Here is a 72,089-nt window from a genome sequence, read left to right on the forward strand (position 1 = left end):
GAAGATCCATAGGTATGCTTGTTTGTTTCTATAGTTGTAAAGAAAATGTTCATCAAAATTGTGTACGTTTTGAAAACCGAATGTATTGAAACCCTAGGAAAACCCGATGTTTTCCTAATTCTTTGAATTCCATGAAGTTAGAATGAAACCATTGCAACGCGTGAAGTTATCACTTCCAGGCGACGTCGGATTATTTTTGAGCATGATTAATTGCTATAAACACGCGTTACACAAACGACCAGTTTATAACTATACTAACGATCCCGTAGGCGTTGTCCGTACTAATCACGTTATCCAACCGCCCTGTCTTCCCCACATCCGAAGAGAAAGAGGACACGAAGACCCCGATGACTCCATTAACCGGTTGGGGATAAAAAAAAAAGGTACGAGGGGTCCCTGACCCGCCTCGCATGAAATACCGACTTTACTAGCAATACCAAAGGACCCTTGGGGACCGATAGTATACAAGCCATTGAAAGTCCTTTTACGCTGTGTTAGATCGTGTAAGACCCAACACCTCGTAAGATAGAAGTCTTCGGGCCTTAAGATCAGGTCATTGGGCTAGCTAGGCCCAACAAACAAGATTTTACACTTTTGGGGCCCAAAGATAGTGCGTAGACGTCTGTGCACTCTCGCGTGTATATTGAATTACCAAATGTTTTCGTGTATGAATCGAGTTATCGTCGTGTTAGTAGTTTCGGGTTTTTATTGGTTCGAGACCGAACCAATTCGTTTAACAACGACTTTTGGTATTGTTGTGTATTGTATTTCGTCGATAGTCGCGGTGCCATTATTTGATCAAATTGCGTGTATTGAATTAGCCTTGAAAGTTTTCTGTTTTCAGCCCCTCATTGTTTGTAAAATTTACTTTTTCAACCCTTTAATTAAATAACTTTCCGGTTTGGTCCTTAAATCATTTTTCTTGACATTTTAACACCAAAAATTATTGAAATTAATATTTTTCAGCATATTTTTCATTGAAAATAGTTTAAGTCCCTGAAAATGCAGTTTTCTCGGTTATAACCTCTCTTTTTCGCAGTTTTGACAATTTTGGCCCAAATTGTAAAATTTTTGCAACTTTGGTCCTTTTTAAATTTAAAAAGCATTTTAAACCTTTGGAAAGTACTTGGAACACTAGTAGTCCACTGTTTTACAGAAAAATACAGTTTTGGCCCTCCAAATCAGAAAATTTCGCATAATGGGCCTTATTGGGCCGAAAATGCCATTTTTAGCCCATTAAGCTTGAAATTTGTGTTTTTAGTCCTCCAACAAGTATATTTTCATAAATTACATTATGGAAACTGTTTTGACTCATCTCCCCCATCAGATTTCGAAATATTTCAATTTGGGCCCTTTAACTTTATATTTTTAGCATTTTATGTCCAAAAATTAAGTTTTTAGCCCAAAGAAAATGTTACTAAGCCATTTAGCTATTTTTCTTGGAACACTTTGTATGTAGAAATATACTTGATACTAGTATCATTTAACATGAAGTATATCTCGGTTTTTAGGGGTTTTATGGCTAGATCCAACATTATAACACACAAAAACACACTTATAAGCATAGAAATCATACAAGGCATACAAAACACATATAGATCTACACTTTCACTTGTATTCCCTCCCCCCCCCCCCCACAAAACTCATAAAAATAGAAAATAGGGGGTATGAAGCTCACCTTTGGATGTTGATTCGGTTTTCGAAGAAAGGATGGAAGAAAGCTTGGTGATTTTTGACCCTAGCACCCCTTGATGAAGATTTCGAGCTTATGGAGTTCTAAGACACAAGTTTATGATTTCATGAGAGTTAAGAAGAGATTTTTTGGAGATAAGAAGGAGTCCAAAGCATGGATCCAAGCATTAACTTACCTAGATAATGATTTTGGTGATGGATTCTCCTTGTGAAGCTTCTTGATGCACGGAATTTTTGAAGGAGGAGGGAGGATTGTTCTTCAAGACTTAGAGAGTTTGGAATAGATTTTTGTGATGTGTGTGTGGGTGTGTTTTGGCCGAGAGTGAGGGAGGAAAAAGGAGAAGTGATTTTTGAAGTGATATGTTCCTAGAAGTATGAGATGTGCATGGAAACATGTTGGGTATAAATGAGGTGGCAAGCAAATAGTCAACTCTTCACCATTTCCTCTTGGACTTGGGCCTTGGGCCGAGAACCTTGAAGGAAAAAGGAGAAATTTGGGCTTTTTGCCCCTAAGCCCAATATTAGAGTTTTTTTGGGTATGTTTTAAACCTAAAAGAACGTGGTAGGATTTTTATATTTTTATTGGACTAGTTTAGGTTATTCATGTATCACGGCTTTTAATTCATTTCATTCTAGGCCCAACATGGCCCAAAATGTTGAAATAAATTAATATGGTTCCAATTAGAGCCCATTTAAGGGTTCTAAGCCCATGATAGTCAAATTGAAAGCTTATTGGTCCATTGAGTCCAATAAGGAAGTCCTAGTCCAATGTGGACCTAAATAAGAACTTCTAGGGTTTCCAATTGCTTGATGACTATTTGTAGTGCTTGTATGATGCATTGGATTTAAGTTTTTGATGTCACAATAGTAGGTATCACACATGCTCTTAAGTTTTTGATTCACATTAACTTGAGTGTATAGATTACATGACACAAAATTTCCAGTTGTGACATTAACCGGCACACTAATGTGGACTAATGAAGGATGGCAATAGGTAGCTCGTAGTTTGTTGTAGATCAATGGAGCGTGTGTGGTTAACCGACACATTTATTAGGTGATAAATGATTTTGAGAGTACCAAGCTAATTTGCATGGTTATTCATACCTTGTTTGTGATCCTCGGTATCCCAGTCACAAACTTGAATGGCATAATCGAGATTAAACATGTCATTGAAAAGTTCAGTGAATCTCAAAAGAATCTAGGAATTTCAATTCATTTAAAACCTAATGTTCATTTTCATTTTTCATGGTGAAAATTGGTAAATCGTCATTTACCTACCTTCAAACATTTTACAATCGGATTATGGCATCCCTCTTCCGAATTGTAAAATATTGTCTTGTGTCCTAGCCTTAATATTTCATTTGGGTGCTATATTAAGGACTTAAATCAACTAAACTTGAATTTCTCCCTTGTAGATGTCTAGTTCTGACAACTATGGTCTTCCCAAATCTTTTAGAAAAAGCTTTCCTCATGAAGATGATGTTCCACAATTGGATCGTGGAAATGGAAATCATACTTCACTTCCTCCACCTCCTCAAATAGTTCTCTCTAACCCACATGTTCGTCGACTTGAAAAGTTCAAGGTCACTCAAACCTTATTGGCAAGCAAACCAATATGGAAGGTATGTGTGTGCACATGTCTTGGAGATGAAGTCACACATTGATAGGTTGGAATGTTGGGAGTCGATGTCTCAAGGAAGTTGGCAGTTGACTTGGTTCTTTAATCACTTCTTAAGTTATATAGTGAGTTCATTAAAGATTACTATATGAAAGACCACGATGTGACCCTTACCGATCTTACCTATTTGGTAATTGTTGCTGAATCAGAAATGATTTGGCGCACTGGTAATGCAAATTTGAATTGGAGATCTACTTCCCAAACTTCCACGGGCATTGACAATAGAAACATTGGAAGTCCAGAAAAGTATTCTCTTCCCATTGGAAAGGGATCGACCAAGGTCAAACCATTTGACCGAATTGTAAAGAGAAAGGCTAAGTCTGAGATTGTCCCATGTTCCATTCCGAAAGAATTTGTTTGCTTCTACTGCCAAGATAAGGGGCATTGGATGGGAAACTGTCGTATCTACCTAAAGGGCCACAAGGATGGTAAAGTCAAAATGTGCGACTCTGCTTCAGGTAAGTCCACTATATAACTCTATTAAGTTCCTATTTGTAGATTTTTAATACATGATGTGATAAGATTACATTTTGATGTTTTGTAGGATCGAAGGAAGCTTAAAGGAAGAGTGAGTTGAGTCTGATCACGAAGAAATGGATTCCGGCCGCATGGTTTGATGATCGGATTTTTTAAGCTGCTGCCCAAGAGTTATGATAGATTGCTTAGAAATATGTAATAACATAATTTTCATTTGTACTTGCATTGTAAGTAAAAAGTCTTTTCCACATTTTATTAATAAATGAAAATTTGATTTTATCTTATTTTATATTTCCTTGCAATGACATTTATGAAAATTAATGTTTCTATGTTTCTATGGGTAACAATATTGGAAAATGGATTTGATTCTTTCGTTTGTGGTGGTGTCTAAACTTACCAAATACGAAAAGATTTTCATCACCCAAGTATCAATTGGATAGAAACTTGGAATCACGCAACTTGTATTGTATGATGAATGAGAACTTTCATCTTTAGGAAATTAAGACTAATTCCTTGTTCACATGTATATATGAGTCAAGTGAAGGACTATGGGATCTAGTATACTTTGTTGTGCACTAGTATACTTTGTTGTGCACTAGTATACTTTGTTGTGCACTGGTCAGGTCCACTACAAAGAATGATAAGACTATTCGTCATGATTTACTAAGATTTTAGGGAATATGATTATACTTACAAGATTAAGTATACTTTTGAATCATTGAAAATTTTTCAATGTATAGTAGAACGAATAAGAATAATCAATCAGGCAGAAAGATAAAAGTTTCTCCAATCTAAAAGGAAATGAGAGTACTTGAGTATCGTGTTTTATGATCATCTTAGTGATTATGGAACCATATCACATCTGATCCTCTAAGTGCACTTGTATAGCTAAGAAGAGGAATCAGGAACTGTTGAAATGGTTAAATCAATTAAGATGAGTCATACTTCGTTCCAAAACAAGTCTTAGAGTCATACTCCAAGATTGTGACTTGAGTAACATATCGTAAGTAGGTTTATAACACATCATAAAAATGTGGAGTAGAAATGTTTCTTGCTCTTGCACATTTGTAATTGGTAGTTGTGATGTTTTGGATAAAACAAAGACCAACTAAGACCAATTGTATGAAGTGTTATTCTTGATAAGAACTCGTACCAACTCTTGAATATTTGTTTGTCAAGGAATGTTTCTTGACAAGATAATCTTATATGCCAAGAGATTAGTGTGAGTCTTAAAAGGTTTTGATAAGTTTCAAGAAATGATCAAGAATAAACCTATAGTTTATCACTAGCACACGACTTGAGGTTTGTAACCTACTGTGTTGACACAATTTTGTTTTCGTGCCCAATTCTAGTTAAAACTGACTATGCATGTGAGTTATATGAGTTCTCATTTGGTTGCATAAGGCAAAACACCCTGATCAGTGAAAGTTCATTGATCAGTATGAGTGAGCTGCTTAACAACTTGGAAGACATGGTAGGCCCTTGTGCTGTCAAGTGGCAAGAAATTAAGATTGAACAAATTCAGTCCATATGAGTTTGAATTTGTCAGAGACCTTATCCTATGATAATGGTTGGAAATAACAAATTCACATGGATAGAAACACATACACTAAAAAATCTAGGTGACATAAGGTTTCTCTCCAATTCATGAAAATGATTGTGGGGAAATATTTTCATAAAGTAAGGAGATAACAGTTTGTGTTGATTGCGTTCTCAAATTCGATTATAATTACGACATCCCTCTTCATAGTTCGAATTGTGAGAAATGGCAAATAGTTCGAACATTTGGAACTTATTGATGTAAGTTTTGAAAAAAGTTTAGACACACATATGAGCTTTATTATAAAAGGTGTATGAGCTTAGATAAAGGCTTATCAAAGCATTGCGTATCAGGAATTTGAACATTGGTAAGAAAGTCAATAAGTATTGATTTCTAGAGGTCCAGTTGATTTTTGGGTACATGTCAAAGTTAGTGGGAGCATAAGTGTTATGCTAGTAAGAATATAATTATCATGATCGTGGGAGCATGACTATTATGTGAAGTGTTGCAAGTTAGCAATACTAGTTATAGGAAACAAAGGTTAAGAATTTTGCAAAGTTGAAAATTTTGAGAAATTGTTTCGCTATAGTAAGGGAGAGGATACTTATACTTTATTTCAAATCTAAAAGCTTAGAGTAAAATATTAATTAGACTTAGTCGTGGACATATATGAATACCATGTTGAAGTATTTCAACATTGGAAATTCTATATGGAAATATTATAGCAAAATACTGATTAAGTATCATGTCTTTATGTAAGACATTATGAATCGTATCCTATATGCTTCGGGTATAGGATTGATTGCATATGCTGTAATATTCTCGTGTTCTGATTTTCCAAAATGCCTAGGGCATTAAGAGGGTATGACTAAATTAGTTAAACAACTATCAAGGACAATCTAAGGTTTGCTAAGGATTGGTTACTTAAGGACAGTTGGAAGTATTGTATTGGATGAACCATATTGACATTATTATGAATAGACATGATTCTATTAATAATGAGTCGTCATATGGATTATACGGAAATGTTTCCATAATGGGAGTTGGATATTAAGAATCTATGTGAAAGTTAGAAACTTTTATGCAAGAAAGATGTTCAAAGGAATGTAATTTGAATTTGAGACTTCATCTTCATGGAATTGTCTTGTAACAATCTCCAAAGGAATACTTTGTAATATCGTTGGCAAAGTCTCTGTGACTTTTGTACCTCGACATTACAAAAGGTACATTGCATGATAGTTTAGAATCTAACACATTCTAACAGTGGCAAGAATTAGGTATTCTTACACTTATGATAAGGATTTTGAATTGTGAAATGAGCTTCATTGGAAATGTATTCAATTGATCTATTTCACCAAGAAAGGACCATAGGCAAACATAGTGTGCATGCTTGGAGCATGGGATAACTATTGTTTTAATTCAAGTATTAAGCTGATTAATTGAAACATTATACCATGAATAATGTGTAATCAATATGGTGATTAAATAAAAGGTGTTTTATTTATATTCAAAAGTTTTGAGACCATATTGGATTCGATTATTCTTGTGTTTTACTTCGCATGTTTTGACTTCCCGAATAATAAGATTATTCAAACCATCCATAGTCGATCATACTCTGGAAGTAGGTTATGAAAGTAGACTGTCATGAATGGGTTTTGTAAGATTTTCTAAGGTGTTAGACATAGCAAAAGTTTGCTACAACATTCATGAGTGCTCTTGAAATAAGATTTGAGTATTGGATTAAACCCACGCTCATCTAATCACTTCATGGATTTTATCACGGGTGATTGTGAGATGATAATATCTTATATTCTTCAAACGGAGACATATAGTTATATTTTACAAGTCGGTTGCACATTGATGATGTGTAAGCGCACCAGTAACTTGGTGTTATAAAACATTTCATTGTTTGTGATTTGATGAGTGAATAGAGCAAGCATATGAGTCAAAGTTTATCCGTTCCTTTTACCCTAAGGGGATAAAAGCGATATCTATGGGCCCCTCGATGATTTAGTGATGACAACCCTAAGCGCTTGGCCAAGCCTGGACTGGTTCGATTTGTTCAATTGGTCAGTCGTCATAAATCAGAAATCGGGAAACAACACATGGATATAGAGAATGATTATAATCCATGTCTCATGTCCATACGATATCTAGAATGGAGGAATATATGATCCATTATCTAATGGACGCGTCAGAGTTCGACAATGGCTTTTGAGAGCTACAATTGCTAATTGGATTTTGGAGTCGTACTTGAAATAATAATTATTAGACTTATCCAAGTGGGAGACTATTGGATTAGGTGTCTAAGACCATAACTATAATTGCTATGTACTTGACCCGATAGTAGCATGGTCCATTTCGGGTTGCCTTCATCAGAACAATCTGCTAGGATAGATATTTGAGTAAGAGGTTATTTGTGTTTTATTACTATTATAAGTACAATATATTAATTGAGAAATCATATTATTTAATTGGTATTGATTAAGAATTAATTTGGAATTAATTTAGTGATCAAAAGAGACTAATTAAATTAACGGGGATTGATTAGGTAAATTTGTGATACATATGGTTTGGACTATTGATACATGATGGGCTAAATTTATGTGAGAGTCCATGAAGAGTTAGTCCATATGAGTTATAGATCATAAGCCTAAGTGTAAGAATTAGGGTTACATATAACTCTTGGAATTCTACACTATATATGTAACCCACTAAAGCCAAAAATCGGACCAAGGGTGTATTATTCTAAGAGGTTTGTGTGCTACTAAACCTCTCTCATTTGTCCTCCAATTGTTCATGGTGTTTGTGACTTTTTTGAGGCATCACACTTGGGGTGCTAAGCTCTTGAAAGGCCAAATCCTACAAGCTACAAAAAAGATGTAATTATCTAACTTGTTTTTATGATTCAAATATCAAGTTGTATGCTAGTTATAGGCTTCATGCTTTGAAATTTTTTTATTGCATGTATAACTAGAGAAAACTTAGATCCAAAACATTAGGGTTATATGTGCACCATAGGAGTGTTATATTACATAAAACCCAACAGGTTATACATTGACGGGAAATTAGATGGGTTCAGGTTTTGTTGGTATTCATGCACAATGAGCTTCTCTGGTGTTTACTCCATCGCCAAACTATTTTGCATGTTTTGATAAAGGTTTGATTTAGAAATCAAAATTGTGCTGCAATACTGAGAGAAAGAGGACAAAAGAGGCGTAGAGATATGGTTGGTTTTTGATTTTACCAGGGTTCTTTTCTAGAGTGATTTTGTGCAAAAGGTCTTCAAAAATATCCACCAACATGTTCGATTTTCTGGAACTATTTAGAACCGAAGGTGAAAAGTGAAAATTGGGGTGGTCAGATAAGATGACCGAAGTAGGATAAGAGGAAAGCGGAGAATAGTAGTTCGAGAGAGGAGGATAACGAATGGGTGTGGTGGGGTGAGGGATGGTGGGAGTGGACCCTATTTTCTTTTTAAATTATAAATAATAATAAATATTATTATATTAACTAAAAATAAATACAAAAGGACATTGTAGCCATTTCTGGAATGAACTAAACAACAAGGGAAAGAAAAAAATGAAAGGAAAAAGAGAAAAAATGTCATCACAACAAGTACTCACTCGTTGATTCACTGTCATATACACAACTCATGAAAAAACACAATTGCCTTGTTGATTGCATTTACATGTTATTACTGCGAAAAATGGTTGTTTCGTATAGTGTTTTACTTTAATTGTAGATTGCGAAGACTGTTAGGAAATTTAGGGTTTGTGGTGGAGATCTGGATACCAACTTGGATCGTGATATCACTTTCCGAACTGATATTTCTACCTTATGCCTGTGCTACAAGAAGTTCAGCCTAGGATGATCCTAGTGGACACTTACGATTCTAAGTACAGAAGTCGTAAGCCAATATGCTAGAGGATTATGTGAAAGTATGATGAAAACGAGAGCTTAAGATCGTAACCATCTTCTGAAGAAGAAGAATTATATTAAACGAGATTAGGGTTTCATTAGGGTTGGGTCGTCATTAGTTGTTTTGGAAAGAAGTCATGATAATCCGGATTTAATGAGGATTTAGGGTTACCAAAACTAACAGGTTTTGTTAGTTTTACCATAATCACCCTCAAGTCATTATTAGGGTTTTAGCGGGACCCCAGCCAGAGACTCTGCCCTTTGGACCCCGCTAGGGGTGCTGCCCCCGGACCCCCGATTAGTCGTCGAACCGGCTTCTAACTCGATCTTATACATGCGTGCACTCCGCACAACATATATTAGAGTACAAATTATGAAGCCCCTTAGCTCACATGTTAGTTCCAGTTACTTAAAATGACATGTTGACACTAAAATGACCAACAAAGATATTTATCGTTCACGTGTGCTTAACGAAACACCTAAACATATGAGCTATTGGAAATCGTCTTTTAAAATAAAGATTTCATATTATTTTGTAAAACAAGATGATTAAGATAAAGGTCCCAAACGGTCAATTATTTAACATTTAAAATGTTCAAAATGTCAAGACATGGAAGGCTATAACAATAATAATCAAGAAACATTAGTTTAAAGTAAAGAATATTTCATACATAAATGATTTGTCTTTTAAATGTTTTTAAGCTTCACAATCTTCAGTGTGTAGTAATGATTAATGTGAATTAAACATAATGGAGGAACACACAATGTAAATAAAACAGTTTAAGCTTAATTAGACTAGAAAGAGTTTTATAAAGTGGGTCTTGTAATGATTTCTCTCTCTAGACTAAATCTCACACATATGGGTTCTTACATAAAACGGGAGCCACTCACTTCCTATTGATTGGAAATGTTAAACTCATTACATGATCTAAGAGGGTAAGCCTACATCACATCCCAGGAGAACTTTGCACCCTAACATTCTCCCCCTCAAAGTTAGAATTGGATGTCCCAACTTTAATATTCAAACGAGCACCAAGCGATCAAGACCAATTCTCTCTCGAAGTAACACTGGTCTTCAAATTCGCTTTGAAAAAGAATATCCAAAAAGCTTCGAATACCCATTTCAACATTCTCCTCATTTTTATAATCAACAAATGATTATAAAACGCCAAAAGGGTATGAGAACGCCCAACGAATAAACCATACGAAACTCCCACTCGATGTGTGAAAAAAAATGAAAATCTTCAATCCGAGAAAATCCAAAAAAAATACGCCAATGTCTTCAAATCTTTGACTTCCCGAACTTGAAAATGAACACACATTGTTCATATACCACGAAAAATCTTGCACCAAAAACAATCATGAAAAGCCGAGAGAAAAATATTCAAATGTTGAGAAGATTTCGACTTATGGGCGAGAGTTGCAAGAAATTAAAAATTTGGGTACAAACAACCATTTTTGCAAGAACTTCAGGGACCAATTGCAAAAAGTCAATTTCAAACTCATTCTAGATGCGAAACTTTACCCCAAATGTGAAAGTGGGTATAAAGTGCATTTTCACATAAACTTCAGGGACTGAATCTGTAATATTGCCAATACATTCCACAGATTGTGAGTTTTTCAACTTATGGGTGTATATTGTCAAAATACTGAAACTATAGGGATCATAAGCAAAACTATCATGTGTTCTTCCCCAATTCGTTTTCAGATGCGAAACAACAACATCAGTCAAAAGTAGAACTTTCGACTCGAATTAACTTTCGATCCCTTATTCCAAGTGAAATCGAAAACCAAAGCTAACTCTCGACTCCAACTCCAAATAATCATTATCTTTCGAATCCAAGCTATGTTGCTTTCGACTAAAGACCTCAAATCACTTTCGATACCATAAATCCAAAACAGTTGAACTACCAATCTCTACAAAATCGAAACCTCTTGAATCTAAACTTCATCTATCGATTCCAATCCATTCACTTTCGACTCAATAAGCGAAATCAAAATCAAGAACACCTTCGACTATTAAACAATGTTGCTTTCGACTATGGACCTCATGACACCGTCGACTCAAGCAAATACCAATGGAAATCGAGACTGCAAACTCTTGCGTAACGTCTGATTCCTGGTACGCATTTAATTATCGAATTACTCATTATTGTAGAGCTACTCGACAAGTTGGAAGCCCCTAAATCGTCGAGTAGAAGCCAGAATGGACGTAGGGTTTAAGTGATCTACTTGACGAGTAGGGCTTCCGGGATGAAACCCTAATTTCGGGGTTTTGCATCCTATTTAAGCTCCTTAACCCCCACCCCTTGCCCTCATTTCTAGCCTCCAAGTCCCAAACCCTAGTGCACCATTTGAGCTTGTGAGTTGTTTTTGAGTGTTTATTATGTGTTTTGAAGCTTGTTGAAGAAGTAGGAGCATGAAGGTTCAGAAGGAAGCAAGTAGATCCAGAAACAACTTCTGTCACACCCCAAACCAGAACGACAGAAATGTTCGGGGGCGGATAACGTCATTGTACAATATTATAACAGTTAAATATAAATGAATCATAGCAACACAAACAAACATACATTGATATTACAATTATTACGTTGTTTACATAACTCTGTTGGTTCAAAAGTTGAATACAAATAACTAGAAAGTAGAAAACATGAAATGACGACGCTGGCCTCAAGAAGAGTTGAATACCTGTTACTGGCTCCCTGAGAATACAAGTCATTTTGAAAAGCGTTAACTATAGATTTGGTGAGTTCATAAGCATTTTTGTATGAAAACGATTTGAAAACTACTTTGTTTGAAAGGTTTTTTATCTTTCCAGAAAATCCGATATTTTCTATAAAAATGGTTGTATGTCTTGTACCAACATCATAAAAATGTATGTATGCATGTCCTTTGTATCTTGTAAAATGTATGTTCCCATAAAATCCAATATTTTCTGATGTATGAAAACTGTAGTCTTAAACTCTAAGACCAGAATAATATACTAAAAAGTAGTATGCAATTTTATATTTTTATAAAACTAGTGAAGTATTAGCTTCTCGTAAACCAAGATAGTATTGTTAATCCCTAGGTGAGTTATTATAACCATGATTGATACGACTAGTAACCTGTACGACGTTCTTCATGCGTCGGAATTGGTAGACATTTGTCACCCTAGACCTCCAGTCTAACTGTAGCGAACAACTTAGGTGCGGGGTTGCCAATCCCGTATAGATCTATACACAACGGTCTCGCACTCCCTCCAGGGGACTCTGGTTATAAATACAGGATTTAAAGTGTACGCTAGGTAGGTACGGTGAAGACTAAGTCTCACTAGAGCATTAACGGATTTACGTGAACTACGACTCCCTTTTTCTTGTATAATAGAGTTATTGCACTTTTTTGAAAACTTATGAAATGAGTTTTATGACACACAAAGTAAACTATCAATATTTTGCCTTGTATGTTTTTGTGTAAACTGTTTATATAAAATTTATATAAATATCTAGTTGAAATCTTGTCTAGTAGTAATATATGTTGTTAAAACATAATATTCTTGGGTTTTGACCCACCAAAATAGTGATGACTAAAAATATAACAACTTTTACTACAAAAACTATTCTTAGTAGAAAGAGTTACCAAAACTTGTAGTTTTACAAATCATATTTTCTTGTTGGTACTTGTATCCCATAGTGAGTATTATTTTTGTACATAAACTTATATACACGTTTTTTGTGTAGATAACATAGTGATAACCATATCTTATGCAAATATTATTTCATATTCAAATAATAAAGTTGAAACTAGTAAATATTTATAAGATAAACATATTTTGACTTGTAGTCCCCACTGTAACAACCCGAAGTTGTTCATCGCTGAAAACCCATTCTACCCGTATAACTCGTCGGAGATCGAAATGTCCCGATATCGTTTTTGGGTTTAGTTAACTAAAATAATATGTTTATTATCATTCAATGAGGGTCCAAATCATTTAGTAACTCATGAATTTAGCCCAAAACATTTATTTCATAAGTTTTAGAAATATCCTCGTCGGGTGACGGAAACTCAATCGGGTGCGACCTAAAGCTTCGTTTAAGGCCGGTATCGGGTAGAATTCCACCGTGTCCAAGTTTTAGGAACTATATAAACGTGTTTAACCTATCATTTGAAGCTTTTTCCTTCTCTCTCTACTCTCTCTCTAACCTCTCTCCTAAATCCAAAGATTAAGGGTCCAAAACTCAATTTTAAGGCCTCAAATCCTTAAGGTACCTTCCTAGCCTTAATCTATAGCATATTTGGCTTCCAAATTTGACATTTAATCATGAAATAGGACAACATATGTGAGTTTACGGCCCTAGAGGCTGCCTAGGCCGTAAACACCATTTTGAAGGGTTTTAAGCCCTTAAACTCCTTCCTAAACTCATTTGGACTTTAGATATGGCTAAGGGACTTCAAGATATGGACTTAGAACATTTAAAACTTTGATTTTGAGCCATTTGAAGGAGTTTACGGCCAAGGCATAAGCTTGGGCCGTAAACTCATGTAAATGGGGTTTTTCATCCCCTTAAACCCTTCCAAATCACTTCTATGGCTTAGATATGAATTATAGGACCTTGGTTTTAGCATTTGGACACTTGAAACATGATTTTTGGGGGGTTTAGGTGAGTTTACGGCCAAGGCATGTGCTTGGGCCGTAAACTCCTCAAAACTTGGCATAAATCCAATTATAAGGTGTTAGAAAGCCATCCAACACCACTAAAAGCCTTGGAATAAATCAAAGGACCAACCAAAAATAGTTTAAGGGCCTTAAACACATCATTTGTGGTATTTCTAAGAGTTTACGGCCAAGGCTTGTTCTTGGGCTGTAAACTCCATAATTTATGGTGTTAGAATGCTAACTAAACACCCCTAAAGCCTTTAGATGAATTTTAAAAGCCCTTCTATGCAAGTTTTAGACCTTGAAACACCTTGTAGCACCCTATAGAAGAGTTTACGGCCATGAGGGGGGTCTCATAGGCCGTAAACTCCATAACACCCCCTCAAATGTCCCATAAAACTCATTTCTAGGCTTGTGGGAATTTTTAGAATCACATGTGATTGATTTTAACACCTTAAAAACACTAAATCTTGGAGAATTGAGAGTTTACGGCCAAAGACCCCATGCCTAGGCCGTAAACTCCCTTATGTATTGTAAATGATGTTTTTAATTCAATCCAAGCCTTAAGAAAAATTAACCCAAGCATTTCCAAGTGTCCATATCCATTTATGACCCAAATTGCTCCATAAACCACCCTACCATGAGTTTACGGCCGTAAACTCATGGGGAATGGGTGTTTTTAGACCAAAACTCTTATATTAGTTTACTCATGGGGAGTAAACTCAAGTCCCAAGTCCCTAGTGTCATTTCACGTCTTTAAACGCCACCCGGGTCCCTCCAAACACTTGTATCGGAGTGTTTTCGCGACTTAAAGCAAGTGTCCCTATCATATGAATAAACTAAGTCCTAATTAGATACAAATGTGTATCTTTACATTATAATTAGGAACCTCGTGTATTTACAAGCCCCGGATCAACTCTTAGCATCCAAATCGTCACATTTCTCGTCCGGTGAGTTCATACCCCTATGCCTTTTCCGTGTTTTTCAATGTTTTCAGGGGGGGAATACAAGCAAAACTATAACTGTTTTCGAATTATAACATTGATGTATTTCAAATAACATCTGGCAAACTTATAAACTCTTTTACTCCTTATGTATTATGTTGAGCATAAGGAATGATTTATCGATTACAACTAAATGGATTTTAGTTAAGAAAATAATCAAACTAATCAAATTATTATGGGAATAATTTGGGGTTCTATATTTCTCTTTATATCATGTACTGATATCTGTATAAAGTTATTAGATAAACTATGTCTGGTTCAGTTTATCTCTATATCATTCGAATGTTTTGCCAGATAGTCTCATTGTATGTATCTATTTTTCAATGTATCATGTCTTGAAATCTTTGTATGTTTGGTATCGTATGAGAATCCTGTGAATAGTTTAATACTAGCTTGTGAGATAGTCACTACCCTTTATGGATGATCAAGTAAATCCTCTCCGGAAGTGTAACCAGAGTCTCCTGGAGGGAGAGCGAGGAATTTGTGAATAGATCTATTCGGGACTGACAATCCCACACCTTAACTGCTAGCTATAGTTAGGCGGGCACGCCTGGGGTGACAAATTCTGTATATCATTTGACGTCTGACTAACCTCAAGGAGGTCTTGTTGTCATATCAGTATGGTTACCCGACTCACAATACGTATTAATATAAACTTATTCACAGCTAGGATTTTGTTTAGAATCTATATCTTGTTCGGGATGATAATCCCATGGTCTTGTATCTATATCTCGTTCGGGATGGTAATCCCATGGTTTCATGTTTATATCTCATTCGGGATGATAATCCCATGATCTTGTGTTTATATCTCGTTCGGGATGGTAATCCCATGGTTTCGAAGCTAAATCTTATATGGGATGATAATCCCATGATTTTATCAATCTATCATATATCTAGTTTCGGGATAGTGATCCCATGGTTTATCAAGCTATCTTATATCTATTTTCGGGATAGTGATCCCATGGTCTTTATCGAATTATCTTATAACTGGTTCGGGATGTTAGTCCCAAGGTTTTCAAAATACTTACTATCTACAGTTCGTCTAAATTATAGTTTTGTATATTAAACTATACTATGTGTTATTCAATAAATCTTGCATTTAGGAAAATATGGGATTTTCCTGGGGTTAACTTATAACTTGTAACAGAACTGTAACGAAAGATAACTTAACTACTTTACATAAGAAAATATGGGACTTTCTTGGATATCAAACCTTTTCGGAAAACTAAAGGAAATCGATACATTTTCACAAAACAAAACCGCTTATGAACTCACCAGCTTTATGCTGATTTTCAAACTGCTTGTATTCTCAGGTCCAAGTTAGACAGGTACCCGGCGATATCTTTTGGTGAAGACGGAGTGCTCTGAAGACTCGTCTCTTTTGTTCATATGATATATGTATAACTTTTGTACAATTTACTTTTGAACCAAATGTAAACTTTCATATATATATATATATGTAATGTAATGGTTGTTTACTGTGATTACTATGTACATTGGATTTGATACTCAACGTGGAGTCAACCCCGGGAACGTTTCCGCCTTTGGTTTTCGGGGTGTGACACCCACCCCCCCTAAAATCATGAAAAAACTCGAGAAAAATGGGGGTATGAAGTTCACATTGTTTATTTCGTGTGTAGTAGGAAGGAAGAAGGAGTGGTTTTCGAGCCTAGCCTTGCACAAGCTTGAAGGATTCTCGAAAATGCTAGTGTTATAAGGATTTAGCACACGAAAATATGAGTATAAATATGATGATACAAGATAAAATGCTTACAAACATTAGAGTAGTTTGAAAACACTTACCAGGTTGCTAAGAATCACTTGATGGAGGGCCAATTATTGAAGATCCTAGACCGATATTTAGAGAGAGAGTATATGAGAGAAGAATGAGAGGGGAATTATGGTGTTTTATGAGTGTATTCGGCCGTAAGTTTTAAATAGAGAGGGAGAGTTAACTTTCTTGTTACTTGGTGGTCAATCTAGTGTATTGCATGGAGGCATGATGTATAAAAGCTTGCCATGCATTGTTGTTTAGTGGTCAAAATGAAGTAAAGGCATGAGGTGTCATCACTAGTCACTCTTGGGTTAGGCCTCCAAGGATCCGATTTTTGCTAGCTTGCGATGGGGTTTTTTCGGTTTTAGGGTGGCTGGAAACACCCTCCTCTTACACAAGGTTTGCGGTTTTTTTAGAGATTTGGGTTCTTGGGTTTGACATGGCCCACACAAAAGAGTTTTCGGCCTAGGGTTAATTGGGCCGAGAACCTCTAAGCAAGGACCAACAATTGATTTTTGGTTTAGCTATTGGATCAAACTTGGGCTTATAAAAGGTTATTAAAACTTGATTCTAAGTGTAAGACTATATGTACTCATATAATATTGTCGTTTTGACTTTCAGTAATTTAATGCAACAAGGTTACATAGAGGAATGTTTGTACATGAATCACAATTTCGACCCTAAATTTGCTAGTTGTGATAACTTCTCATTCTCTCCATTTTCTGGTAATCAAGTCTCTATCTTAGCCATTAGTTCATTAGATCTCTTTAGGTCCATTTTATGAGGGTTTTGGTGCAAGAACCTTGATCTTTGGGACATGGATGTCCCAAGTGGTTTACCTTTCAGATCTGGGATCTAGAAGGGGTTTCATGGCATAAAGGTGCAAACTTATGACCATGGAAGCCCCATGCAAGCTTATGGATGTTATTGTGGCCTTTTGAGCCCTAAAGGCCATGAATGGAAGCAAAGTCCGAGACTTTACATGTTCATTCAGTATTTAGGACATATAGCTCGATTTTCATCCTTTGGATTGGAGTGATAAGGATTTTGGACTAAGATCTATGTCCTAAAGAACTAGGGTTTGAGCTAAACCTATTAAGAAGGACTATAAACGGGTAAAGTTGGAAACTTTACCCTTAAGAAGGCTTTTCCAGTATGTAGAAGAGGGATGAAGCTTAGATCTAGGGTATAGGGGCTTAATCTATTAGAATGGACCAAACAGACAGGGTAACTCATCGAGTCCATGGATGAACTCGACGAGTTTAGACGATTTGTCCCGTTTCTGTTTATGGTGGAACTCGACGAGTCTGAGGATGACTCAACGAGTTAGTTCTCTTAATCGCGATGATGAGTAGCCAGGGAACTTGGCGAGTCAAAGGGTGACTCGGCGAGTTGAATACGATTTTAGGGTTTCTGAGTTATAGAACTCGATGAGTTGATATGCTGACTCGGCGAGTCGGGTTAACCCATAATGTTGACTTTGACCAGAGTGTTGCCTTTGACTAGGGGTAAAATGGTCATTTTACCCTAAGAAGGATTATCATGTTCTTGACTAGTATTTATTGTGATCATGATAGCCGAAGAGTCGTTGGAGCAGCCATCAGAGATTCCTCACGCGAGAGTTTAATAGCCAGCTTGAGAGGTGAGTTTCCTTCGGTAGGAACGGGTCTACGACACCAAGGCCGACCCGTATATGTGATTATGATAGCAGTTGAGTGTGGGCGGGGCCCGAATATCTTAGTAATCGAGTGTAGGTGGGGCCCGAATCTCGTAGTGTTATTTGAGTATGGTTATGTGCCTGCTTGATAGAGTTAGATATACTTGTTGTCTGTGTGATACTTGTATGCATGATAGTAGTTGAGTGTGGGCGGGGCCCGAATCTCAGAGTAGCCAAGTGTAGGAGGGGCCTGAATCTCGTAGACAGCAGAGTGTGGGCGGGGCCCGAATCTCGTAGACAACGGAGTGTGGGCGGGGCCCGAATCTCGTAGACAACGGAGTGTGGGCAGGGCCCGAATCTCCTAGACAGCGGAGTGTGGGCGGGGCTCGAATCTCCTAGTTGCATGTTATATGTGTATGGTATGTGGTAGTTTGGGGAGATTCACTAAGCTTCGTGCTTACAATTTTCAGTTTTGGTTTCAGGTACTTCCACTAGCAAGGGGAAGAGCTCGGGATGATTGCAGTGCACACACTATTTGTTCAGCATGGGATGTTTTTACTCTGGTATTTTTAGCATGAGATTTGATATAGTGTTTTGATGTGATGTTTTGAGACATATGACTTATAATTTTTATTATGAAGTTCGATGATTTATGGTTTTCTTAAATGATTTAAAAAAAAAATTTTGGACCGTATTTTGGGATGTTTCATCTTGGTTCTTTACCTTCGTTACAAATCCTTCACCAATTGAAATCAAATAGAAAATTAACGTTTGACTCGAAACTACTGATGACTTGTAAGCTAAATTGAAATCTCTTTCGATTGGTAAACTCAAATCGAAATATATAAACCAAAAACTTTCGATTCCAATGTCTTGGCTTAACACATGTCAAGCTAAAACCATAATACATGCGAGAAGCCCGGCATATAACTTTTCTCATTTTACCCTTTGGTTCCAACACACGAAACAAGGGCTTAGATCTCATAACAAATATTATCAACATTCAATAAGGTCTAAACTTTATTTCTTGAAGCCCGAAACCTTTAGGTCCACAATCCTGAATTAAGAAACATCCTGAAATTGGGCGTTACACATAGCTAACTCTTAATTTTTTTTCTTCGTTTGGCCCCATCTTAATACTAACTTCATAACTAGCCTCAAGCCTTCAAGAATATCCTTACACACTTCATTTCCATTATAGAGTTGTTGGAAGGCTTAATATTCACATATTTGATAACAAAATTGATTCAAAATACCTTATAAGAGTCAATTAAGTCCCTTATCTAGATCTCATTTCCAAATATGAAATTTTATTTATCCTTAGATTTTGAAAAGAACATAGGCAATAATTGAATTTGGTTTGAAGTCGGTATGCAAAAGTAATGACATTTTCAGTTTGGTATAGAAGAAACGCATAAACGATGATTTTTATTATAATCTTAATGTATTCTTTCTGTCTAGTTGATGATATTATCTACTGTAATCTTATTATATTATTTATATATGATTAAGGATGTTATTAAACTAATTTCAATATAAAGATTAAAGCTTCTACTCAAAAAGTATGAATGTTACACTTAAAATATAACTCCTGTGATGATTTTGAAAATTTGACATTTAGGTGTTATGATAATGTGACTTTTACAAGTCAACCATATATATTTAAAGGGTGTTTTGGTGGTTATTCTTGAATTGATTACGTGCTTATTACGATTTATTAAATCCTAAAGTTATGATAATTCATTTTTAATATTTGATAATAAATGAAATGCTTCTAAATGTCGTATTATTAACGAGTTACATAATCAATTTTACACACCTATTGCAATGGAACTAGTCATCAAAAATTAAATAAAATAATTTATTTATCCCGTTTTTGACCCAATTTGAGTCTTTCACTCTCATTTCACACAAAAGGCTCTTCACTTTTCTCTTTCTTCTCAAAATACATTTCATACATATTTATAAAGCTAACATTTTTTCTTGAATCTCATGCATTTGAAACCCCCATTCTTTTTTTCCTTTTCACCACATTCATTTGAAACTCCCATGACTTTTCAATTTCTTTATAATAATAATTATAATTTGGTAATTAGGTTAAATAAATATCTAATCTAAAGTGTATTCATATATAAACTAAATTTCAATATTAAAATAATATCTTTAATTCTACTTATAAAATTATGTTTTTTAACTTTTAACATATTATACTTAATTTATTAGTTTTAATATATTGTTGGATGTAAACCATTATCATTTTAAAGGTATAATTTTTGAATAATTTGTATAAAATACTTAAATTATTAATTAAAATATAACATTATAGGCTCAACTTAAATATAAATTTTATTTAAGTTCAACAACCCAATGATTATTTTATAAATAGTTAAAAGTGATAAATTGTAGTGTCTTTCTAATAATGATTGTAAGTTGGTTAATAAGGTAAAATAAATATCGAACCTAAAGTGTAATCATAAATAGACTAAATTTCAATTTTAAAATAATATATTTACTTCTATTTATAAAGTTATTTCTTAAAATTTTAACATATTATACTTAATTTATTAGATTTAAAATGTTGTTGCATGTAAACCATTATCAGTTTAAAGCTATAATTTTTGAACAGTTTGAACAAAATACTTAAATTGTTAACTTAAATATAACATTACAGTTTCAACTTAAATAGAAATTTCAGTTCCACTAAAAAAACCAAATAATATTTTGTAAATAGCTAAAAGTGATAAGTTATAGTGAGAAATGCAAAATCTAAATTGTAATATCAGTTTAACTAAAATATTTCCCAAATATATTTATATAACTGTTAAAAGTTTTCAAATAAGTAGCTTAAAATAACTTATAATAACAATAGTTAAAAATAACTCTATATAAATGATTATATTGTTACTTTTAAAATCAAAAAATAATGTTTGATGTTTTAAATAATTATAATGATAGAAATTAAGACATTAAACAAATAAATTTTAAAAAATTAGTTAAAAATAACAACTATAAATAATATTAAACCATATATAATACTTAATTTTATTGATGTGTAACTCGCGAGTAGAAGTCATTCAAACGATTGAGATTATGACGTTATAATAGATTTATATATTATCATATAATTCAAAATAATCAATATATTATATCAAATTAATATACAAATTATTATATTAAATTTAACAACAACGTTAGTGTTATATTTTAAAAAATATATATTTGTAAAAACTTCAACTATATAGATGTTTCTGCGCATTACAATGTCAACTCAAATATAAATTTCAGTTCCATTTAAAAAAAACTAAAGAATATTTTGTAAATAGTTAAACGGATAAATTGTAGTGATAGAAGCAAAAACTAAATTGTATCTCAATTTTACTAAAATATTTCTTAAATATATTTTTATAATCGTTAAAAGTTTTCAAATAAATAGCTTAAAATAAATTACAATAACAATAGTTAAAAACAACTCTATATAAATGATTATATTGTTAGCTTTAAAATAAAAAAAACAATGTTTGATATTTTAAATAATTATAATGATAGAAATTAAAACATTAAGCAAATAAATTTTAAAAAATTAATTAACAATAAAAACAACTATAAATAACATCAAATCATATATTATATTTAATTTTATTCATGTGTAACTCGCGGGTGAAAGTCATTCAAACGATTAAGATTATGAAGTTATAATAAATGTATATATTATCATATAATTCAAAATAAATAATATATTATATCAATTTAGTATATACAAACTATTATATCAAATTTAACAACAACGTTATTGTTGTATTTAAAAAAATCATATATTTGTAAAGACTTCAACTATATAGGTGTTTTTGCGCAACGTGCGGGCATTCGCCTAGTAGTTGTTATATTCTTACAAAAAAAAACTACTTAACCCTAATCGACGTTTATCTTACCATTTTACCAATACAAATCCAAACAATATAAATAGATCCACACATTATCATTGACAACTCATTTTATTAAAAAACGTTATTTAATATAAAACTTTATAAAAATGACTATTTTATAATTTTTAATGCCAAAAAATAACTAGAAAATAAGTTTTTTTTTTTTTTTTTTTTTTTTTTTTTTTTTTTTTTTTGCAAAGGGCCTTCTATGCATTAGGCATGTACTTGCCAACTCAACTTCGAATCAAATTTTAGTGGCATTTTGGTATATAACAAAAGATATTTTTTAAGCAGATTAAGCAACCTCTTTTCAAACATTTCAGAATTATACTTATTTTTTTTTTTAGATAACTAACTTTTAAGAATTTTAGTTTTTTAGAATTCTTTAGAAAGATAAAAGTTTTGGGCAAAAATAAATTGGGATAAAGAAAAATAATAAACCAATAGACCGATTATATGTGGCTTCATAGAAGACATTCCGAGTCCCCAGAAGATCGTCTAGAGACTGCATAGTCATTTTTTGAAGACATTTGTTTATTTTATTATTTTCACCAAAGGTTATAAAGTGACCATTTTTAAAATCTTCTCTATTTAATACTAGGTATGAGACCCGTATATTATACGAATTGATTTAAAAAAATATTAAATATTAAAATGTAAACAAAAAAAATATTTTTTAATGTACAATTTTAAAATAAGAAAGAAAAAAATATATTTATTGCAATTTAATATCATTATGATATTTAATATTTTACATATATAAGTATATGATTTTAATTTTAAAAATTGAAACAAATCAAAAATTAACAAGTGGATGATATTTATTTTAAAAATACCAAAAAATGACAAATATCAAAATTAATAAGAAATTAACATGTGACAAAAAAACCTTCATTTATTATTTAGAAGGATGATTAAATATTTTTTAATTAGCACAAAAAATACAAAGGACTAACGTGACATGTTATTAAACCACAGGGGCATTAATATAATATCTGTCAGCCACCATTTCTGGAAGAAGGGAATCGCGGTCGCCAGTGTCCGTATACTTTGAGTCGGTTCAAATGGAACCATCTTTTTTCAACGCAATGAAACAATCCATCGATCTCCATTTCTAGATTCAAGGAGAAAACATCGCCTCCTCGTCTTCCACAAAATTAGGGTTTGTTACTCTTTCATCCTTTCGATTCTAATTTATATTAATTTGTATTTATTATTTCCCGATTTCATCCTTTTTCCTTTACTGATTTCTATTGCGTGAATCTGAAGTCGAAAACAAGTTTGTAAGCTATAATTTTTGGTACTTGTAATGACTTCACTTATAGATCTAGTTCCTGATATGAGAAGTTAGCGTTCGTTTTGCTTGAATCCGTCTAGTGCTTCCGCGAAATTTATTCTGCTCAATAATATAGCGTGTACGGGTCTGTTGTTGTTGAAATCTTATGGGTGCTCTAACAAAGTAACATGCGCATCGTTGTTTGTTGTTAGTTCGTGGATTTAATTTAGGTTGGATTCTTTTAGCTATATTTTTCATAGTACATAGAAATGTAAAACGTTACATCGAGAACATGTATTTCTGTACCTAAAGTCATCATCATTGATCATGAAAAGGTTTTCTTGTCTCAAAGTAATTAACTGCATCTATATACCAAACACAAACAAAGAAGACATTTCTATTGAACACGGCTACTAATTAAGTTTTGCATCACTAAACCCTAATGTCATAATTCTAGGATAGAACTCATATGTTACGAAAGTACTCTGCAATCTTCTAATACAACAGTGATTCACTAGCATGTTCTTGAATCAGATAGTATTCAGTTCTCCAGTTGGACTCACATTGTATGCTTCATAATCTGATTTGTATAATTCCTATCACAAACGTTTTTTTGACAACTATGACAAAATCTTATGAGTTTGATAATTTTCATTTTGAAGTTTGAACTGTTTATTGGGTCATTGGGTGTTTGAGATTTTGTCATGGAAGATTAACTTTAAATTTTGTTATGCAGCATTTAAGATAAACCAAGAGATAGGCAAACTCAAAAGTTGAAAAAGATGACGTGGTTTAGGGCTGGATCTGGTGTAGCTAAGCTTGCAATCAAAAGAAGCTTATCACAAACTGGAACATATGCAGCAAGGAAGCATCTTCTTCCTTCACAAACTCGACATTTTCACACAACACTTTTCAAATCAAAAGCACAATCTGCACCTGTCCCAAGACCTGTCCCCCTTTCTCGCCTAACAGACAGTTTCTTAGATGGAACTAGCAGTGTCTACCTTGAAGAGCTTCAAAGAACTTGGGAAAACGACCCACAAAGTGTCGATGAATCATGGGACAATTTCTTCAGAAACTTTGTAGGCCAAGCTTCCACATCCCCTGGAATATCTGGCCAAACGATCCAAGAAAGCATGCGTTTGTTGCTTCTTGTTAGAGCTTACCAAGTATATGGCCACATGAAAGCCAAAATCGATCCATTGGGTCTTGAAAAACGTGAAATCCCAGACGATTTAGACCCTGCTTTCTATGGTTTCACTGAAGCCGATTTAGATCGTGAGTTTTTCCTCGGTGTATGGAGAATGTCTGGTTTCTTATCCGAAAATCGCCCTGTTCAAACCCTTAGATCAATCTTAACAAGACTCGAACAAGCTTATTCTGGAAGCATTGGTTATGAATACATGCATATTGCTGATCGTGAAAGATGCAACTGGTTAAGAGACAGAATTGAAACCCCAACTCCCACTCAATACAACAGTGAAAGACGTGAAGTCATTCTTGATAGACTCATTTGGAGCACACAATTCGAAAACTTCTTAGCCACAAAATGGACAGCTGCTAAAAGATTCGGTCTTGAAGGAGGTGAGACTTTAATCCCAGGCATGAAAGAAATGTTTGACAGGTCAGCAGATCTTGGTGTTGAAAGCATTGTAATCGGAATGTCCCACAGAGGAAGATTAAATGTGTTAGGAAACGTTGTGAGAAAGCCATTAAGACAAATCTTCAGTGAATTTAGTGGAGGAACAAAACCTGTTGATGAAGTTGGGCTCTACACTGGAACAGGTGATGTGAAATACCACTTGGGTACTTCATATGATCGCCCAACAAGAGGTGGAAAGAGGATACATTTGTCTTTAGTTGCAAACCCTAGTCATTTAGAAGCTGTTGACCCTGTTGTGGTTGGAAAAACAAGAGCAAAACAGTATTACTCAAATGATGCTGATAGAACAAAGAACATGGGAATCTTGATTCATGGAGATGGAAGTTTTGCAGGGCAAGGTGTGGTGTATGAGACTTTACATTTAAGTGGTCTTCCAAATTACACTACAGGTGGAACAATTCATATTGTAGTCAACAATCAGGTTGCTTTCACTACTGATCCACAAGCTGGAAGGTCATCACAGTATTGTACAGATGTTGCTAAAGCTTTGAATGCTCCTATTTTTCATGTCAATGGTGATGATGTGGAAGCGGTTGTTCATGCTTGTGAGCTTGCAGCGGAATGGCGTCAGACATTCCATTCCGATGTTGTTGTTGACATTGTTTGTTATCGGAGGTTTGGGCATAATGAGATTGATGAACCTTCTTTTACACAACCTAAGATGTATAAAATCATTAGGAATCATCCTTCTTCACTTGAAATTTATCAGAAGAAGCTTCTAGAAACTGGGCAAGCTACAAAAGAAGATATTGATAGAATTCAAAGCAAGGTTACCTCCATTCTTAATGAAGAGTTTCTTGCTAGTAAGGATTATGTCCCTCAAAGAAGAGATTGGCTTTCTGCTTATTGGCTTGGATTTAAATCCCCTGAACAACTTTCACGTATTCGTAACACTGGGTATGTATTATGTAAATCTTTTTCATTTTAAACATTGTTTTACACACATAGTTTTGGCTTTTGATTTGTAGGGTGAAACCTGAGATTTTGAAGAATGTTGGAAAGGCGATTACAACTCTTCCGGAAACTTTTAAGCCTCATAGAGCTGTTAAGAAGATATTTGCAGACCGATTTAAGATGATTGAAAGTGGAGAGGGTGTTGATTGGGCAGTTGCAGAAGCTCTTGCTTTTGCAACATTACTTGTGGAAGGAAATCATGTGAGATTGAGTGGACAAGATGTTGAAAGAGGAACTTTTAGTCACAGGCATTCTGTTATCCATGATCAGGAAACAGGGGACAGATACTGTCCGTTGGATCATGTAATGATGAATCAAAATGAGGAAATGTTTACTGTTAGCAACAGGTGATGATTTCCTACAATTTCTCAAAAGTTTTTTGAAATGATTTTAGTTTGTTAACCATTAATTACTTCTTGATACAGTTCTCTTTCGGAGTTTGCTGTTTTGGGATTTGAGTTGGGATATTCAATGGAAAACCCTAATTCGTTGGTGTTATGGGAAGCTCAATTTGGGGATTTTTCGAATGGAGCTCAGGTGATATTTGATCAGTTTTTGAGCAGTGGGGAGGCTAAGTGGCTGAGACAGACTGGCTTAGTCGTGTTGCTACCTCATGGTTATGATGGTCAAGGCCCTGAACACTCTAGTGCAAGACTTGAGCGCTTTCTTCAGGTATTACTCTTTCCACTTATATTATACGAAGGAATGGAATCGAATTCCAATTCCTTCAGATTCCTATATTCTCCCTTTATTAATTCAATCTCCTTTGTAAAAAATCTTATTACAGATGAGCGATGATAATCCTTTTGTTGTACCTGAAATGGAACCAACACTCCGCAATCAAATCCAAACATGCAACTGGCAAGTTGTCAACGTCACAACTCCCGCAAATTACTTCCATGTGTTACGTCGACAGGTGATGACAATTATACATTTCTAAATTTTATAATTCATATATATATATATATATATATATATATTTTTTAACATTTTGTTGTTACATTCCAGCTGCATAGGGAGTTCCGCAAGCCACTTATTGTAATGTCCCCGAAAAATCTACTTCGTCACAAAGAATGCAAATCAAATCTATCAGAGTTTGACGATGTCCAAGGTCACCCAGGTTTTGACAAACAAGGAACAAGATTCAAACGTCTGATAAAAGACCAAAATGACCACTCAGATCTTGAAGAGGGAATTAGACGTTTGGTTCTTTGCTCTGGAAAGGTTTATTATGAACTTGATGAAAAGAGGAAGTCAATTGATGGCAAAGACGTTGCAATTTGCAGAGTCGAACAGCTTTGCCCCTTCCCATATGACCTCATCCAGCGTGAACTCAAGCGATATCCAAGTAACTTCAAACCCTAATTGATATGAAATAAATGTCTTGATAAGAAAAACTGATGGAATAACTAAAACTTTGGTTGGATTTGATTGGATATTTCAGATGCAGAAATTGTGTGGTGCCAGGAGGAGCCAATGAACATGGGAGCCTACAGTTACATTGCCCCCCGCCTTGCTACCGCCATGAAAACACTCAACAGAGGCACCATTGACGATGTCAAATACGTCGGCCGTGCTCCCTCTGCCGCCACCGCCACCGGTTTCTACACCGTTCATGGAAGAGAACAGTCGGAACTTGTCCAAAATGCCCTCCAATCTGAACCCATCACCACCAACCCCACCCTATGCTAAAACCCTAATTCCCGGTATAATTCTCATTTCTCATACATAACAGAACAAAACAGGTTGTACTGTTGGCCATTGGGACCCAGACTAGTATAGTATTGTCCTGTTCAGTCTTGTCCTGATTACTATTTGAATTAACTTTAAGGAGTTGTTTCTTTTTTTGCAGGGTTTTTGTCTTTTTGTGGAGTGATGTGCGGGGATGTTTATTTTTGATTTTATTTGCTAATCGGGGAAAAATGTTATGTAATAATTACAACCAAGGTGAGATTTGTATACGTCTCCTGCCATGTGTTCATGGCGTAATCAGTTTTTTTTTATATGTGTTGGTGAATCTTGATGATGATATCTGAAAATGATTTATTTTTGAAAGTGTTATGGTTTTGGAAGTTGTTAAGTTTTAATTATATTATAGATCGAAAGGACACCAACCTTTGTGTTTCTCAAAAGTCATGTGTTCTAGAAGTCGTACCTGTCGTGTGACATACGTGATGACTAAGTAGTTCTCTCTTGCAAACCTACCTACTCAACCTCCATGTGCCAGAGTAATAGAATAATATGGTTTCTTTTAGGCAAGACAATTTTAAGAATGGTCCTATGGTTTCTTTTGGAACAAACCTATGCATAACATCGGTCTTTATGACGAACACCATTATTTTTCTGTTAAATATAAATGAAAAGACTATCATACCTTTTTAATTAGATTTTTATATTATTTTTATTATTTTATGTTTAAAAAAAATCAACCAGGGTTACCTCAGAGAGAGAGAGAGGTATGTATGTGTGTGTGTGTTCTCGATCTAGTTTATCGTGTGTGTAGTCAACTACATGGTTAGAATTCGTTCAATCGATTACTAACCCTTCCTTTTGATTAATGATCCTCATATGAAGTAAAAAAAAGATGAACACCACTATCTGATTTTAAACCCAAACTCATCTCTGGGCATATAACTAACAGTGAGACAAATTTAAACTTAAAATGACCACTGGTGTGCAAGATTTGTTTAAAAATTTTATTCAAGCCAAAAAACATTTTATAAGGATTATTTTAAGGAAAAATTGAAAACATTAGGATCATTTGTGAAATTTTACCGTTAGTCAATTATAGAGTACGTTATACTTTTGGTCCTTTAGTATATCTATTTTTATTATTTATTTATTTATTTATTATTATTATTATTATTATTATTTTTTTTTTTTTGCAATTTTGGTCTTAAAAGTTTTTTTTTTCTTGCAAATTTTAAGCAATTTTGGTCTTAAAAGTTTTCTTTTGACTTTTCAATCTTAGTCATTATTTCAAATAAAATGACTATTTTTTGGTACTTCAGTTTTAGTCTCAAATATAACTGTTTTACTTGGGTTCAAATAGAAATACAAAACTTTACAAAACCTCAAATAGGGACCAAAGCTGCTACTAAATATTTTAAGAATAGATTTAAAAAAAAAGAGTAATACGGAGGGATAATAAACGTAACTTAATTCAAAATATGTTAAAAAATTTCTAGTTTTAGTAATCCTTACAAAAATTTCCGCTTTTAGAGATAGATGTAGTAGTACATGCAAGGATCCAATTTGATCAGATATAAAGTTGTGTAAGAACATGTGGTTTAGAAACAATTCGTACTGCACATTCATTAATCTGACATTACAATAAGACTTAAACTGGACACTTGGCACAACTAAAAACAATATTTTTTATTTTATTTTTGAACCATGTAATGTAAAGTAAAGAAAAGGGACATCATGATTCTTGGGCATGGATATGTGTCATTTGTTGGGTGTATGAATTGATTGTAGATGTGTTGTCGATGGTTGTGGATTAGGTTTTGGCCTTTTAGGTAAATTACAATCTACCAATATCAACATCACAACATAACCTAACATTTGGGATGCGTAATCTTTAATCACAATATCATATTATATCACAAAATCTTAGAAAAAAAAAATCAAAAGTAAAGGAGTGTTTTAGATTGTTTATTTAACTTTAGTGAAATTTGGTACTCTTAATAGGTAGTGTGTAAAATAGAGTAAAAAAAATGTTTATTATTTAAATAATTATCTTTTGTTGAGCTGTTTTATTCAAACTTATTTGATAGGGTTTATAACTTATTTAAAAATAGTTTTAAAGCATATGGGTTTTAGTCTAGGTTCTAATTTTTAAATAGCATGAAAAATCAATATCCAGCTTCAAGTTTTACAAGTCACGTTTTTTAACGTGACAATTGTTTATACATAAAAAAAGAAATAACATAATTTTAGATGTATATCAAGTTTTTAAAAGAGTTGTATTGAAATCTATGCTAAAACGGTAACAAAAAACTAAATGGTTTCATGTAAAAAACATATTTTAAAAAAAATAAAAAAATTCATGCCATAACACCTATTGTTCTACCTTGACACGCCTTGTTTTTTTAATTGCTGAGCACACACCAATATGCTATTTTATTTGGTCTTTTTGGGTAATTTATATTTATAATCAAACTTTAGTAAACATTAAAAAAATAATTTATCGATTTATTTTATTTTGGCAGCGCATAAGCTAATTAAAAAAATTCTTTTTTCTAAATCCATAATGTATAAGTTAATCAGCATGATTTCAAAAAGATATAATTCGTTATAAATAAACAATATCAAACACCCTCTAAATAAAAGCTAGCAGTTAAGCCAGAATTTTAGGAATCTTTAATGTTTGAATTAAAGAATCAAATAATCGCATAATAGGACTTATTTGATCTTGTAGCTGTTGTGAATCACGAGTGTTTTAGAATGTATCAAAGATTATTTAAGAAAAAAACAAAGGTGTGACTTTTAATAGGAATAAGAAAAGAGAACGAATTATCGAAGATTCTAGTGAATATGATTTAAAGATTTTCTTTTTTGTATTATATTGACCAACTTTCGTGTTGTCATGACAATAAAATATGTATTGTTAGAAAGACGTAAGAAATTATCATTTGATTATAAAAATATGAAGAGACGACTTCAAAGTATTGATGATGAAAATACTTTTGCATTATTTATAAAGAAATGCCACTTGCTTTACTTCTCCAAATTGCTAAACTTAGAATGAACAACTTTTTTGTGACATATGAAAACATTATTGGTGGCTTTTGTCGTGTAAATTGCTACCACTTTAGCAATTTGCAATAAAAAAGTGGGTTTTATTTTGACTTATTTTTTTAAAAGAACAAAGCCGCTTATTAATTCAACTGTAAAATATATATTAATGGAAAAATGGTGGGTGGAAAATAATAAAGAGATAAATAAGAAATTTATAACATCTTAAAGGAAAAATTAATGTTAGTTCTTCAACATAAAATACTCATTTAGACATTTAAGGATTCCCCCTTTCTTAAAACTACATATACGGGGACTAAAGTAATACTAGTAAGCAGTTATCGGATCTGTAAACAATGTAAGCATAATGGAATTTATCGTTGAAGACCTTAAAGGCTTAAACAGACGTCACTTGACTATATTATAGTTATTGAAATTATTTTTTCTTCTTTATATAAAATAATATGGGAAATTTCCAGAAAAATTTACTTTGGAATTTTTTAAATAAAGTCTTAAATTTATTTTTTTTAACAGAAAAGTCCCAACTATTTAATTTTTTGAATAGAAAAGTCTAAAAAACTGGCTAATTTATTCATTTTAGTCATTTTTGATATGTTCTTCATGAGACAAAATCATTAATTTTTTCAAAATAATGAGATTTTTTTATAGATTTCGTTCAAATTTGTATATAATATATAAACATGTATTTTAAAAGTTTTTATATGTATATGTTTATGTATTTTAAATATATAAACATATTTTTTTTTACATATTTATATGTTAATTTTATGTATTACGTATCTATATGTATTTTAACATATTTATGTATTTTTTTTTTAAAAGTTTTTTATATAGATGTTTATGTATTTTTATGTATTTTAAATGTATAAATATATATATTTTTTACGTATTTATATGTATGTTTAAGTATTTTACATATTATTTAGGGAAATATCCGAAAAAGTCCCAATATTTTACCCTAATTTACGAAAAAGTCCCAAACTAAAATTTGTTTACGAAAAAGTCCCAATTACCCGTAAAAACGACGATTTGGCCATATTTTCCCGGTTTCATTACTAACCCGGTTTTAATAAAGTCTCATTATTTTACCATAATTTATGAATAAGCCCCAAATTATGGTAAAATAATGAGACTTTAATGAAAATTATGGTAAAATAATAAGACTTTAATGAAACCGGGTAAGTATTGAAACCGATAAACCGGAAAAAAGGGTTAAATTGTTGTTTTTTCCGGTAATCGGGACTTTTTCATTAACCAATTTTAGTTTGAGATTTTTTCGTAAATTAGGGTGAAATATTAGGACTTTTCTGAAGATTTCCCTATTATTTATGTATTTTTATGTGTTGTTTATGTATTACGTATTTATATATGTTTTTACATATTAATGTATTTTTTAAAGTTTTTTTTATATAAATGTTTATGTGTGTTTATGTATTTTAAATGTATAACTATATTATTTTTACATATTTATGTATTTTTTTTACTTAAATTCGTCTTTACCGTTTCATCAAATTCTCACAGCTTCTTTGAATATGTGTAGATGGTTTTCCTACATATCCACATATTTTAAACATCTCTTATTCGTTTATCTTGAAATTAAACAACGAATTAAAAAAACAAAATATTAATTTATGCACATATGAAAACTTCACCAGTCTCATGTGGCCTTAAGAAAACTGTAACACCCCAAAATTTAAGATAAAAATTTGATTTTAAATTCATTCCAAAACATCCAATAATCATGTCAAAATAACCAAGAGTGTATCGTAGTGAAATAACATCAGAGTACAAAATCCTAAAATCACATAATGCGAAAAACATGAGGGGACGCAGTGCAATCAAACTGGGCCCTTCCCTTTTGAGCTAGAAGTACCTGAAACATAAACTAAAAATCGTAAGCAGAAAGATTAGTGAGCTCCCCCAAAATACCTCACACCAAACATACATAATAGACAATACATATCTGGGTCTATTTTACCCCCTTCGGTCTTTTTCAACCGGTACTGGGTATATTTCACACCCTTCGGTCTCTTTCAACCGGTATTGGGTCTATTTCACCCCTTTCGGTCTCTTTCAACTGGTATTGGGTATATTTCACTGCCTTCGATCTCTTTCAACCGGTATCGGGTCTATTTCACCACTATAGCTAGCACACAATCATTTCTATAAGAGTCACAGAGACAACTATTATCATACAAACATATCCAATGAGCCGACATTGGTGCCTTCGATGCATGAGTATATTGAAGGTACTCACCTCAGTCTGAAGATAAACAAATCACACTCGGGCTGCTGAATTGAAAATCCCAATACTAAATCACAAATAATATAACCCTTATTAGCCATTAGGTCATTAACCCAAACCGAGGGCCCAAGTTCTAAATCCCGACACCTAGGGTAAAAAGGCCGCTTTACCCTTCCCTTAATGGGCCTAACATATCATGGTCCACTTCCAAACTTGACCAAAGTCAAAGAGACACTCAAAGCCCAATATGGGCCCAACCCATAAAGGCCCAACCCAGAGGACTTATGGCCCAACAATGCCGAAAACCCTAAAGCCAAGGTAGCCTAAAACAAAAAGCCCAAATGGGTGTTCTGAGAGAGTATGCTCGGCGTACTCGTTTCTACACCCTGCGTACAGCTGATTCACACGGGGAGAGGTTACGAGGCCAAGACGCAGTATGCGCAGCATACCAAAACTTATGCCCAACGTACGCATCCAAGACCCAATCTTTCTATTAAGGTCTTAATGTTTAAGACCCAACATCCAACTTTAGATCTAAGCCTAATAAAACGTATTAAGCCATAAAGTTGCAATCTTTATGCTTTTGCATGTGTTAATAAGCTCCAAAACGCAACTTAAACACTTTATCCACATAGAATGAACACCAAACTTTGCATGGTTCATCATAACCCATCAAGATGGCATTTTAAGCACTAACAATATCATGAATGATAAGATCTAACATTCTAAGCTCTTGTAGTAGCTTATACTCACAAGGACGACTCAAGGGACCATAATATGATAAAAGCAAACCCTAAACTAGATCTAACACTTAGAGTCATCAAGATAGAAGCTTTATATCTCCAACAAGTTGGAAAGAGTGAATTACTTCTGGAACTACAAGCTTCCACTTGATCAATGCTTCTCTACAGGGCTTCTTCTTCTTCTCCAAAGTGCACTATACACATACACACCAAAACACACAAAAGGGTCAATCTCTTGAGAAATGGGTTAGGGTTTCGAGATATAGATCAAAAGAGGTAATGAAGGCTGATAAGGTGAAAGCTTTGGGGACATAAGGTGTTTAAATAGGGTGTAAACACTAAAAATTAGGGTTTTCCCCTAACTGACGTACACCAAACGTACAAATGGGTACGCCCAGGGTACCAGGGGCTATCCCATGTCCAAGGCTCTTCATGGTACGCATAGTGTACCTTATTTATGCCCAGCGTACTAGGTCCTCATGCAATACAAGTAGATACTTAATGAATAAGAAGTTTATTTGAAAAATCGGACGTTACAACTCTCCCCCACTTGAATCAAACTTCATCCTCTAATTCCTCCTCTACAAACAACTATGGGTAATGCTCTCTCATATCCTCCTTAGGCTCCCATGTCCATTATGACCCATTCCGGTGACGCCAATGCACCTTTACCAATTCTACCACCTTCTTTTGAAGAGTCTTCATCTTCCCGTCGAGGATCGCCACTGGTCTCTCTATGTAGTTCAGGCGATCATCCACCTAAATGTCCTCCAATGGAACCACTGCAGAATAATTGACCAAGCATTTATGCAGATGAGAGACATGAAAAGTGCTAAGAATCTGACTGAGATCCTTGGGCAGATCCAAGCAACGCAACCCTGCCCACCCGAGCTATCACCTTGAAAGGACCAATATACCTGGGGCCTAGCTTACCCTGATTCCTGAATCAGATGACACGTTTCTAATGTGACACCTTCAGGAGTACCATGTCCCTAACCTGCAACTCTAAGTCTGACCGACGTCTATCTGCGTAGCTCTTCTGTCGGCTCTGTGCTGTCTGAAGTCTGCCACGAACCTACTGAATCAACTCGGTCGTCCGAAGTACCATAACCCATTGACCGACCTCACCCTAACATATCGAGGCCCTACACTTCCTCTCATAGAGCATCTCAAAAGGAGGTTGATCAATACTAGCATGACAAATATTGTTATACGAAAACTACGCCAAAGGAAGATATATATCCCAACTCCCACCAAAATCCAGTACACATGCCCACAGCATGTCCTCTAATGTCTGGATTGTCCGCTCACTCTGGCTATTAGTCTGTGGATGAAAAGTCGTGCCAAAGTGTAGACGAGTACCCAGCTCCTCATGGGATCTCTTCCAGGACATGGAAGTAAAAGAAACATCCCTATCTGAAACAATTGAAACTAACACCCCATGACGTGCCACTACCTTCCAAATGTAGATGTCTGCTAACTTCTCTGCAAATATACTCTCTTGAATTGGGATAAAGTATACGTTCTTGGTCAATCGATCCACGATGACCCATATCGAATCCACTCCGCGTGCCGTCCGAGGTAACCTCATGATAAAATCCATTGTAATATTTTCTCATTTCCAAATGGGAATACCCAACGGCTCCAACTTAGTTTGTGGTCGTTGGTGCTCGTCCTTGACCTTCCTGCAAGTCAAGCACCTCTCCACATACCATGCTACATCTCGCTTCATGCATGGCCACCAATAGTCAGGCCGGAGATCTATATACATTTTTGTCGCTCTGGGATGAATAGAGAACCTTGACTTATGTGCCTCCTCCATCAGGATCTGACACGCTCCACTCCAATATGGAACCCACACCCTCTGATGAAGGGTTAATAATCCTTGACTATCATAATCAAATGAAGCCACCTGACCCACTATACACTTACTTTTCCGGTATTCTTCCTTCATAGCCTCAACGTGAGCCTCTTGGATCAACTCCAAGAGTGGGGTAATCACGGTCATCCTAAAACACACATCCCTGATCGGGGTAGTATCCATCTTGAGGCTGAGAGAATCGGCCACCATGTTGGCCGCCCTCGGGTGATAAAGGATCTCACAATCATAATCATTCACCACATCCAACCATCTATGTTGCTGCACGTTCAGATTTGGCTGTTTCATCTGATACCTCAGACTCTTGTGATCCATGTAGATAGTACGACGAACCCCATAGAGGTAATGTCACCAAACCTTAAGGGTGAAAATCACAGCCCCCGACTCCAAATCATGAGTAGGATAATTTGCCTCATGAGGCTTCTGCTGCCTCAAAGCGTATGCGATCACCTGATCTCACTGCATCAAAACTGCACCCAAACTAGTGATTAACGCATCACAATATACCACAAAGTATTTTACACCCTCAGGCAGGGTCAGAATCGGTGCCTCAGAGTTTTAAAAGCCTCCTGCTGCTCATGCCCCCAATGAAAAGTGTCAGTCTTCTTCGTCAACTGAGTCAAATGAACCGCTATCTTGGAGAAATACTAAATGAATCTTCAATAATAACCTACCAATCTAAGGAAATTCCAAATCTGGGATGAAGACCTTAGAACCTCCCACCTCATCACCGCCTCAACCTTGACCGGATCAACCAAAATATCGTTCTGGTTGACAAGGTGCCTTAAAAACTGCACCTCACGCAAGTAAAACTCACACTTAGTGAAATTTGCATACAATCTCTCTCAGATGCTCCTCATACTGTTCCCGAGTCCTGGAATAGACCAGGATGTCATTGATAAACACAATCATTGATTGGTCCAACATAGGCCTACATATGCGATTCATGAGGTGCATGAATGCAACTGGAGCTTGGTGATCCCGAAGGGCATTACCACGAACTCGTAATGACCATAACGAGTTTGCAAGGCCATCTTTTGCATATCCTTCTTTCTGGTCTCATATGATGATGTCCTGAACGTAGATCAATCTTTGAAAACCAAGATGCGCCCTAAAGTTGATCAAATAAATCGTCGATCCTCGGGAGTGGATAACGGTTCTTCACCGTTAGCTTATTTAGCTCCCAGTAGTCGATACACATCCGATGCAACCCATCCTTTTTTTTTCATAAATAGGATCGACGCTCCCCATGGTGAACTACTTGGTCGAATAAATCCCTTGTCTAACAAATCCTGGAGCTCTGGAGGTGCTAACCAATAAGATTCTTTGGCTATCAGAGCTTCACCTGGAACCAAGTCAATCCAAAACTCCACTTGTCTCTCAGGAGGCACTCTACGTAAATTCTCTGGGAAAAAAATTTGGATGTTCCCAAAAAATAGGTACATCATCCACGGTCACCTCACCGTTCTCCTGGGTATCCATCACATAGGCCACAAACCCAAAACATCCCTGTTGAAGATAACGTCTGGCTCTCGCTGCCGAACAGAGGGCCAGCCCACGCTAAGCACCCTCACCATGGATCACCAACTCTCCCCGACTTGGGGTTTGAACTCGTACCAACTGAAGCCCACAATCAATAATCTCCCCGTTGAGGCTCAACCAGTCAATCCCCACAATGACCTTGCTCTATCGCAGGGGAATAAGAACCAAATCAATCGGACACTACTCGCTGAATAACTCCAAATGCATCCCCGGTGAACACTCGATACCCGAACCAGATGGTCATCATAAATCTTTACCTCTAGTGGATAATCTAGCTCCCCCTCGTGTATTGTCAAACCTCTTGCTAAGTTCAAGAGACACAAATGATCGGGTAGCTCCTGAATCGAATAAAACCAATGTAGGAATATCGTTCATCAGGAATGAACCTAAATAATATCGCAAACATATAAGCATGATAAATAACATAAATAAGAAGATAGGGAGAAAATACATACCAGTAACCACATCAGGTGCTGCACGAGCCTCCTCGGTTTTCAGTTGAAATGCCCCACTCTGAATAAATGGTGCCTCCGGCTTGCCTTGGCGTCCATCAGTGATCCTTAAAGTCACCAGAGCAGGTGCTGCTACTGGTCCCACCGCTGCAAAACTTGGACAATTGGCCTTCTTATGTCCCTTTTGATTGCAATGGAAGCAAATCAGATCAGATACCTGGGTGTTGGTAGTGGCAGTACAATTTGTGCCAAAGTGCCCTTTATTACCGCATTTATAGTAGCTTGAATCACCCAACCTATAGACTCCGTCATGTATTCTGGTTTCTATTATTTCAGATCGGGATGTTCGGTTAACTTTGCAGTTTTGGCAGAGGTTCTACGAGGAACTGGGTATGAGTTTGCATTTTAGCATTTCTTATCATTCGAAGACTAACGGTCAGAGCAAGTGTAATGCCTCAAATTTTAAACCAATTTTTTCGTTTTTAAATTACCAAAAAATTGTTCATAAACCAAGTCAACAAAAAAAAGTGTCAAATACAAATCATCATCACAAAATATCAGAGTATTTCAGAATGTCCCAGTAACAAATCTCCCAGCGAGTGTGTACAATAAGACCTTCGCCTTTCCGCGATCCTTAGAAGTACCTGAAACCCATAAATCAACAACTATAAGCATAAAGCTTAGTGAGTTCTCCAAAATACCACATACAACACAACATAAATAAACAACTTTGGGTTATCAGCAATCCTGGGGACTATCAGCAGTCCCAATGGGCAACAACATGCCCTATAGGTTATCAGTAACCCTGGAGACTATCCGTAGTCTCAGTAACACGTACACACCATCATACAAAATAAGAATTAGACCCGACTGGTCATCAAAATTATTACTATTCTACCACACATGTAAGAATAAGTGAGGAGACTCACCTGATACTAACGATAGATAAATCTCACACCCGAACTGCCGGAACTAGACTCTGTCTAATATAACAATAATTAACCCTAATTAGAAATTAAGGTCCATAACTTAACTCCCCAGTCCAAATTCCACAACTAATCCTCTTAAGGGAAAAAGATCATTTTTCCCCTTCAATGGTCCAAATCCCTAAAACGTTGACAAAAGTCAAAGTCAAAAAAACATCAACTGCCTAGTGCGTACGCTGGGCGTACTCCTTCCTACACGGGGCGTACAACTCAAATCAGTGACCAATCGAGAATGGGCTTAGATACGCGGGGCATAGCCAGGAGTACTCCTGACATACTTTGCCTGACCTATATTCATTAACTTTTATGTCTTAATTCGTTAAGACACCTCTCCCAACTTTAGATTTGACCAGAATAGGATGTCTTAACCCATAAAGTCATTTGCATGGCTGGGAAGGGCCCAATACACAAAAATCTAACTTCCATCACATTCTAAGTCACTTAAATCCTGCATGGGCCAAACGAAATGATAAGGTAACCATTTTTATGAATCTACAAGACCTAGAACACATGAAAGGACACTAATATGCTCTGGAGTACTCCATACTCACAAAGGTCCAAGATTTGGGACAAAATGTCATAACAACTCATCTATGGTGATCTAAAACGAAACACATCAAGGTATAAACTTTATACCTTCAAAAGATGCACAGGATGAAGTAGTTTCTAGATTTACATGCTTACAAGCAACACCACCTTCTTCACTAGTTTTCTTCTTCAACAAAAGGCCACCAAAATCACCACCAAGCTTCAAGATCTTCACTCACAAGCAATACACTTGAGATTAGGGTTTGGAAGGAGTGGAGGTTAATTATAGGAGGTCCAAGGGTGAGTTAATGACTTTAAATAGGGGTGAAACCCTAAATTTTAGGGTTTTAGAGACCGAGCTAGTACACCCGATGTACCATATGTACGTGCAGTGTACTAGCATGGCATCCTCGATCCTCTACCGAGTATGATGTGTGTACCCTCATGTACACCCAACGTACGGGATGAAATGCCAAACTTAAACAACAAGGGACCAAATGTGCATACTTTGATTAGATCAAGGGCTAAAAATGAAAATACTTGCTAATCAGATATTACAACAAGTGGACCATCCAGACACTTGAGGACATGTTGCGAACTTGTTTGATCGATTTTGGTAGGATTTGAGACTCTTACCTTCACTTAGTTGAGTTTTCATACAACAATAACTATCATTCTAGTATCGGTGCACCGCCATTCAAGCTTCTCTATTGGAGGAGGTGTCGTACCCTAGTACGATGGGGAGAGGTCGGTCACAATGTTACGGGAAGGACCAGAGTAGTCCTTCAGCCGATAAAGCTTATTCAATAGACCAGACATGGGTTACAGAAAACTCAGAGTCAGAATAAGAGTTGTACCGACAGACGCCGATCAGAGTTGGATTTCCAGGTCGGCGGTATGGTTCTACTAAAGGTATCACCCTCGAAGGGTGTAATACGCTTCAGGGAGAGGGGAAAGTTGGGGCCCCAGTTTATTGGGCCATTTTGAGTGATTGCCAGGGTTGACAGGGTTGCTTACCTTCCATGTTTCCCAGCTTCGGAAGTGTATGACTGATGATTCAATAGTTGTTCATTTGGATGATATTCACGTTGATGGTCGCCTATGTTATGTTGAGAGACTAGTGGATATTTTGGATAGGAAGACGAAGGCCTTATGCAACAAGGTGGTATCTTTGGTCAAGGTCCAGTGGCAACATCAGACGAGTTCCGAATGGACTTGGGAACCCGAGTCAGAGATATAGGAGCCTTACCCTGAGTTGTTTATAGCAGTGGACTTCAAGGATGAAGTCTGATTCAAATGGGGGAGAATTGTAACATCTTGATTTCCAGGTATTTTACATTTTGACCCTTTGTATGAGTATTGTGTGCAAATTTGGTCCCTCATGGCATTTATGCAAAATTTGGGAACAACTTGCGTACGCTGGGCATACACAAGCGTACGTTGGTTGTATGTGGCCTGGACCAAAACCCTAATATTTAGGTTTTGTGCATTATTTATACATCCTTAACTCTCAAGGCTCCCTTCATTCAGCAACCTCCAACCTTATATTCGGCCCTTGCAAACCCTAATACATTTTTAGAGCATCTTTGATCCTTTAGTGTGTATTTTGGTGATCTTGAAGGAGGAAAAAGGAAGATGAGATCATCGTAGAAGAGTGAAGCACTTTAGATCCAAAAACACATAATCATTTGGAACCACTTATAGGTAAAAAGCTCTGATCTTGATGAAGTTTTGTTTAGATCTTGATTAGCCATGGATTGTGTTCATTTTGGTCCCATAAGCTTGATGTATTTGAGTATGGGTTACTCTAATTCATTTGAGTTGTCCTTTTATACATTTTGGAGTGTTTAGAGCCATACAAATGTAATCTTGGTACTTAGTTTTTCCCCATGCATGGACTAGGATGTCTTAATGAGTTAAGAAGTTAGTGTTTTTGGTATTGGGCACCTAATAGCCATGCAAGATCATACGTGCCAGCCAGCTTCACCTTCGATTAAGAGAATAATCCCTTAAGACCTTTCGTCCAAAATTCTTGGAGTACGCTGCGCGTATGTGGTCAACATCCTGATTTTGGTCAAGCTTTGAGTACACTGAGCGTACAAGCTGAGTACGCTGGGCATACTCAGCTGAGTCAACTCGACTAACTTTCTTGACTTTCGACTTTGACCAGATTTTTGATCAAGTTTAACCTATGGTATTTTGGGTATTTTGAATTGTAATTGAGTCTGGTCATTTTTCATGAATAGGTGACCGGTTGAGCTGCTATTAAGAGCATTGTCCTGTTTAGTTATCTTTTTAGACTGAGAGGTGAGTTTTCCTTACTATACTTGTGGGTCGAAGGCACCAATGCTAGCCTACTAGGTTATCTGTATTCTGGTATATAGGATGTTGTTATGTTGTAGTGATCTGTTAGATCTATATCCTGGTATATTCGATGTTTTCATGTTGTGGTGATCTGCTAGATTTGAATCCTGGTATATAGGATGTTGTTATGTTGTAGTGATCTGTAGATCTGCTTGTTTTGCCTGCTGACTAGTTATTTGTTTATTTGTTGTTTATGTCGACATAGTGTGTTTTAGGTTGAGGATTTACTGCTATGTGCGTGAGCCAACAGACCGGGAGTAATCCAGCCCGATGGCTATGGACCCGAGGGTATTCCTATCTGATAACTAAATGGACACGTTACATGTTGGCATTCCAGTTCGATGATTGATTGGGTCGGGGGTAATCCAACCCGATGATTGTGGAGCCGACGATCTTCCAATCGATCACAGAGATATGTTATATGTTGTGTGGTGGTACATTAGGGGAACTCACTAAGCTTTGACTTACAATTTCAGTTTATCGTTTCAGGTACTTCTGATAACCGTGGTAAGGTGAATGTATGATCGTTCACATCCTTCGATGACATGTTTTTGGGATTTATGATATATTGATCCTGGGGATATTTGTATTTTAAACTTGGTTTGTTTTGAAAACAATGGTTTCTTTGATTAGAAAATCAAAAATTTTACCGTGATTTTTGGGATGTTACAAAAATACATAAAAAATATGTAAAACACTTAAAAAATACATATAATATGTAAAAAAAATACGTTTATACATTTAAAATACATAAAAATACATAAACATCTATATAAAAAAGCTTATATATATATATATATATATATATATATATATAAATACATAAAAAATACATATAAATTTGTAATATATAAAAAAATAACACATAAAAATACATAAAAAAATACCTAAAAATACATATAAATACGTAAAAAGAATACATTTATACATTTAAAATACATAAAAATACGTAAGCATATTCATAAGAAAACTTAAAAAACACATAAATACATAAAAATAGATATAAATGTGTAAATAATACGTTTATACATTATATACAAAATTTGACAAAATCTGCAGAACAATCCCATTATTTTGGAAAAATTAACGATTTGTTATCATGATCTGCTGAAGTGGTCAAAAAGGGTTAAAGTGAATAAATTAACTGGTTTCTTGGGCTTTTGTATTCAAAAAGTTAAATAATCGGGACTTTTCCGTTTTAAAAAATAAATTTAGGATTTTGTTAAAATTTTTACCAAAATACTGGGATATTTATGGAGATCGGAGAGGTTGTGTAAAAGAGTTTATATTTTATGATTGTTTTAATTTTTTCAGATTTGGGTTGTAACCGGTTTACCACTAATATTTCTATTTTACATTATTTATTTCAAAATTAACCATTAATTTTTTTCTCCAAAAAACTATCATTTTTTTTTTCAAAAAAAAAAAACACACTTTTGACAAAAAAAAAAAAAAACCGAATAGCTCACACCATTTTTTCGTTTTAGATTATAATTTTCATGTATTTTTGTTGTTGTTTTTGATTTAGTTTTCTTGATAGTTTTTCATATTAAATAGGAAAAAATACATTTTTTTAAATAAAGTGAAATGATGTTGTGTCCAATTTTTATTGGCAAAAAATACATACGAATATATATATATATATATATATATATATATATATATATATATATATATATATATATATATATATTTTGTTTCAGATTATAATTCTCATGTATTTTTTGTTGTTGTTTTTGTTTATAGTTTTCTTGATAGTTTTTCATATTAAATAGGAAAAATACATTTTTATAAATAAAGAGAAATGACGTTGTGTCCAATTTTTGTTGTAAAAAAATACTTACAAATATATATATATATATATATATATATATATATATATATATATATATATATAAAATCTTTTGTCAGGTTATGGACGTTATATTTTTTAGCTTCAAGCTAATCGACAACGTTTGTTGGAGCCGACTTCAAATGTGGAGTAGTGGCTTCATGGTTGGCTACTGACTTGAAGTACAAAAGGGGTGTGGCTTCATGGTTAGTTTCTGGATTGAAGTACAAATGGGAAGATGATTCTTCCAGTTTCTTCGGTTGATTTCTTTTGCATTTCGTCTGGGTTTAGGCCTCCGAATCGATTGTTCTGAGTCTCCATCATTCTTTCCTACCTCCACCATTGCCTAAGGCCAACTAACCTCCTTTGTTTGTCACCAGTGGAGAAGAAGCCAACAAACCTTTGTCATCGCAAGGTTCGGTGCTATTGAACACCGACATCTTCTCCGTCTTCCTATTGGTTCAACTTTGTTGTTAATTTTTGAAACCACCGATACGACGATAATTTTTGCGAGATGTTTTTTGTTTAATTTTCATTGTTTACTTTGATTTAGTTTTGCACCAGTTTTTTGTATTGATGTGTGGATCGTCTGTAAGTGCTGCTTTTTTTTTTCTTTTAGTTTTTTTCTTTTGGATTAATCATAAATTTTTGAAATTGTATATGGGTTTATTTTGTTTTTATGCAAATACATGATGCCTGAAGTTAGTAAGCGTGGTGCATTTCAATTTGGGGAATGCTCAAATGGGGTTGGTTCACGGTTGAGGTTGGTTCACAGTTGAGGTTGGGTGTAACACCCATTTTAGGTATGAGATAAAATTTAATTCTAAACCTTCACTTTGGGTAGCCACTACGTGGTGGATATTCACAAGGGTTGCCATGGCGTGGCAGCTGCTTTCGGAGAAAAACCCTAATTCTTGGGCCTTGGGCCGTATTTAAAGGACATTGTGGCTATGGTTTGTGATCATTCAACCTCCATCACCGTCCCAAGCTCAGAAACCCTAACCATAGCCTGCTTTTGTTGAGGTTTGAGCTCTTTTTGGTGTTTTGTTACATTTTGAAGGAAGAAGAAGGTATTAGCCCAAAGATCAAGCAACAACTCCTCTCCATCTTTGGAATCACCCTGTGGACCATTTGTAAGTCCTCAAGTTCCCATCTTGATGATTTTTTGGTTGTAGATCCAGTTTCTTAGCATATTTTGGTCCATAGGAATTGGTTGGTGGGTTTGAAGTGATAAAGGTTGCAACTTTATGACTCTCCGGAGTCTCATGAGCCATATATCTTGTAGATCTTGACTCTGGTTAGGGTTCTTGAACTTGCATGAGTTTTAGGTCACTTTTAGCTCACTATGACGTAAAATGGATTCTACACATGAATTAGACATGCATGTCTATAAAGCACCTATCTTTATGATAAATCAAATGCTAGGAACTCTTATGGAGTAGTTGGGTTAAGGGCTTTGCGAATTAAGTGATTAATGGTTAAGTCCTTATTGTATTTTGCTTTATTTGGACCTAGGGTTTAAGATGTTGATCTCTTTGGGCGTCCTTATGGATAAAGTTGGAAACTTTATCCATCTAGACTATCGGAAGAACCATATCTGAGCTTTGAAGCTCTTAGGATCGAAGGAAAAAGCATAACCAATTAAGCTGTTAGAAACACAATGCCTACGATGTGGCCTTAAATCGCCATGACATGGTGACTGGGAGATGCCCAACTGTTTTGTTGAATATGTAGGGGTCGTAACGTTTATAGCGAGGAGTCGAAATGGTATGAGTCTGTAAGGATTCGAAATCCAAACAATTTCGACTCTCTATGTATTTGCAAGGCACTGTTTGTATTCGAAGTGAGTAAGTTTAGTCCTTGTATTTTTTGCTTAGTCTGTCGTACCCTATAAATAGTGTATGTACTAGAGTTGAGGGTAACTTTTGTGCACTTTTCATTGTAAAACACTCTTGAAACTTTATACTTTATTCAGACTTAATATGAGCCAACCAAATTATATTTACATCCTGTGTTCTTAACTGTTTTTCTTGAATCGATTGTGTTTGTAATCAAATATAGCACACATCAATTGGTATCAGAGCAAGATTCATCCAATCTATTGAATCTTTCTCCATTTTTTCTTTATTTTTTGAACCGTTTGTTCCGATTCAAAATATTTCGTAATTTGAGTCAGAAAACTTGTTTCAATTGATTGTTTTGTTTCGATTCTGCACGCTTTGTGGTAGATCGATTAATTATTGGTCAATCTCTGTTTGGTTATCTTTTCAAATATCGCTTTTTGAATCTAAAATCTCATTCATCCATATAATTATGGCGAACTTCAACAAGAACACTATGTCGAGTTTCTCACACTTTCTCAGATCATCAACTAAGATTCTGATGCTTATTCTAGAATATTACGAGCAGTGGGCTGACAGAATGGAGGGCTATCTGAATGGAATAGATGGAGATCTTTGGAGATCAGTCAAAAGTGGTAATTTTCGTACCGACATGCTTGAAAATGTTGAAACTGTTGGTTCTTCTGCTGATATGATTTTGCGAAGGGACAAAATAGAAGCGAATAACAAGAAATATCTACGTGAACTACGTGGTGCTCTTCCACCAGTAGTTTACAATTACGTCCGAAGTTGTAAAACTGTAAAGGAGATTTAGGACACATTGAAAGAAAAATATCAAGGCAACGAGAAGATGAAGAAAAGTTCCATGAATCAGTGTTTGCTGGAATTGGGTGAGTTCAAATAGAAGGACACCAAATCAATCGAGTCCTACTATGATCGTTTGAACGAACTGATATTCAAATGTTCTCGATACAGTGTTACTCATTCGTCTATGGAGTTCAATCTTACTTTTCTTACGGGATTAAGAAAAGAGTGGAGAAACATTAGTCTCATGATCAAAACTCAAGAAAGTTTCGATGGTTATTCATTGGAAAATATGTATAAAGTTCTGAAAGCTCACGAAAGTGAGATAAATGAAATTGCTAAAGAAGGAATGTTAAGTTTGGGAGGGCCATAAGCACTGATGTCGAAAGTGACTGCCAAGGAATCTAAAGTCAAATCAGCTGAAGAAGTTAATCTTGAGGAATAAGGTTTTCTGTTTAATTCCGATGATGAAGTTGTGGCTTACTACGCATACAACAAAGTGAAGAAATTATTCAATAAGACTTTCAATCCAAAGTTCAAGAATAGTAATGATTTTAAGGGGAACAGTTCGACTGGAAATAATATGAAGGTTGAGTTGAAAGAGGAAAAGAAAGAAGTAAAGAACTTAGTTGAGAAGAAGGAGCCAAAGCTAAAAGGTGATCCTGGTTACAATTGTAACTATTGCAATGGTTCAAACCATCTAGCAAATGACTGTATGCCCAGGAAGAAGGAATAAAAGAAGGAGAAAGTCAAGGATGAAGCATACTATGCTGAAAAAATAGAAGAAATTTGTGCGTGAACAAAGGGAATTTCCTTGATGGCCAGAGGATGAGATGAGGAAGAGGGCACTTATTAGATATGGTCATCTGGTTTAGATGATGGAGAGATGCGAAATCCTACACATGGAGCTATGTGTGCTCAGTATGAAAAAGGTGATTATGATGAGGAGAAGATCTCAGGAAGATGTTGCGTCACAACAAGTGCTGACAAATCTCCTATGACAACTAAGGTACGTGATCTTTGTGTATCTCTTAATATTCCTTTAAATACTTATCATTAAGTTTTAACAGAATTTGATGATACTTTTTTTTTTATCTTAATGATATGTTGATTTTCATGAGTAGAGAAGCTGAACAATCGAAAAGATTGCTATATGATGTTCGAAACAAATTGGAAGTAAAGAAGCGTGTCATTGAGATTTTAGAGCTTAAAATAAGAACTGTTACAGTAAATAGAGATTCTGTTAGGACATATAAGATGTTGTTAGTCAAATAGAGGAATATTCACTGTAATTTAGCTAAACGCTTGTATGCAAAATTGACTGAGCTGCATCATTCATCTGACATATGCAAAGGACAACATTGGAAGTTGCTTACTTTTTTGGCTTATAATAGAGAAAAGATAGATGAAACTTCTTATGATTGTGAAAAGAAGATATCTGAATATGATAAAATTCCTAATGGTTCATATGCATATGGAATAGTTAAGATTGATGATTACTTTAATGTTGATAATCTTGTGCATATTGTGAATGAAACTTTAACTAAAAATGATCAAGTCAAAATTTTGAACATGACTGAGAAGTCGACACTTGATTCTCAACAAAATTTTGCTGATATAAAAGATGATTCTAATAATAACATTGAAATTGAGGCTGAGGAGAGTGTCAATTGCTCAGAATTTCCTATTATTAATGTCAATTCGATGGCTAAATGCAAAGAAAAATGTCATGATTCATTGTCAAAAGTAAATTGTGATCGACCTTTTACATCCAAAGTTTGTGATCCTCTTGATCATGTGGTGGCTGAAGACTATGTGAGTGATGAGGATGATATTTCGAATGAGAAACCTATTACTAGCGTTGTAGTTGAACAAGTCTTTGAGGAATCAAAGGAGTACAAAAAGGTGTTGAAAGATAAAGGAAAACATTATCTGGAATCACATTCAGTGGTCTATCCAAGGTTCAAGGATACATATGAAGTTCTGTTTTCTAATCAAGTCTTTGTCACCACAGGAAATGGTGATAAGGTGGATCCAGAATTGAACAAACTAATCAAGGAAGACAATAAAGGAGTGAAAAAAGAAAGTTTTTATTCGAATCAAAACACTATCGAAAATGGTTTGAACAAAAACTTAACAACTTGTCAACAAAAAAACTAAAACGTTTTTGGGTTGTGCAAACTGAAAAATCAATTATTGATAAAAAAAGAAAGAAAAAGGAGTCAATTCATTACTCAATGTTTCAAAACTTCAAAAGGTGAAAACTCTATTCATCAAAGGAAATGTTGAAAAATTGGATAGTGAGGAAGGGGTTTCAAATTCAAAAGCACGAAACAACGTGTATTGGAAAAATATAAAACTTTTTCATAAACAAAAGGTTTTTAAGAAAAAATCTTTTGAAAACGTCAAACATTTTCTCAAAATAAAACAACATTACAAACCGTCTCAAAAGCAAAGTGGTTTTCAAAAGAGTCGAACCAATGTTCAAAATCAATTTCGACCACATAATTTTCAACATCATGGAAATGTAAGCTATGTTCAAAATCATAATCAAAGAAATTTTGGTCAAAAATATGGAAATGGCTGTTTTGTTCAAAACAATGAACAACGGAATTTTGTTCAAAATAACGGACGAAGGAATTTTAGTCCAACTTATGCTCAAAGAAGTTTTGATCAAAATGAAAAAGTTTTTCAAAAAAATGGTGTTGGTTATCGAAATCAATACCAAAATTGTTTTCAAAATTAACCAAAAAGGTCATTTCCAAAACGAGAATTGAAAAATTGGAAGTTAAAGGAAAGCAAAGCGAACCTTTCAAACCTAAAAATCCACATTTGCCAAATCCTGATTCGAAACAGAAAATGAAGGCAACATTTGCAAAAGGAAGAAGTGATGTAAGGAACATTAATCACTGGCTTGAGGGAAAAGGAAAACAATATCATTTAGGAAAGTATTCTCAAGAACAAATTCAATCTACTTACAAGATGCACTTGAATGATTCAATGTGTGGAGGTACTTCGTCACAAGAATCTAATCCTGGAGTGCGAAAGTGGAATGAAATTCCAAAGAATAAAGTTGATGGATTTCAAAAAAAGGATGAAAGAGTGAAAGTCAATGTTGACCCTTTCCCATTGAATGATTACATTTCGATGCCTAAAGCCAATGAAATTGATTTAATTGACAGTTTTAAGTCAAAAGTTCATAGTCGGGTTATAGATTCTTCGTTACATAATGCGTTTCAAGTTAGTGTCCATGGAACCAAAAGGTCTTGGAGACCTAAATTCTTCTAATTGATTGCAGGTACTATGTGACGAGCAATACGATGAGAATTGGTATATCGATAGTGGATGTTTGCGTCACATGACTGGAAAGAAGGAGAATTTGAGAGATTTTCAATAGATGGAAAATGTTGGAGTTGTAAAATTTGGCAACAACAACATGTGTAAAGTCAAAGGATACAACAAATTAATGAACGAGAAATTCGTTGTGAATCGAGTTGCATATGTCAAAGGACTAAATCATAATCTGATTAGTGTTTCACAACTTGTTGTGGGCACTGACAATAAGGTTCTTTTTGATGAGAAAAGAAGTATTATCTATAACAAAGAAACAAAGGAGATTCTTCTAAATTCGAAATGAGAAGGAGATATGTTCACTCTTGACATCAAACCTATTGTTGGAGTTCCCTCAGTTTGTTTGTTGTCGAAAGCTTCCCCTTAACTCAGCTGGTTATGGCATCGACGTCTTTCTCATCTTAACTTCAAAAATATTAACAAACTTGTTTTAAATGATCTTGTTCGACGTTTAAATATTTTAAAATTTGATAATGATTTGTTGTGTGCTGCATGTGAATAAGAGAAACAACATCGACAAGGTCAGCCAATCGTCATAGATTCAAAAATGATCGAACCTTTGGAACTTCTTCACATTGAATTATGTGGACCTTCGACTGTTAAAACTCTCAATACGAAAAAGTTCATATTAGTCATTGTTGATGATTTTTCAAGGTTTACTTGTGTTTTCTTTCTTCAACAGAAGTAAAAAAATGCTCAAGTGATGATTGACTTCATTAAGAGCATTGAATTGGGCTTAGAGAAGAAAGTTCGAAGAATAAAAAGTGATAATGGAATGGAGTTCAAGAATCGAATTCTAGATTCATTCTTGACTGAGTTAGGTATCTCTAATAATTTTTTGTCTCCTTACACACCGCAAAAAATGATGTTGTTGAAAGGAGGAACCGTTCTTTATGTGAAGCGGAAAAAACAATGCTTACTTATGCGAACTTGCCTCAATATCTTTGGGCAGAAGTTGTTTTGACTTCTTGTTTCACACAAAATCATTCTTTTATTAATCGTCATGTTAATATTGCAGCTTATGAAATAATAAACAAGAGGAAACCTAATGTTAAATTCTTCCATGTTTTTGGGTGTAGATGTTTCATCATGAATCTCAAGGACAATCTTTCTTAATTTCAATAGAAAGATGATGAAGGAATCCTCTTGGGATATCTACACATAACTGTAGCCTACATGGTGGTGAACAAACGAACGAGAAAGATCGAAGAATCTTTTAATCTTACATTTGATGACTATTACGTCAAAAGATTCGAACAATCTTTTGTTCAAAAGCCTATAATGGATGAAAAAAATGTTGAATCAGTAATCATGAATTCTTATGATATTGATATTGATTTGATTTTTGGAATTCATGATAGGGCCATTGATGCCGAAAATCATGCTGATGATAATCATGTTCCTGAAACATCAAACACTCTGATGATTAAGCTGTCACAAGTGAAGAAAATGACACACATTCTTTATCAACTTCAAGGGTGAATGTCGAAAGGGTATCAGTTTGACTGATGATCAAGTGGTGGGGGAGCACTTGAGTTCGACATTACAAAATGAAAATCATGATTCGACTATTGAGGAGGAGCATATGCCAATTACAACTCAAGTTAAGGGGGAGCATGTGTTGAACCATGCAGATGTTGAAGGGGAGTATCACATCTCAAATCCATTGGTCGATGGGGAGCCAACTGGATAGAATCCTGATAATAACAATGATCAAACTAATTATTTTCATGATGTAATTGACAATATCTCGATTGCAGGAGAAGGTTCAAAAGTTGATGATATTTTCGAAGACGTGCCTTTAGTCTTTGATCCTGCATACCCACCGATGGATAAGTAGACAAGAGATCATCAAAAGGAACAAGTTGTTGGTAATCCAAATTCTGGTGTCTTGACTCGAGCTTAAATACGAGCCAGAAATGAAGTATTGAATGTTCATAAAAATACTATATGTTTAATGTGTTCATTTTGAAACTAGAACCAAAAAACAGTAAAGGATGCATTAGAATACTCTGATTGGGTTGTTGCAATGCAATCTGAACTTGCTGAATTCTAATGAAATAAAGTTTGGTAGTTAATTGCTAAACCAAAGTTTGTTTTATTAATTGGTCTAAAATGGATTTTTTAAAATAAAACTGATACAGAAGGAAATGTTATTCTAAATAAAGCAAGACTAGTCGTAAAAGGTTATTCTCACTAAGAAGGTATCGATTATGAGGAAACCTTTGTCCCTATTGCAAGACTCGAGGTGGTACAAATTTTTCTTGATTATGCAGCTCATAAGGATTTTTACATCTATCAAATGGATGCCAAATGTGCATTCCTCAATGGAGTTCTGTAGGAAACGGTATATCTCAAACAACCACATGGTTTCATTAACGATAAGTATCCTGATCACTGTTACATTTTAAATAAGGCAGTTTATGGGTTGAAACAAGAACCTCGTGCCTGGTATGCAAATCTGACAAATTTTTTGAAAATCACTAAATTTAAACAAGGATCAGTTGATCCTACTTTATTATGATAGAAAGTAGGGGATCACTTGGTGCTTGTTCAAATTTATGTCGATGACATTATTTTTGGTTCGACCGATCCCTTGTTATCTAAGGAATTTGAGGAGCTCATGAAAAGTCAATTCGAAATGAGTATAATGGGAAAAATTAATAACTTTTTGGGTTTTCATATTCGTCAAAGCAGGGTAGGCATATTTATCAATCAAGAAAAATATACGTGTAATCTGCTTGAAAGGTTTGGAATGATGAATAACACTAAAGTTAAAGTACCTATGGCTGTTGGCACATGCATAAATCCTTCGTTGGATAAGCTTGCTGTGGACTTAACGACGTATAGAAGCATGATCGTTCGCATTTGTATTTAACTGCAAGTCGCCCTGATATTATTTTGTTGTATGTAATTATGCCAGGTACCCATTGAACCCAATCTAACCTCATCTCAATGTTGTTAAGAATATCTTTCGATACCTCAAAGGAACAATTTCATTGAGATTATGGTATGCATCGAAGACAGGATTCTTTATCCAAGCTTTTTCTGATACGGATCTAGGTGAATGTCAACTTGATCAAAAGAGCACAATTGGAGGATGCCAATTATTAGAGGGAAAACTTGTAAGCTAGCAATCGAAAAAGCAAACTTGTGTTTCAATTTCGAGTGCATAAGCAGAGAATGTGGCTGCTGCTACATGCACATCACAAGTAATTTGGATTTAAAGCTAATTGCGAGACTATGCAATCAATATGAAGAAAATACCTTTGTATTGTGATTCACAAAGTGTCATTTGCATTTGCCACAATCCGGTCCAACATTTGAAAACTAAACACATTGCTCTTCGATATCACTTCATAAAGGACCATGTAGAAGACGAGAACATTGAAGTCCATTTTGTCAAAACAACGGATCAACTTACAAACATTTTCATCAAACCTTTAGATGAAAAATCATTGTTAAGGATTTTGAATGGATTGGGAATGATGAAAGCAAGTTATGTTCTGTGTTCTTCTTGATCGAATTGTTGTCGATTCATTGGGGCTTTTTTGAATTTTTTAGAGGTTGCTGTTACGATTCAGCGTTCGACTGCATTCACATTCGAATTCTCTCTGAACCATTCAGAACTCAATTCGATTTTGGGAAAAGTTGTTTGATGTGCAATGCATGATTGAGGGTTTCTATCTGATAGGTCGAACATATCTCGACAACATTTTATAGTTCATTTATTTTGTTTGTTGTTTTTCAAAAATCAAAAATTCAAAAAGATTTTCTTATTTTTGCTTTTGATTTCTATAAACAAAAATCCAATTTTTTTTCTTATTTTTGTGTTTGATTTCTAAAAACCAAAATCCAAAAAGATTTTCTTGTTTTTGTACTTGATGTTTTTGACTAACGGTTCATGTCCTGATGCTGTGATGCATGCTCAATGAACATATGCATCAAGGGGACAAGTATTCATTGGAATTTATGTACTAGTTAAGTGTCCCTAGAAGCATGCTGCTACATGTTGTCCTCAAGCCTCATAGACTTTATGTGTTTGAAGCCTGAATGGAACTCTCACTACGAAAGTTTCTTCCCAATTAGGCTACATTCACATTAGTCGAAAAGCTACCTTTCTCTTCTCATATTGAGTATTGATATTTCTGCAATGTCCATATATTTCGTAGAGGTTCAATGAGTTCTTATATCCAATCATTTTCACCAAAAGTTCTTTCATGATCACATACTACACTGTATATCCTTGACATCTCTGGTCGAAACTAACCAGAAGGTAGATATGCTAACACTGTGTGTTTATGATCCCGAGTATTCTTCCGTGATGATGGTGAAACACACTAACCCCAACTATCAATGAATTGACGGTGAACATTTTTGTTCAAGATTTTAATGAAACACTTGTTTCTATACCTTTTCGATATTTAAAATTACATTTCATTCGAATTGCGTGATCTTGATAAAATGGTCTATCACCAAGACATTTTTGCCCAACAAGATCCATAACTTAAATTTGTTTGGAATGTGATTTTCGTCTGAATATCTTTCTGACTTCTTGTTATTTGAAATCATATCGAACCGTACTTGTTCTTGACTACACTAGTCATCCAAGTAATTTTGTTCAATTGGATCACATTTATGTTAAGTTGTGGTATTGAACCAAATTGAACAAACCTTTCGAAACCAATGAAAAAGAAGCCCTTCGATGCTCATCAATGAGTATTTGATTATAATTCACGGGATACCACACAAGCAATTCATCATCTCTCTTTGTTGGGTCAAAATATTGGTTTTATGCTTTGCTTTTCTAGGAAAATGTATTTTTCTGTAATACAATAGGTATTGTGGCTGCGTACTACCGTTATCATGTATGTACGGCCGCACACCCGTGTATGGCTGTACACGGGTGTACGACTGGTTATACTATATATAGGGTGAGGAGTGCATGTGAGTGTACGACCAAGGAGCTTAAGTGTGTGTATTCTAAGGTGTGTTCTAGAGAGAGAAACAAGAGAGAAGAAGAGAGTGTATGTTAGTGTGTGTGTGAATCTTGTATCTGGATCTTAATTCATATCAATTCATACAAGATTCATCATCTTCTTCTTCTCCTTCTCTTCTTATTTTGATCTGGCATCATCCGTTTGATTGGGATTCCGTACCATCAAACGGATCTGATTGATACACAAGCAGATTGGGGACTTACAAGTGGTATCAAAGCTTGGATTGTATCAATCAAATTTGTTAGATCTGGAACATATTTGATCATATTTTTGAAGGATTTGTGCGTTTTTGGATAGATCTTGGCAAAATAAGGGGGGTTTGTTCTTTGCATTTTTCATAAAAACGAGTTTTTGATTGAGTTTTAGAGCAAAAAGGGATGAAAAACATCGTTTTTTCACGATGCCGTTGAAGGTGTGCGGCTCGGTGTGTGGCCAGCCTCGCATAGAGTCTGAAGTACGCATCTATTACACTAAAAAAATAAGGATCGAGTTTTGGGGTTGCCTGGGATCAAACCCGGGTGCCTCGCTTCAACAAACACGTGCCTTACCATCTGAGGTAGCTTGCTGGATGGTCTCCTCCTTCCCAATTTAATTCAAAAGGCTTCTCAATTTCGAACCTAATTTCGCAAATTTCACACTTTTAACCCAAAAATCAATTTTCTTTATTTTTAAATTACATTTTCAACCGAAAAATTTTAGTTTTTAATTTTGACTTTTGCCCTTAAATTTTGACTTTTGCCCTTAAATTTTGACTTTAACTTTTAAAATTTGACCTTTGACTTTAAACTTTGACTTTCTTGTTTAACTTTTAAATTTTCAAATTTAGCTTTTTGGTTTGACTTTTAAGTTTGACTTTTGAGTTTGACCTTTTAAATTTGACTTTTAAGGTTGACTTTTGAGGTTTATAGTCAAAGTGCATTTTTAAATTTAAGTTTGATTTTGATGGTTTTTGAGGTCTACGAGGGAATTGAAGACATAAAAGAGAGTAGTCAGGATATGTTAAGACAAAAGTTTAACATGTTCAACAATATCCCTGGAGAAACCCTGGAAGCTCAATTGCAACGATTTACTACACTTACAACTGATATGAATATAGATGAGATCTTCTTGACTAAATCTGAGATAAACAACAAGCTGCTGAATGCACCTCCTAAGTCGTGGGATATGAACGTGGCTGTCATCAAGAAGACAAAAAATCTCAATCGTCTTAGTCTTGCTGCTGTAACTGAAGAACTTGACGCTTTGAAATGTGGAAAAACAATGAGTTCTGTAAACATCCCGGTCAATGAAGTTTCATGCTCTCAATCATGTGAAGCTACAATTAAACTTCTTCGGGAACAAATTGATTTATTAAAAAGAGAAGTTGAGGACCTGAGATATGAAGGGTATCAACTTAGGAAAGGACAGAAACCCCTAAAGGCTGAATTAGAAGCAAAAACCAAAGGCTTTAGGATACTTCAGGAAGACTATAGTAATAAATGTGAAAAATTATGATTTTGTTCAGAGATAACATGCTGAGTTAACTGCTGAGCTTGACACATTAAAAGGCAAATTTAAAACTACAGATTTTGATTTTAGAAAATTTGATGTGTCAAGCGAAGTAGTTGCGAACATGATAGATCATTGTGTGCAATTTAAAAATAACCAGCAAAAGGGTTTAGGATACGATAATGTACCTCCTCCTTTCAATCACACATATCAGTATCACCTTTGACTAAAGAGGAGATTGCCAACGAACCATTCATGGTTTATGGCAAACCATCTGGATTTGTGTCAGGTGGTATTCAGGTTGAAGATTCTAATGTTTCTACTTCCAATGCAGATTCGTCAGTAAGCGAAGAAAAGCAAGAGGATGAAAAGATTGTGTCTGATAATGAGATCGTTTCAAAGTCTGGTGTTTCTGTTTCATGTGCAGGTAAAGTAGAAGAGGATGAGAACAAGGAGAACACCATAGAAAAAACCAACATCTCCTTGAACTCTGAATCTGTTGCTTCGAACTCAGCTGCTTCTGATCAACCTGCTGTTGAGAACTACAGGCCACCAAAACAAGAGACACCGACGACCTGTTACAAGTGTGCATGTGGGAACAACCAGAAAAGAGGCAAGAATACGCCACCAGGGGCAGGAAGAAACAACTTCCCAGTGAAGAAAAAGACATGCTTTCACTGTGGAACACCTGGACACATTGCCCGAAACTATCCAAATCGCGCATACGTTCCTTATTACGCACAAGGCTGGCAGAACGTGCGGGGTGGGAGATTCTACAAAAGAAATCATTTGAGGTCACAATCGCGCAATGGCGAATGGAATACCCACAAGGTCAAGAATTCAACTCCCAAGACCAAGAAATGAAATCCCAAGGTCAAGAAGGGTATGACGACCAAGACGTCCAATCCAAGAGATGCTCCTATGAAGCCAAAATCAAAGTCATCTCAACAGTCGACTTCAAGTTCAAAATCAAGTGCTGAGCCACCCATCAGATCGAAAAAGAAATGGGTTAAACCCAACTACAAATGGGTTCCGAAGGCTCACTCTCCTAAATCTTCTAACGGTTCTAATATTTCTACATCTTCTATTTGTGATAAACAGTATATGTCATGGGAGAGAATACCCTGCAATGATGAAAAAGGTCGACCCAGTTTCAAAATGGATTGGGTTCCAAAGACCAACTGATCCTACTTTGTGTCGGAGCAGCTATGAAGGCATATCATCAGACTTCGGTTTGTTGATTGTGGCTGTTCCAGGCACATGATTGGAGGCATCTCTCAACTGTACAACACTCAGAACATTGTTTGAGAGTATATGTCCTTTGCAGGAAGGGATGAAAGGAAGAGATCACAAACGAGGTTAGCGCTTAATGACATGAAGAACTTTCAGATCTGTTTTGAGATTATGCATGCTGTTCTCAGGCCTTCTGGATGCAAATTCAATCGGTGAATTACGGTTTGTGTTTTGCTCTCTATACTCCTGAGTTTATCTTAAACTGATTCATTTTGTGATTCGGTCTAACTGCAAGACGCTGGAAGATATGATCGCTCGAGCCAGAGAGAGAGAGACTGATCTAGAGAAAAAAAAGAAGAGGAAGCTGCCAGAGGTTCAGGTATCTATGGGTTCGGGCAAGAGGCCTAAGACATCGAATTCTAGGTCGAGAGGTCATCAGGACCGGTGCCGCTGTGGTATGTGTGGCAGGACGCACGAGGGTGCGTGTAGGAGCGGCAGTGGTGGTGATTTAGGCTGCTTCAAGTATAGACGGATCGGTCATTTTAGCAAAGATTGTACTACTACCACCACCTAGGGATCAGACCCGATATGTTTCCATTGCAGTAAGAGGGAACACAAGAATGCCCAATGTCCGAGTTTGCTTTCAACAAGATGGGTGATAGCACCCGCCCTTACAACCTTGAGGATCACCGACGGTTGTTAGGGCTGAGCAGAGGCGCCTCAAGGAGTAGGGCGTATCAGTTGGTTTCAAAGGAGGCGTGAGCAGCCCGATGTGTCAGGTACGTATCTTTTATTTCTTTTTCAGTTTATGTTATGGTTATGCATCGGTATTAGTAAAGGTATTTCTGAATTTGGTGGCCTGCTAGTGATAGAGTTATATGCCATCTGTATACCCTGGATTTTAGAATGATAGTTAGAGATCGTTCCTTTTTAGTGTAGGTTTCCCAGGATGCAGTAACTGTAGCATGCATGTGTGAGACTCGGGTGTACCTTGCTAGTTTTCAGGGGAGGTATCGTTTGAGAATATGTCGGTTAGATCACTAGTAGTGGTAGCATGGGTTGTCAGCAGAGTGGCCGGAGGATAGTGGGGAGAATTGGAAAATTCATCCAAGCTGTGAGTTGTGGGAAACTAGCTGAATCGAAGTGGGGGAGAGCCACCCAAGTGGCCAAGGGCAGAAGTAAGTGCGAGACTGGGATGAGCTCGCATTCTTGGTAAGGAAGAAGCAGCTCAAGTGGTTGCATGGATTGAGGGGCATGTGAGTGGGAGTTTGGGAAACTTCCCCAAATTGAGTTCGTGTCCCCACGATTAGTTGAGGATTGGGTTGGGAACCAAGTTGGAGAATTCCGGCAAGGCGCAAGTTTATGCAAGATTTAAGACTGTGAGATAGTCGCAGCATTCCCCAGCGGTGAGTCAGTGAAGGAAGTGTTGTGAGGCTGCGGGTAAGCCATAGCATTCATTAGTAGCCTAGTTAGCGGAGTGTGGGCGAGGGCCCGTATCTCCTAGTTTGTGGAGTGTGGGCGGGGGCCCGTATATCTGAATTAGCATTATAAGAATCAGGAAAGGATAGCAAGTTGAGATTAGAGGAGGAGTGGGATTGCATAGCCCTGGATAGGTGAGACCTTCGGGAGAGGCCGCTCCGAAGTGTAGTTTGGGTGAGACCCGTGGGCGAGGTCCATGTACTTATAGCAACAGGTGGGACCTGGTAGAGACCTTATGGTTAAGGTAGGGGATCGAGGATCCCAGATCTTCTGAGCAAGTGTGGCTAGGTTGGTAGAGCAGTTCAGGCAGTCGTGGTATCTTCAGAAGTCGCTGAGAGCGACTGAGAGATTGTTCTTGCGTTCGGTAACCGGTGGGGGACCGATATTTCAAGTAATGGTAGATCAATTGGGACCAGGGTGGTGTCGGTTCATCCGGAATTTGGATGAGAGTCAGCAGGATTTCAGGAAAGAGTGATGATAAGGGAATTCATGCGTAGAGCAGTGAGCTAAACTAGAGATGCTAAGTCGCTCATGGTGGGATTAAATAATCTTAGAGTGATTGATTTGACTCTGTTGTGCAGCTCTTGTCCGAGTCTTAATCGTTGCAGAGAGGAATCTTATACAAAAGGATTATCTGATTCACACTGGGTGGATCTTAGAGCATGGGAGCATAGTAAGTGAAATCATTCAATGGGTAATGGTGTGATGGCCAGCAACGGGGGTGGCCGGGATGGCGGTTTCAGCAGAAGGTTTATTCTTGATGGAGATAGGAAATGTTTGTTGCTTATGGCGAGTTGCCTTGGGAAGGCCAGTGACAGCGCAGGGTAAAAAAAGGGGGGGAGGGTGAACCCCTTGGATGTCAAGTGTAAGTGCTTGGGAAGTACTAGAAGGGTTACCAGTTAAGTAAGAGTGTGGTACTCGAAGTTTATAGTGAGAGGATTGCTCTCCAGATTGTATTTTCAAGGATTGAACCGAGCAGGCAAGGTATGCGACAATTAGAAATGCCATCATAGGTTGCATGGTTGTTAGCCGAAGCGGACTTTGAGGACGAAGTCTAGTTTAATTTGGGGAGAGTTGTAAACCCCAAATTTAGAAGACCTAGAAAGGAGAGAAAAACCTCAAAAATCAGGAAGCAACTCGTCGAGTTTATGGGATAACTTGACGAGTAGGAGCGCTTTTTGGGCCACGGGTTAAGTGACCTACTCGAAGAGTCGGGGGACCGACTCGGTGAGTTGGTATGGGTTTGGAAAACCCTAAATTTGGGACTTGGTAGTCTATTTAAGGATCTTATTCCCCTTATCTTGGTCTATTCTCTAGCATCCAAGACTAGAACCCTAGATCTCGAAACCCTAATCCTTGTAAGCTATTTTTTTTAGAGTATTTTGTGTTCTTGAAGTCAAGAAGAAGAAGAGGAAACTTGAAGGCTCAAGGAAAGGCTTGTAGATCTAGAAGTAGCTTCTCAATCTCATCATTTTTTGGTTATCAAATCTCTAACTTGATCAGTAGTTCATTAGATCTATTCTTTTCCCCTTTTATGAAGATTTTATGATGAGTTGAAAACTCTTAGATTGATTAGATCTTCAACAGGTTAATCAGTAAAACAAACAAACAAACACTATAAACAAAAGATAGAATCAAAATATAGCTTAATGATTCAAGAATAGTCACGCCTCAACAGAGATCGATCAAGGACTTCCACTGTAGAGGCGAGCTAGGGTTTGTAGTACAATACTTAGAATAATAAATGTCAGTGATATTTACTAAGGATGCATGCATGAACCTTAAATACTAAAAACCTAATCAAAATAAACACGGTTGGATAGGCCCAAACGGGTAACAAAACGAGGCTAAGGAGCGAGCCACAAAAGCAACATTTCGGGTCCCAACAATCTCCCCCTTTGTGTCAATTGGGGCGAGACATCACTTCGTTTGATTCACTACAGTACGCTTCACCACTTTGAATAGCTTTTGAATTATAGTGAGTAGTACTTGTCGAAAACAGATGTACCATCTAATCATGTCAGTGAAATACTTCTTGTCACCCTCACTGTTTTGCTTGCACTTATGAAAGATATCCAAAACCTGTTCCAAGCAAGCTGTAGTGAAAAGATGTTTGTCAATTAGATAAAACAAACATTTTTGACCTCTGCCTCGGGTGAACATCACAGAGTTGAGCTTCAGGTCAATCTTCCCCATCGTCATTTTGTTGATGTTGCTAGACGAACCAATGGGCACCACCGTTGGCTTCTTTTTAAGGACTGAAGCAATTTCTTAATCCATCATTGCCACTTCTAAAATGTAGCATACCAACATCCTCTTGATGTGATCGATGATTGGCTCATATTCTTCTGGATTGGAGAGCAAAAACTTGTATAACACGATCCGGTCGTGAGGATTGAGATTTGGAAGATCTGCCAGAGAAATTTTATACTCAGAGTTTGCTGAACCTCTGGTCACCTTGAATTTGATGTTGATGAATTTACCTACTGCAGTTGGTTTTAGAACCCTGAAATAAGTTATCTTCTAAGCGCTCCAGGTAAGATACCGAGGCTGAGCAAACTCAAGATAAAAGTTAATCAGATCTCTGTCGACTTCTGGATTAAGATGTGGAACTTCAGAAATGGGACGGAAGCAGTGAAATACAAATGCCTTTCGGGTTATAGGCGTGTCAAACTATGAATATCTAGAGTTCTCACGGTCTAACGACACTACCGGATCAATCCAATGTGTGCTTAGACAATCAATAGCTTCCTTAATTAGCCTTTCCAACTACCAAAGAGGAATAAGCGTTTTCCTGCTTTCCAAAAGATCGTGAGCTTCTTTCCTTTTTCTCTCCTTCTCTTCGGCTTCCCTAGCAGCCTTAGCATTGAGATCGTGTTCCCTTTCCCTTTGATTTCGCTTTAGAGCCTCAGCAATGGTCTCTTCTTCTTCATCACTGTCTTCTAGATCACCTTTTCCTTTGTCCTTCACACTAGAACCCGGAGCTTCATTACCCTTTGGTCGTTCAGTGGTGACTGTTGGAGGAACAATTTTGCTTGTAGGAGGAGGTTGAGTAGTGCTTGTAAGTCCTTCTCCCCCTTGTTTCATAAGGACAACGGTCTCGAAATCGACCTCATCACCACGAAGAACTGTATTGGTTTCTGTTGATTGGGAAGGGGATATAGGTTTGGAAGTAACAAGGGTTTCAGGTGCTGAAGTACGAACCCCCGTATCAGATATGTTGGTCTGAACTCCGGTAGTTGTTGTGGTTGTAGCTTTAGAGAAAATAGGAGTAGGTATGAGAATGGTGGATGAAGGTTGAGATGTGATGATAGGGGAAATAGGAGGAAAGGAAATAGGGATAGAAACAGGTGGAGGAGAAGGTGCTTGGGAGCAAACAGATACCTCTGGTGTAGGCGAACGAGGTGGTGTGTAACCACGAACCGAACCCTCATCATCTGAGCTTTCGCTCTCTGATTCTCTTTCATCGGGTTGAATAATAGGATGATGACTAGAAGGCACGTACTCTGAGTCTGAGTCGCTTGATGAAGCAAGAATAAGCTTCCTGACTGGTTTCTTGGCCTTTTTCTGCTTGGGCTGGGAAGGTGCTGCCTTCTCAGACTTTTGCTTCTTTGGAGTATGCACCTTTGATATTTTAACGCCTTTTCACCCCTTTTTGCTTCTTGCTTTTTGCCCCTCTTAGGAGGTTTGTATGATTCTTCAATAGACCTCAGCATGTCTGGAGTGAGTTCCCTTGGATCAGATGAAGGGAGCTTCTTGTACTCCTAAATGATCTTGCTTTCAGTGGATACACAAGCGTACATTGACTCTGGAATAGAGCCAATGAAGAAATACTTCGAGGGATCAGTAAAAATTATCTTCGTGGTGTGAAATGTAGCAATGGAGGAGAGTAAGGAATCTGCCATGATTGGAACATGAGAGCGCTCCATTGTCCATTGAGTGACAATGGTCCAGAACCGGGCACATGAAATCTCTGTGTGGCGAGAGGCTGATGATAAACTTTGAACAAGTTGAAGCCATAAAACCGATCCATAATCAAGGTTGATACCATTGTACAACCCATAAAGCAGAGTCATGAAAGACTTGCTAGCACCATCTGAGCCGACGCTTCGTTCTGAAAGCCCTTTGAAAAGTAGGGTGAACAGTCCATTCCATTGAGGTGGAAGGCATGATTTATTGACCTTGGTCACAGTGGTTAGGGTTTCGGTGTACCCCATGTTGTAGAACATTGAAAAGAGCTGACTTGTGGAGATGGAATCAGGGTTCACCATGGATGCGTCATAAGAAAGCCCTAGTAGCGAGCAAAATCAGTTCTTGGAGATGGAAGCCTTCTGGTTGAGAATATCAAAGTAACTCTTTTCTGCACCTTTGTCGTAAGTAGCAGTGGAATAGATTGTTGAAAGGAACTGTAACGCCCGTAGATTAGGGCTAGTCAATTTAGAGACAATAAGCATCAAAAATGACTTTTTGATGGAAGATTATTTAGAAGGATTAATCTTAACCAAGTTGTAGTATATGTCTCAAGGTTTCCGAAAATATAAAGAACGCCGAAATCCGAGTTATAACGAAGAAGTTATGACCTGTCAAAGTTTCGCGACGGAACCGGCACAACACAGCGTGACGTAAATAGTGAACTTACGTTAGAGCGATATTTATCCAAAACAATCTAAATGAGAATTGAAATTATCATCGATAGTAGTGCAACGATGGAAATACGGACGAAAACGGACGTCAGACGAAGGAGTTATGAGTTTATAACGGAGTTTTCCTATCCCGGCCTACTAAAAATAATATATAAGTAATATAATTATAATATATTAAAAATAAAGTCAAAATTAGCCAATGGAGTCTAAACGAGGGTTGTAGAGCATAATCTCACCTTTCTGTCGATATAAAGAACGTCGAAAACGGAGTTCGTATGCGAAAGTTATGAATTTCTAAAGTTCGGGGCGCGAAACCCCAAAACTGTTAGATACCACAACGTGGCAAGCAGTGCCACGATGTGGCCAGTCTTCTGACACCTCCGGGAGTCCCCCAGATGCAACTTGCGATGACAAATGCAGTGACGACCAAGCCCACAACGTGAGATGAGAGGAGATACCATAACCTTGACCGGCGATGTGGCAATTTGGCGATGTAGTCATCTACCAGAGTATAGATGGCGACCACAGACTATTATAGATAACCCCGTGGAAACACCAGCAGGCTCATAACCTGTAGGTGATGAATTACGAGTTCAGGCGATGTTGTAACTACGTATTCATGTGATGATACTCTAACCCTTACAATGAATTACGAGTCCAGGCGATGTTGTGACTACGTATTCATGCAATGATAGCCTAACCCTTACTATGAGTTACGAGTCCAGGCGATGTTGTTACTGCGTATTCATGCTTTAGGAACAAATATATATAAAGGAAATGTGATGTAAGAAGATGAGAGGTAAATACGATGTAGGAGATGACCCTTAGGATAATTCCTTAGGGAAGGTACTTAAGAATAAACGAAGATAATGGGGATGGGTAATGGGGTTTATTGTTTGATGATTGAATATAATAATTATATTATTGTGGGTTGAAAACCCTATATGCTCACCAGGCTCCCAAGCCTGACCCACTCAGTTTTCTTTGCATTACAGGTAATGGCATAAGAGTATAGGTTGGTGGACTTGACGAGAGGTTTTGGATTATAGATCAGTAGTTATAAATAACTGTTGTAAGGTCTATTTTGTTATGTTTATGCTTTCGGTATGTATTGAACATGACATCCCGAGATTTTGTTATATAATGAAAATACATTTATTTAAAGAAATGCTTTGATAAACTCTTATCATATTTTGTTTTGGGAACAAATTCTACAACCGTTTTCTTTAAACGATCACTCTGATTTATAAAACAAAGCATAAACAAATCGGTCTTTTCTGGCCACGAAATTAGGATGTCATAGTTGGTATCAGAGCATTAGTTTAAGCGAACTTGGAATTTGTAGGATTTTTAGACTTAAACTTAGAATGCTAAGCGATGATTGTGAGATGAGTGTCTACCATATTTTAGACACAAGCACTAGTATATTTTAGAAAAGATTCCTAAAATGCTTTTATGTGCTAAATGTTATATGTTTGCCATATATGATGTTATTTGTTCGGATCTATGGTCTGTTGCCGACTGGATCTGGAAACCTTATGTGTTTAGGATTCTAAACGTATGACGACGGTATTAGAACTATCATGGAAACGTTTCGGAGTGATAAGGATGATTTAATTATCTATCATGGATGAGGATCTAAATTCACCTTATTCGGTGTATAGATCAAGAATGGCAAGGACAAGAAGTGGAGTTGGAAACGCGAATGAAAACAGGAATCGACCACCTGTAATCGAGCAAATACTTGTTGTAGCTGCTGCACCTGAGCCGGTGACGATGGCTGGTGTACAATTGATGATTCAGACGATGTTGGATCGTCAGATGGAAGAAACTAGACGTCTGCTTCAACAAGATCGTAAAGAACTTTCAATTCAAGTTGAAGAGCCCGAAGTGAATGGAGGGTCGTCAGAAGGAGGTAACTTCAGTGGGACTGTTGGTCAAGCCAACCCACCAATTGTTAGGCAGAATAACCACGATGGAGGTAATGATGTCCTTGGATGCAAGTACAAATATTTCTTGACTTGCAAACCATCGACCTTCACTGGAAAGGAAGATCCGATTGGAGTCATGGATTGGATCTCAGAGATGGAGCTAGCCTTCATGACATGTGGTTGCAGAGGCAAGTTGCGGACCACTTTCGCAGTACGTCAGTTCAGGGGTGGAGCTGTTCGATGGTGGAACACTCTGGGAAAGATCCTAAACCCTGATGAGCCACTGCAACTGACTTGGGCAGAGTTCTTGGTGCAATTCAAGCGCAAGTTCTGCTCGGGCCAAAATCTGCTAGAACTGGAGAACAAATTTCTGACACTGACAAAAGGCAGCATGTCAGTTGATGAATACACCAATGCATTTACAGACAAAATGGAATTTGCTTTGCGCATCGTCCCAGATGAGCTGACAAAGGTAGACCGATACGTAAAGGGACTTCCATGGGAGTACGCAGTGCTAGTACGTCAGGCACCTACTCTGGAGGCAGCTATCTGGGCTACCAAGTCTGTTGAGGACATGATCAAGGGAAGAACCGCCAAAAAGGTTGAAGTTGGTGAGAAAAGAAAGTTTGAGGGATCCCCAAGATCCGACGAAAAGAGAAAATTATCGAAGTCTAGTTTGAAGAAGTTCGAAGGAGGAAGAGATGAAACCAAGTGGTGTGAAAAGTACAAGAAGAAGCACTTCGGAAGATGTGATGGAGAAGTGACCTGCTATAAGTGTGGTAGGACCGGTCACTATTCCAGAGATTGTACGTTCGACAATAGGAAGTGTTACGAATGTGGAGATGGTGGTCATATTTTGAAGAACTGCCCAAAGAAGGGCAAAGCTGCAAAGAAAAACGTACTGCCATAGCCAAGGGGATTCCACATGATCCTCGATGAAGCGAATCAAGGATGAGGATTTTATATCCAAGGATCAAGTTATGAAGTAGCAGTGCGAATAGTAACTTATGATGTAGCCTATTAGAGGCATAGTATAGGGTGAACTTGAACTTTTGTGTAATGGTTTCAAGATTTAATATAAACCCTGGTTTTGTTATCTGATGTGATTGTGTGATTTCGTATGGTGACTTGGTTGACTGAGGGACAATACTTGGGACGAGTATGAGTAGGTGTGAATAGTAGTAGAGATCTATACTACTGGAAGCACATGACTCACACTTGGATCAGGGAAAGTTGCAAGGTTGCCAAGAAACTAGTAATTGATTCCGTTTTATTCATGTATGTCATTACCATTGTTTCGGTAATGACTAGTAAGAGGGTTGTTATTCTGACCCTAGTGGTCATGAAAAATTGAGTCTGACTACGATGAGTTTGTTACGTGGTTCATAAATGTGATTATATCACGTTAGAATATGAAGGAAGGTATAATCCATTTTGGAATTTGACTCTAAGAGACTTGAGTCTAAGCGTTGCATCATACGATGAGAGGTCATTAGAACACGACCCATCGGTCTGTTACAATAGATAAAAGAATGTATTTATCCTAAGAAGAAGAAGGAGTTCATAATAAGGATTTATTTTGTAACGTGAAGGTTACGATTGAAAGTCCATCATAGTAAGAAGAGCAGATGAAGGACTGAGCATCATGGTTATTACTTAGGATGGAGAGATAACGTATGGATTCAGTATACGAATCCTGTTTCGTTGATGATTCCGGGACGTAATCATCCTAAGGGGGAGAGAATTGTAACGCCCGTAGATTAGGGCTAGTCAATTTAGAGACAATAAGCATCAAAAATGAATTTTTGATGGAAGATTATTTAGAAGGATTAATCTTAACCATGTTGTATTATATGTCTCAAGGTTTCCGAAAATATAAAGAACCCCGAAATCTGAGTTATAACGAAGAAGTTATGACCTGTCGAAGTTTCGCCACAGAACCGACATGACACAGCGCGACGTAAATAGTGAACTTACATTAGAGCGATATTTATCCAAAACAATCTAAATGAGAATTGAAGATCTCATCGATAGTAGTGCAACGACGGAAAGACGGATGAAAACGGACGTCAGACGAAGGAGTTATGAGTTTATAACGGAGTTTTCCTGTCCCGACCTACTAAAAATAATATATAAGTAATATAATTATAATATATTAAAAATAAAGTCAAAATTAGCCAATGGAGTCTAAACTAGAGTTGTAGAGCATAATCTCACCTTCGCGTCGATATAAAGAACGTCGAAAACAGAGTTCGTATGCGAAGGTTATGAATTTCTGAAGTTCGGGGTGCGAAACCCCAAAACTGTCTGATACCACGACGTGGCAAGCAGTGCCACGACGTGGCCAGTCTTCTGACACCTCCGGGAGTCCCCCAGATGCAACTTGCGATGACGCATGCAGTGACGACCAAGCCCACGACGTGGCAAGGGCCAATTTTTCCCTATAAATAGATTTGAAGGGCCAGCCGAGTTTGGTTGCTCATTCTCTCATCTCTCACCCATATTACCTCGATTTACGTGCAAAGAAGTACCCTCGAAGCCCTGGTATCAACCCCAAGACCCGAAGAAATTACCGAAGCCCGAAGATCCCGAGAAGAAAAGAGTTTCCGAGCCGAAGCTCTGCCCACGAGAAACCTGGTGTGTGAAGATATCCCGGTTTCACCGAAGAATACTATTTGAAGAGCCGTAGTGCTGTCCGATCATCTTCTAATCAAGTGAGTGTATAGTCCCTTTCATAACACGATTTTAATACAAGTATTGTGTGAATGTATTAAGTATATGTTTTGGGTGAGTATGTGATCACTTTCTTTTAACATATATATATATATATATATATATATATATATATATATATATATATATATATATATATATATATTAAGTATTTGCTATGAAATACGTGCTATGTGTTTATATATTGTTGTTTATTTGGAAAATGCCTTCGGGTCCCTGTCTAATATTCAAGCCAAGGAAAAAGTTATTAGGGCGCATTGAGCTCATTTCAAATTTAGTTTCCATCAACTTCCTAAATTCAGCAGTTAAGCCAGGATTTGTGGAGCCGAAAATGATATCATCAACGTAAATTTGAATGATCATAAGGTGGTCACCTTCTCTCTTATGAAAGAGGGTTGGGTGAACCGAACCTTGTTTAAACTTTGACATTTTTATAAATCTAGTTAGAATTTCATACCATGCCCTTAGTGCTTGCTTAAGACCATATACTGCCTTGTCCAGAATGTAGCAGTGATCTGGATACTTCTCGCTCACGAAACCGGAGGTTGCTCTACAAACACTGTCTCTTCCAGTTCTCCATTTAAGAAGGCGCACTTCACATCCATTTGGTATACTTCAAAGTTCTTGTGTGCAGCATAGGAGAGAAAAATACGAACTGATTCTAGCCTTGCTACTGGAGCGAAGGTCTCTTCGTAATCTATGCCTTCTTCTTGACAGTAACCTTTCATAACCAATGTTGCCTTGTTTCGAATCACATTTCCTTCCTTATCCATCTTCTCCTGAAAACCCACTTTAGTCCAACTATAGAAGCATCCTTTGGTGTTGGAATCAGTCTCCACACTTTGTTTCGCTCGAACTCATTGAGTTCGTCCTGCATCACCTGTACCCAATCAGAATGATCGAGTGCCGTATTGATCGTCTTCGGTTCAACCTTGGAGACAAACGAATTAAACATGCAAAATTCCACTTTAGAGAATAGTGCAGTTTGTTTCGCTTTCAGTTGTGATCGTGTGAGAACTTTTTCCGTTGGTTTACCAATAATTTGTGTTTGACGATGATCTTTGGTCCATTTGGATAGAGGAGGGTAATTAGGATCATAAGAGGGATCCATTTCAACAGTCACTTCTTCGAATTCTGACTGAGTTTCATCATCATATGTATTTGTATTCTCCCCCTCGAATGATGATACTTCCTCAGCTTCAGGCTTAGAATTCTCCCTCTGGACTTGACTTTCGGTTGGTATTGATGATGATGGACTCTCCCCCTAGAATGGTGAATCTTGGTTATTTGGAGAAGACGAACCCTGCCCCTGAACATAAGAACTATCTCTTGGAGGTTCGCTTGAGTCAGGCTGCTCGGTTGCTGTTGGTTGTTCATCCGCCATTTTCTTTGCAGCATCATCGATTATCTTCTTCAGGTTGTCTACCTTGTTGTCTGCAACTTTGGATTCAGAGTGAATAGCCTTTTCTGGTTCATCAAATAGCAGCATGTATTTCTCAAAGAGGTTTGATATTGGTACCGAAGCTTGGCTAGATTTTGGAAATATTTCCTCCATAGAACCTTCGGTTGTTTGTAGTTTCTTGACATAGTTATCATCGAAGGTGACATAATAAGTCTCTTCAATTTTCTTTGAATGTTTGTTCAAGACCCTGTATGCTTTGGAGTGTAACGAATAACCCAGAAAGATTCCTTCATCTGCTTTGACATCAAACTTATTTCGGTGTTCTTTTGAATTGAAGATGAAGCATCTTGAACTGAACACATGGAAAAACTTTACATTAGGCTTTTGGTTGTTCAAGATCTCATAAGGAGTGATGGAGAAACGTTTTTTGAGATAAGATATGTTCTGCGTGTAGCAAGCAGCAGCAATGACATCAGCCCGGAAATATAGAGGTAGAGAAGCGACGATGAGCATGGTTCGGGCTGCTTTACATAGACATCGGTTTCGCCTTTCGACAATTCCATTCTGTTGTGGAGTATATGGAGCTGAGAAGTTGTGAGTTGTCTCCTTCTCTGCAAGAAAATCTTCAAAGTCTTTGTTCTTGAACTCCAACCCGTTGTGGCTTTTAATATTTTGAACCACCTTTCATAGTTGAACTTCTACCTGCTTGATAAAGAGTCTAAGATTGGGAGTGGCCTCCGATTTCTGCCTCAAAAAGAACACCCAGGTAAACCGAGAGAAGTCATCCACTATTACCAGTATATACCTGTTACCACCAATGCTCTTGATTGAAGATGGACCACATAGATCAATGTAAAGTAATTCTAGTGGTTCAATAATTTTTGTAATGACTCGATAAGGATGACTTTGTCGACTTTGTTTTCCCATTTCACACGCAGCACACAAGTGTTGTTTATCAAACTTCAGAACAGGAAGACCTCGAACATGATCCCCAAGCACCAGCTTGTTGCTATTTTTGAAATTGAGATGGGAGAGTCTTCGGTGCCAAAGCCAGCTTTCGTCCGAATGAGCCTTCATTAGCAAGCAAACTGCTGGTTTCCCTCATATGGGATTGAGATTCAGAGGGTGCATCTCTCGTTTTCGCTTCGATTTCAGCAACATATTGTTCGTCTTCTTTTCAATAATCTCTGACCCATCATCATCGAACGAAACTTTTAACCCAGTACCAACCACCAGTTGAGAAACACTGATAAGGTTGTGTTGCAAACCTTCAATGTACGCCACTTTTCGTATTGAGAAATCACCATTGGTGATCATACCATAACCTTTGATCATGCCAAAAGAATTATTACCATACTTGACACTTCCACCATCTTGAAGGGACCGGAATTCCGTCAGCTCTTCCTTTCTCCCTGTCATGTGACGTGAACAACCACTGTCTATGTACCATTCATTATCAAATTGCTCGTAACGCATAACCTGCAAAAGTTAAGCAAATTTAGGAACCCAAAGTTTCTTGGGTCCTTGTGAGCCTTTTACAGAACAGGGAATTGTAAGAGAAACATCAACTAAAAGGGTTCTTTTTATTAAGGTTGTTTCATCTTTTATTTTTATGGTGAAAACTTTGATTTGATTAGATTTGAGTACATTAGCTTCAGTTTTTGAATTGACGTTAGCAGTCTTTCGGTTCTCCTCTTTGGGTTCAAACAACGTATTCTTTTCATTTTCAGGAAAGAGATTTCATTTTCCTTTTCGATCATTCTATGAGTGAGAGTGAGAATGAGAAAGATGATACTTGAGAGTAGAGTTAAGATTTTGTTCATTGCTCTTGCTTGGTTGAGAGCCGAAACTACTTTCCCTTCGGTTCCTCTCATTGGTTGATCTAGGACCGAAACCATCCTTTCGGTTTCTCACATCTTGAGGACCAAAACATCTTTTTCGGTTGTCGTCCTTCTGAGGACCAAAACTTCTCTTTTGGTTGCTATGCCTTTGTGGACCGAAACTCTGTTTTCTGTTGTCTTGTTTCTAGGGACCGAAACTGTTCTTTCGGTTGTTTTCATTATGTTGAGCGCAAGAAGCTGAGTTTGTTTTTGCTTCTTCCTTTGACTTAAAGGACTTTTCATAGCGAACGTAATTAGGATTTAGAGATCGCCAAAATTGTTTCCTTTCAGTGAGATTTTTCTTGTATCTCAAATTACATTGATGCTTTCTTTCTAACACCTATTTTGGATTTCTGTGGATGTTTGCCTTTTTCTTTGGTGTTTGAGCATGAGTTTCGCTCTTTAGTGAAGAGGTTTCACTTGACACCATGACCGGTTTGCCTGAAGGAATTTTGGTACCACTTGTGCTTGGCACATCAAAGCGTGTAGGTTCATTAAGTGGTTCTGCCACATACCTACCCTTCACTCTACATGATGTTTTCTTAGATAGACCTTCTATTTCATCAGCGTTATCAATCGATGCTGACCAGAAAAACTCATCACAACCATCAACATTATCTTCTTCTACCAAAACTGTCACTTCGGCTGTCTGTTATTGAGTAACTCCTTTAACTGTATAAACTTGATTTGGATTTGTTTGGACCTTTTGATATAAACAACCTTTTCCTTGAGGAATTAGTCTTGTTTTTGGATAAACGAGCGAACTCGGCAGAATTTT

The 72,089-nt window shown here is 36.3% G+C and overlaps 1 protein-coding gene across 1 annotated transcript; it reads left to right on the forward strand.

Annotated features, from left to right (window-relative positions):
• The first annotated feature begins 23,309 nt into the window (after positions 1-23,309).
• LOC145053694 (uncharacterized) lies at positions 23,310-28,250 on the forward strand. The gene is made up of 8 exons (XM_079001784.1): positions 23,310-23,464; positions 24,315-26,138; positions 26,210-26,542; positions 26,621-26,867; positions 26,983-27,111; positions 27,204-27,543; positions 27,640-27,901; positions 28,048-28,250. Exons 2-7 carry the CDS (start codon positions 24,361-24,363, stop codon positions 27,885-27,887), a joined length of 3,075 nt encoding a protein of 1,024 aa, XP_078857910.1. The 5' UTR covers positions 23,310-23,464; positions 24,315-24,360; the 3' UTR covers positions 27,888-27,901; positions 28,048-28,250.
• The last annotated feature ends 43,839 nt before the right edge of the window (positions 28,251-72,089 follow it).

The sequence above is a fragment of the Lactuca serriola genome, chromosome 5 (genome assembly GCF_051521515.1).
Source record: "Lactuca serriola cultivar US96UC23 chromosome 5, Lser_US96UC23_V15, whole genome shotgun sequence".
Classification (NCBI taxonomy): domain Eukaryota; kingdom Viridiplantae; phylum Streptophyta; class Magnoliopsida; order Asterales; family Asteraceae; genus Lactuca; species Lactuca serriola.

Bases quoted from the DNA above. Each gene is read 5' to 3' on its own strand.
- LOC145053694 (XM_079001784.1), top strand. From the start codon at position 24,361: ATGACGTGGTTTAGGGCTGGATCTGGTGTAGCTAAGCTTGCAATCAAA. The intron at 26,543-26,620 runs GTGATGATTTCC...TTCTTGATACAG, and splicing joins ATGTTTACTGTTAGCAACAG to TTCTCTTTCGGAGTTTGCTG. The intron at 26,868-26,982 runs GTATTACTCTTT...ATCTTATTACAG, and splicing joins GACTTGAGCGCTTTCTTCAG to ATGAGCGATGATAATCCTTT.